At 37.1% G+C, this 72089-nt stretch overlaps 1 long non-coding RNA gene across 1 annotated transcript; it reads right to left on the reverse strand.

The window, feature by feature from the left end:
* Positions 1 to 7250: 7250 nt before the first annotated feature.
* Positions 7251 to 52097, reverse strand: LOC138842848 (uncharacterized). The gene is made up of 6 exons (XR_011377785.1): positions 50966 to 52097; positions 50358 to 50457; positions 29122 to 29265; positions 25968 to 26003; positions 24103 to 24139; positions 7251 to 11810 (listed from the first exon to the last, which is right to left on the reverse strand). It is a non-coding gene; the product is annotated as an uncharacterized lncRNA (long non-coding RNA).
* Positions 52098 to 72089: the final 19992 nt, after the last annotated feature.

Below are 72089 nucleotides of genomic sequence, written 5' to 3' on the forward strand. Positions count from 1 at the left end.
CTGAACCATGACTGAAAAATCAGCATTATTTACAGAAGAAGACAGATTGAAAGAATCCAACTGGTAAAATGTAAGGGTAATATTTAGGTCAAATGTGAGACACAGGGTAACATGAAAAAACTGTAAATGAAACCTTCCTCATTTGAGAAGAGAGTGAAAAAAATGTGACTTTGGATCTAATGACTAAGCTTCTAAAGAGGAAGAAACAAAATTATCTTACTGAACTAATTATACAAATCATTGCAACAGTTAGGCATAAAGGTAGTTTTTTCTTTTTTTGGGGGGGTATAGTTGATTTACAATATTGTGTCAGTTTAGTTTCAGGTATACAGCAAAGTGATTCAGTTATACAGATACACATATCTACTATTTTTCATATTCTTTTCTCATATAGCTTATTAGAGAATACTGAGTAGAGTTCCCTGTGCAATACAGTAGGTCCTTGTTGATTATCCATTTTATATATAGTAGTGTGTATATGTTAATCCCTACCGTAAAGGCAGTTTTTGAATCTACTTTTTTTTAATGGTTGTCTTTTTTAACATCTTTACTAGAGTATAATTGTTTACAGTGTTGTGTTAGTTTCTGCTGTATAACAAAGTGAATCAGCTATATACATACATATATCCCCTCTTGCGTCTCCCTCCCAACCTCCTTATTCCACTTCTCTAGGTGGTCGCAAAGCACCAAGCTGATCTGCCTGTGCCATGCAGCTGCTTCACACTAGCTATCTATTTTACATTTGGTAGTGTATATATGTCAGTGCTACTCTCTCACTTCGTCCCAGTTTACCCTTCCCCCACACCATGTCCTCAAGACCATACTCTACGTCTGTGTCTTGATTCCTGGTCTGCCCCTAGGTTCATCAGAACCTTTTTGTTTTTTAGATTCCATATATATGTGTTAGCATATGGTCCTTGTTTTTCTCTTTCTGACTTACTTTGCTCTGTATGACAGACTCTAGGTCCATCCACCTCACTACAAATAACTCAATTTTGTTTCTTTTTATGGCTGAGTAATATTCCATTGTAAATATGTGCCACATCTTTTTTATCCATTCATCTGTCTATGGACACTTAGGTTGCTTCCACGTCCTGGCTATTGTAAATAGTGCTGCAATGAACATTGTGGTACATGACTCTTTTTGAATTATGGTTTTCTCAGGGTATATGCCCAGTAGTGGGATTGCTGGGTCATATGATAGTTCTATTTTTAGCTTTTTAAGGAACCTCCACAGTGTTCTCCATAGTGGCTGTATCAATTCACATTCCCACCAACAGTGCAAGAGGGTTCCCTTTTCTCCACACCCTCTCCAGCATTTATTTGTTTGTAGATATTTTGACAATGGCCATTCTGACCAGGGTGGGGTGATACCTCACTGTAGTTTTGATTTGCATTTCTCTGATGATTAGTGATGTTGAGCATCCTTTCATGTGTTTGTTGGCAACCTGTATAACTTCTTTGGAGAAATGTTTGTTTAGGTCTTCTGCCCATTTTTGGATTCAGTTGTTTGTTTTTTTGATATTCAGCTACATGAGTTGCTTGTATATTTTGGAGATTAATCCTTTGTCAGTTGCTTCATTGGCATATATTTTCTCCCATTCTGAGGGTTGTCTTTTCATCTTGTTTATGGTTTCCTTTGCTGTTCAAAAGCTTTGAAGTTTCATTAGGTCCCATTTGTTTAGTTTTGTTTTTATTTCCATCTCTCTAGGAGGTGGGTCAAAAAGGATCTTGCTGTGATTTATGTCATAGAGTGTTCTTCCTATGTTTTCCTTTAAGAGTTTTATAGTGCCTGGCCTTACATTTATGTCTTTAATCCATTTAGAGTTTATTTTTGTGTATGGTGTTTGGGAGTGTTCTAATTTCATTCTTTTACATGTAGCTGTCCAGTTTTCCCAGCACCACTTATTGAAGAGGCTGTCTTTTCTCCATTGCATATTCTTGCCTCCTTTATCAAAGATAAGGTGACCATAGGTGCGTGGGTTTGTCTCAGGGCTTTCTATCTTGTTCCATTGATCTATATTTCTGTTTTTGTGCCAGTACCACACTGTCTTGATTACTGCAGCTTTGTAGTATAGTCTGAAGTCAGGAAGCCTGATTCCTCCAGCTCCATTTATCTTTCTCAAGATTGCTTTTGCTATTCGGGGTCTTTTGTGTTTCTATACAAATTGTGAATTTTTTTCCTAGTTCTGTGAAGAATGCCATTGGTAGTTGGATAGGGATTGCATTGAATCTGTAGATTGCTTTGGATAGTATAGTCATTTTCACAATGTTGATTCTTCCAATCCAAGAACATGGTATATCTCTCCATCTGTTTGTATCATCTTTCTTTCATCAGTGTCTTATAGTTTTCTGCATACAGGTCCTTTGTCTCCTTAGGTAGCTTTATTCCTAGGTATTTTATTCTTTTTGTTGCAGTGGTAAATGGGAGTGTTTCCTTAATTTATCTCTCGATTTTTCATCATTAGTGTATAGGAATGCAAGAGATTTCTGTGCATTTATTTTATATCCTACTACTCTACCAAATTCATTGATTAGCTCTAGTAGTTTTCTGGTAGCATCTTTAGGATTCTCTATGCATAGTATCATGTCATCTGCAAATAGTGACAGCTTTACTTCTTCTTTTCCAATTTGGATTCCTTTTATTTCTTTTTTTTTCTCTGATTGCTGTGGCTAAAACTTCTAAAACTATGTTGAATAATAGTGGTGAGAGTGGGCAACCTTGTCTTGTTCCTGATCTTAGTGGAAATGGTTTCAGTTTTTCACCATTGAGAATGATGTTGGCTGTGGGTTTTTCATACTTGGCCTTTATTATTTTGAGGTAGGTTCCCTCTATGCCCACTTTATGGAGATTTTTTATCATAAATAGGTGTTGAATTTTGTCAAAACCTTCGTCTGCATCTACTGAGATGATCATATGGTTTTTATTACTCAATTTAGTAACATGGTTTATCACATTGATTGATTTGTGTATATTGAAGAATCCTTGAATTCCTGGGATAAATCCCACGGGATCATGGTGTATGATACTTTTAATGTGCCGTTGCATTCTGTTTGCTAGTATTTTGTTGAAGATTTTTGCATCTCTGTTCATCAGTGATATTGGCCTGTAGTTTTCTTTTTTTGTAACATCTTTGTCTGGTTTTGGTATCAGGGTGATGGTGGCCTCATAGAATCAGTTTGGGAGTGTTATTCCCTCTGCATATTTTGGAAGAGTTTGAGAAGGATAGGTGTTAACTCTTCTCTAATTGTTTGGTAGAATTCATCTCTGCAGCCATCTGGTACTGAGATTTTGTTTGTTGGAAGATTTTAAATCACAGTTTCAATTTCAGTGCTTGTGATTTGTCTGTTTATATTTTCTATTTCTTCCTGGTTCAGTCTCAGAAGGTTGTGATTTTTTAAAGAATTTGTCCACTTCTTCCAGGTTGTCCATTTTATTGGTATATCGTTGCTTGTAGTAATCTCTCATGATCCTTTGTATTTCTGCAGTGTCATTTGTTACTTCTTCTTTTTCGTTTCTAATTCTATTGATTTGGGTCCTCTTCCTTTTTCCTTGATGAGTCTGGCTAATGGTTTATCAATTTGTTTATCTTCTCAAACAACAAGCTTTTAGTTTTATTGATCTTTGCTATTGTTTCCTTCATTTTTTTCCATTTATTTCTGATCTGATCTGTATGATTTCTTTCTTTCTGCTAACTTTGGGACTTTTTGTGTGTGTGTTCTTCTTCCTCTAATTGCTTTACGTGTAAGGTTAGGTTGTTTACTTGAGATTTTTCTTGTTTCCTGAGGTAGGACTCTATTGCTATAAACTTTCCTCATAGAACTGCTTTTGCTGCATCCCATAGGTTTTGGGTCATTGTGTTTTCATTGTCATTTGTTTTTAGGTAGTTTTTGATTTCCTCTTTGATATCTTCAGTGATCCCTTGGTTATTTAGTAGCGTATTGTTTAGCCTCCATGTGCTTGTATTTTTTACAGTTTTTCTACTGTAATTGATATATTGTCTTATAGGGTTGTGGTGGGAAAAAATACTTGATATGATTTCAATTCTCTTAAATTTAGCAACATTTGAGTTGTCACTCATGATATGGTCTATTCTGGAGAATGTTCCATGAGCACTTGAGAAGAAAGTGTGTTCTGTTGTTTTGGGATGGAATGTCCAATAAATATCAACTAAGTCTATCTTGTCTAATGTGTCCTTTAAAGCTTGTGTTTCCTTATTTATTTTCATTTTGGATGACCTGTTCATTGGTGAAAGTGGGGTGTTAAAGTCCCCAACTATTTTTGTGTTACTGTCAATTTCCTGTTTTATGGCTGTTAGCATGTGCCTTATGTATTGGATTGATCCCTTGATCATTATGTAGTGTCCTTCTTTGTCTCTTGTAATAGTCTTTATTTTAAAGTCTATTTTGTGTGATATGAGAATTGCTACTCCAGCTTTCTTTTGAATTCCATTTGCATGGAATATCTTTTTCCATCCCCTCACTTTCAGTCTGTATGTTTCCCTAGGTCTGAGGTGGGTCTCTTGTAGATAGCATATGTACAGGCCTTGTTTTTGTAACCCTTCAGCCAGTATATGTCTTTAGGTTGGAGCATGTAATCCATTTATTTGTTATTGTCAATATGTATGTTCCTATTACCCTTTTCTTAATTGTTTTGGTTTTCTTTTTGTGGGTCTTTACTTTTTCTAGTGTTTCCTGCCTAGAGAAGTTCCTTTAGCATTTGTTGTAAAGCTGGTTTGGTGTTGCTGAATTCTATTAACTTTTGCTTATCTGTAAAGATTTTTATCTCTCCATAGAATCTGAATGAGATCCTTGCTGCATAGAGTAATCTTGGTTGTAGGTTTTCCCCTTTCATCACTTTAAATATGTCCTGCCACTTCCTTCTGGTTTGCAGAGTTTCTGCTGAAAAATTTGTTGTTTCTGTTGAAAAATTTCTTTGTTTCTGCTGAAAATTTGTTGCTTTTCCCTTGCTGCTTTTAATATTTTTCCTTTGTATTTAAGTTTTGATAGTTTGATTAATATATGTCTTGCTGTGTTTCTCTTTGGGTTTATCCTGTATGGTACTCTCTGCTTCCTCGATTTAATTGACTATTTCCTTTCCCATGTTAGGGAAGTTTCGACTATAATTTCTTCAAAGTTTTTCTCAGACCCTTTCCTTTTCTCTCTTCTTCTTCTGGGACCCATATAATTCGGTCTGTTTAATGTTGTCCCAGAGGTCTCTGAGACTGTCCTCAATTCTTTTCATTCTTTTTTCTTTATCCTGCTCTGTGGCAGTTATTTCCACCATTTTATCTTCCAGCTCACTTTTCCATCTTCTGCCTCTGTTATTCTGTTATTGATTCCTTCTAGAGTATTTGTAATTTCAGTAACTGTGTTGATCATCAGTGTTTGTTTGCTCTTTAGTTCTTCTAGGTCCTCATTATGTTTCTTGTATTTTCTCCCTTCTGTTTCCTGGATTTTGGATCACCTTTACTATCATTACTCTGAATTCTTTTCAGGTAGGTTGCCTATTTCATCTTCATTTATTTGGTCTTGTAGGTTTTTACCTTGCTCCTTCAACAACATATTTTTTTGTTGTTTCTTTTTTTTGGGGGGGTGCTTTTGTATTCCTGTCTTACAGGTTGTTTGTCATGAGTCATCCAGCACTGGAGTTTGTAGGCACTTGGATAGAGCTGGGTCTTGGTGCTGAGATGAGGACTTCCGGGAGGCCTCACTCCGATTGATATTCCCTGGGCTCTGGGGTTCTCTCTTAGTCCAGCGGTTTTGACTCAGAGCTCCCACCACTGGAGCTCGGGCCTGACATCCAGCCGGGGAACCAAGATCCTGCAAGCTTCATGGCACAGTAAAAAAAAAAAAAAGAAAAAAAAAGGAAGAAAGAAAATAAGGAGCAGTACAATATCAAAGAATAAAAAACAAAATAAAATTAGAAAGATAAAAAATCTATTAGGATAAATAAAACTGTAATTGAAACAACTGCAACAAGGTAAAATAAATACACAACAGAAAAAAGAAAAAAAATTGAGGGGGGAACAAGCCAAAAGGAAAAATCACTAACCAAATATAAAGAATAAAATAAAATTAGAAAAATAAAAGATTTATGAAAAATAAAACTATAAAAGAATCAACAATAATGAATCAACAAGGTAAAACATAACCCCAATCTGACAGAGCAAAAAGAAATAGAAGAAAATAAAAGAAAAACAGCCTTGGCTATGTGGGTGGAGTTTGGGGGGGGAACTTAGGCTGGGGCGGTGTTTAGGGTGGGGGGGTGACTTTTGAGTGTGGGGCAGGACCTACATGGGGCGATGTCCAAGTGTGGGACGGGGCCTAGGTGCGTGGGTGGAGGGTGACTTTCAAGTGCGGGGTAGGGCCTCTGCTTAGGACCTGAGCAGAAGGGGAGAGGCAGCACGTGGAAAGGAGGGCCTCTGGACTGTGGGCTTCCGGAGTTTGGAGGTAGGACCCTGCGTGAGGGTATGTGGGTGGGGTTTAGGCCAAGCTCATTGGAGGGGGTCTCTGAGTGTAGAGGTATGGCCCTGGGTGGGGGTGTAGGGGAGGAGCTTGGGCTCTGTGCTGCAGGAGGGAGGCTCCGAATGCAGAGGATTAGGCCTGGGAGCCCAACAGGCTTCCTGGTGCTTAAGTGTACAGGGAAAGCACCAGCCGTGTTCCCTTCCCTTCCTTCGTGCCCCTCCCCCATGGTCTCCCCCAGGGTCTCCCCCCATCGCTGCTGGACCCCTATCTGTGAGTGGGTCTCGCTGGGTGTAGGAACTCCTCCCCTCCACCAGCCGCCCCTCAGGGGTGCCAGTCCCAGAGGTCTGGCCTTTACTTTTGATCACCCTTCCCTCCCTCCCACTCCCTCAGGACATGCGTGGCTGGAGGGGCCCAGGTGGTGGGCAGGGGAAACCTGGCCATGCTCCCTTTTGATCTTCTTCCCTCCCAGTGGTCCTCCAATTTCCCCCTTCTGGCATGGGATCCCTTCCCCTCCCCCAGCCACCCCTCAGGGGGGCCAGTCCTGACTCGCCTCCACTTCTCCTCCTCCCTCGCTCCCCCCATGCCCCACATCCTACCCAGTCACTGGGGGTTCCTCCCATCCCCTTAGGTGTCCGTGGCCCCCACCACTGCCTGGTAGGTGCCCTAGTTGTGAGGAGACGCAAATTTTGTGTCCTCCTAGTACACCATCTTGACTCCACCCTTCTCTCATATCTACCTGATCAATCTGTCCTGCATGAAAAAAAATCACAACTCCATAAAAATCAAACTAACAGAAGAAGAAATTTATTAATATTGAATTAGAGTAAAATGGTTGAAACACCAGCTCCAGTTCCAGGGGTCAGGGATCACCAAGGCACGTGATGCTCTGGTGTTGAGGCCACGTGTGCATTTACTTGACAACCAACAGCTTTCAAGATCTTTCTGAACATCCCTTCTGCACCGTTTATCCCTAAGTCTACCAAACAACCAATTCCACTGCCCTACGTGGGGCAAAAACTGTCTCTTCACACATTACTTTTTTTTTTTTTTTTTGCGGTACGCGGGCCTCTCACCGTTGCGGCCTCTCCCGTTGCGGAGCACAGGCTCTGGACGTGCAGGCTCAGCGGCCATGGCTCACGGGCCCAGCCACTCCGCGGCATGTGGTATCCTCCCAGACCGGGGCACGAACCCATGTCCCCTGCACCGACAGGCGGACTCTCAACCAATGCGCCACCAGAGAAGCCCACACATTACATTTTAAGGCACAAATTATTCATTATAAACTGGAAGCCACTTTAAGAAATCTATCAAAAGATAGATTTTATGGTTGAAAATATGTCTGTGAATTTATATTAGGTCTCCAAAGTAATCAAAAAGAAAGAGGATGTCAAGTGAGTTCTCAAAGGAACAATTTTTCTTGTCATTCAAATTTTCAAAATTCATGTGTGTGTTCTTCTGAGCCAGTAAAATAAGTAAAATGAATTCTCCTGTTCCATTTATGAAATCTCTTCCTCAAATTTTGACATAATGAATTAATTTAATTCATCCTCAAGGCAATTTCAAGGTTTTCACTGTAAATTCCTTAAAGCAGAACTCAAATTTCATGGATTTCTATAAAACAAGGACTTTTTTTGGATCAAAATACTCCTAGAGCTATATACTAGTACAAAGCATTACACATTATTTGTTTATATACACTTTCTATACAGTGTCACTAAAGAACTTTGAAATCATGGTTTCCATCTTTCCCATTTTATTTAATTTTTCCACAGTTTCACTGTTTGCTTTTTCCCTGAGTGTGAATTTTACATAAATTTTATTGAAAAATTATTTTAAAAGGAATTTAGAAAGAATTCATTCATGCACCTCCCACTCCCAACTGGACAAAGAAAAAATTTCTTTCTCTTGATTTGATTCTAAGAAATGGCATGATAATCTTAAACTTTTCCTTTCAAATCCAGTCCTTGTGCAAATTCAAGCTCAATATATTTACAACATGAAGCAAGATATGAACTAACTTCACATTTTCAAAACGATAATCTTTTCTGCATGGTTTTTTTCTCTGTAAGGATTTAGAGTTAGTACCCATGATCATTAAAAAATATATATATATATATTTGTGTATATATATATATATATATATACAAATTATGTATATATATACAAAAATATATATATTTGTATATATATATTTGTATGTGTGTGTGTATATATATATATCTATATATATATATGAAACTCGGCATTCTTATTCAAAAAAGTGTTCATACAAAAACCTGCCACTCAACTAGATGACAGTTTTATAAGTCGCTTCTTTTTTTTTTTGACAACCTATTTATCCTACTATTTAAAATCCTTGAAGGAAGGCTTGCCATGAATGATAGTGTATTTCAAAGGTCATGTAATTTGTAATTTGTCATTCTTCATTTTGCAGGAAATGGTTCATGATGTAAACAACACATGAGCAATATATTAACATGTTTTGCTGTCTTTCGGCGTGAATAGATTTTTCTCTTAATTTTGATGACAGTCAAGGCAAACTACATTGTTCTGGTCAACTATGGGTTGTAAAGAAGAAGATATGTATTAAATTGTATATGTTGTTATGCTTTGGTATCTCTAATTGCTGTGCCTTGTTTGTTTGGTAGAGGTAGACTCTAAACTTCTAGAAAGAAACATACTTTTGATTATTCATTTATTCATTCATTCATTCTTTTAAATACTCATCAATTCTGTCAAAGTGCTTATATTAAATGCCTAATAAATTCAAGACAGAAATGATTTAGGTAACAGATGATGAAAACTGTGGAATAGTTTCTACTTTTGTGAAACTCATGGAAAAGCAAGAGAAGCAAACAAGCAATCATGTGAATGTGAGTTTTTTTTGTATGTGTGCTGTCAGGATGGCCTGCTTGCCAGACAGTCCTCTATTACCCTGTTTGTGGTGCTGACAGAGGAGGATTCCCATGCCCATTATATATTTCTCACCTTAGTGCCTCATATGAAGTAGAGAGGGCAGATCCTTCTTTGCGGGCTATGGTCAGACATGTGACTCAAGCTTAACCAAATGCACATTCACCCTTTCTACGTGGCTTTTCAAAGTGGGACATTTGGCTCAAGAATTGGGAGAGTTTTGTTTTGTTGTGTCATTACTATCATGACAGCAGTAATTGCCCTGGTAGCTCTAGCATGGCACCTGTGATCTTGGCAGAGGGACTGCTGGTGACATCTTGAATAGTATAAAGCTGTTGCATGTCCTTACCCTTAATTTCTGCTTTCCAGCATCCATGGACATGTGCCTTGTTATAATTTCAGTATTGCTGTCTCTCATTGATTCTATGAGGCTTTAATTTATATCTACTCCTAATGTATCTCCCCCTCCCACCTGCCAAAACACAAACAAACAAACACACACAGCTAGGGTCAGAAAGAACAGCTCAAATGTCCTTCACAGCTTAAAATAAAACTTATTGAACAATAGTTTATGTCCCCAAAGAGTGAAATTAAGATAAAAAGAACAGAATTTCTGTCCATGTGGGTACAGCATAACAGTCAAATGCACTTTGATTTCATATTTTTTTGACCTATTTTGTCTTTCAATAAAACATGTAAAACACTCAGACTAGGGCTTGGTGAGTAGTAATCATATGTCAGTATGAGCTATTTTATTATACAAAGGGGTGGAGCATAGAGGTTAAGAGCCCAGGTTATGGTTCTACACTGACTTTATTCATAAACTAGCTCTTCCATTTACACATCTGTGTGACCTTGGGCAAGTTACTTGGAAAGGTTACTTAACATCTCTGTGCCTGAGTTTCTTCATAGGTGAAATAAGGCTCATAATAGTATCATTCAAGACTGAGATTGATAATCCCAGCAATATTTATAGAAAAGTCTTGTCATATATTAAGCTCTCATGGAGTGTTATCTGTTTCTAGCTTCATCTAATTTCATGTCCATTTTCACAATAAATCCACTGAAATTTAATAATTATGTTATATATATACTCTCTCTTCTTAATAATGAAAGGATTTATAGCTTTTCATGTTCTCTTTGAGTAAAGGTTTAGTATATTTTATATACTTTGTTATGTTTGGTTCTGTAAGTACTTAATTTCTAAATAGGCATTGTAATTTTGCTTTCTTTCAGAGTAATTAGAGCTATTTAAATGAGTTCTATATTATAATTTCCTACTTGTTATTGTGTTATTAAGCTTATTAATTTCTCAAGTTATTGCACTGAGGCCAGAAACTGTGGGTTTTTTCCATTTTTAATAACTGATTAAAGTTTATTGCTTTGAGAACATAAATTTTGAATGTTTTTCAGATATTTGGGAGCTCTTTGCATGTCTATTTAGTCTAATTTTAAATTTCAGTATAAACCTATTAATTCAGACTTGTACTTACACTCTTCAAAATCGATACCATTTTTAAAGTTTTCTATGGACTTGCTTAAAATCATTTTGAGAGATGAGTCAAAGATTTCCACTTACATTATAAGACCAATATTAATCATCTTCTCATTATTCTAAAAGTGTTTGCTATTCATATTATTATATATTCTTTGTGGATCATGAATTTGTCCATTTTAATATTGATATTGCCCATCCTCCTTTTTTCTGGTTATTGTTGGTATTTATTTGTTTGCTTTTATCAAGTAAAGAAGGGTCTCTTCACTATTTGCCAGTCAAAATCTCTTCAGAACAGACAAGCTGTACTGGAAAGGAATAAAACCCAGGGTCATAGGCTTATTCCAAGTTTCAGAGAATAGTCATGTTCTCTCCAAGTATTCTTTTCTTTAATTGAAGTGTATTTGATTTACAATATTGTGTTAGTTTCAGGTGTACAGCAAAGTGATTCGGTTATACATTTGTATGAATAAATTAATATATATTCTTTTTTCTCAGTTCTTTTCCATTATAGGTTAATGGAATGGTTAATGGATAGGTTATTATGTGATACTGAATATATTTCCCTATGCTAGACAGTAAATCTTTGTTGTTTATCTATTTTATATATGGTCTCTCCAAGTATTCATTTAAGCACATGCCTGGCAGCCATGCCCAGTCAGTCTCTCCTTGACCCAGATAGGAGTTTTCCAGATTGACATCACCAACAGGTTTGACTTTATTTATGGCTATGCATACTCAGTGAAAAATGAAAATGCAGTGCTGCTTATTCAAAAATTCTTCAGAATTTCAAGATGGCAACAATAGAGCATTAAACCAAGTGTGTAGTCCTTCTGTCTGGGTCTGAGTGGATGCACTAGGTGCATGCCCATAAATCTGGCTCTTCTTGTACCTTCTTTTTCAATGGTAATGTTTCCATCTCCTACTTCAGCCACTTTGGGAGAAACATGGGGGAAAAAACAGGAATTAATTTTCTTCTTGCAATCACTGATTTTCAATTTTAACATAGAATGGAATAAAATCCATGGAGCTAAAGACACAGTTGAAGTTCAGCAGTCATAATAAACCACTAAGGTATTATATACTTCTGATTTTATAGTGTATACAGGATTATTTTTTTGTAACGCATCTCCAGATTAAGGAATTTAAATAATTTAATAGTCAAAATTATGTTTGGGATTTAAAGAATATATTTAAGAATGCATAAAATTTGCCTTTTATCCTTATCTGTAATTTTATTCTATTTTTACTCTCAATATTAACTTACAAGGTTTTTTCTTAGTTATATAATTTTTTACATTTTAGTAATGTGATATTCCTTATTGTTATTCATTTGAGTTTTATTCCAAAAACTCTGTTGCATTGATGACAATGATGGTGATTGATGATGGGGGAATAAAATGTACTTTATCCATGAATTATTTGTCTTAAGATTATCTATATGTAAACATCAATGACTCTAAGAGTTAGTTATGAAGTTCATAAATTAATCATTTACCGTTTACTCATTATGTTATTTTTGTTGACATAATTCTATTGATAAATGAATCTGTTGCAATTTCAAAGCTAGAAAAAATGTATTGCCACTTCTTCTCAATGTAAGTGTATTACTTAATTTTTAAATCCAAATGCATCATAATTCAAAGTTAATTGCAGAGACTTTTTGTTAAATTATCCCAACTTATCTTGCTCTTTGTATTTATAAGCTCTTTAATATTGCATGTACTCAAGATATCAAAGTAGCCTTAAAAACTTATTACAAATGATAGCTTTTTTACTTAGATTAATCTGCTACTATGATACAAAGGGTGTTTTATTAAATATTCATTTTCTTCTATCAGCACTGATACTAGTAATTTAAGTTTGGCTATAGAGTAATCAATTAAAGTAAAGCATGCTGTGTGAACACTAAACCTAACACATTAATTTAGTCTATTTTGACTACTCCTGCTGTCTTGCAAATCATTCCTATGGTTACAACACATTTATCAAAGTTTCTAATAGAAAAACATTCCATGATGGCAAGACCTATACTAAATAAATATAAGATTTATGGATAATAAAAATATTTAGATTTAATTTCGTAAATTAAGTGACATTTTCCTAATATCACAGAACACATACAATAAAAATGAGCTAAATACACTAAAATTTTGTTTAAATTATTGTGGAAAAATGACTGTGTAAGGTTAATCATAGAAGGTGTACAAATGATTATACAAGAAGAGCATAAAATTTAATTAACTCTGTGATAAATTAAGGATAGTGAACAGGCAAGTGACATCTTAGAGCTGGCATATAAGTGAAATTGTGTCCAAGTGTCACCTTGGTTGGAGCTTTTTCATATTCCTAGTAAGCAGGTGTCCTTATTTCAACAGAATAAAAGGACAAGAAACTTTACAATGTTGTCTGAACTTTGGAATCACTATTGCAAATCCTTAAAATGATAGCATAAATGTGACTTTGATAAATGTACTTGTAGGGAATTTAACTTTACCCTAAAGAGGTCTGGCCTTTGCCTTTGCTCTCAGGGAGATATATCCTTTGGAAGGTCATGCCTGACAGGAGCATCTTTGTATAGGGGTCTGACCACACCAGATTAAGGTAGGGGTTGACCAGGATAGAAAGACCAACAATGTGATACAGAGTAGGGCTTTGGGTCATACAATATCACTTGAAATGGAGACTGAGATCAACCAGGGGGCAAGTGGAACCCCAGTAGCGACTGAATACTGAAGCTGAATACTGGGGTGAGCTTCCCTGGTTCATAGTGCTGAAACCTTAGGGTACTGTCACACAAGGATACCAGGAAAGCAACACCTCCTGATTCCACAGAGAGTCAATCAAGTCCAGGAAGCACAGAGAGTCCAATAGGATACTATCAGAGAAACACGCCAAGACACATATTAATCAAACTATCAAAAATTAAATACAAAGAAAATATATTAAAAGCAGGAAGGGAAAAGCAACAAATAAATACAAGGGAATCCCCAAAAGGTTAACAGCTGATCTTTCAGCAGAAACTCTGCAGGCCAGATGGGAATGGTATGACATTTAAAGTGATGAAAGGGAAAAACATACAACGAAGATTACTCTACCCAGCAAGGATCTCATTCAGATTTGATAGAGAAATTAAAACCTTTACAGACAACCAAAAGCTAAGAGAATTCAGCAACAACAAACCAGCTTTACAAAAAATGCGAAAGGAACTTCTCTAGGCAAGAAACACAAGAGAAGGAAAATACCTACAATAACAAACCCCAAACAACTAAGAAACTGGTAATAGGAACATACATATCGATAACTACCTTAAATGTAAATGGTTTAGATGCTCCAACCAAAATACTTAGACTGGCTGAATGTATACAAAAACAGGACCCATATATGCTGTCTACAAGAGACCCACTTCAGACTGAGGGACACATACAGACTGAAAGTGAGGGGATGGAAAAAGATATTCCATGCAAATGGAAATCAAAAGAAAGCTGGAGTAGCAATTCTCATATCAGACAAAATAGACTTTAAAATAAAGACTATTACAAGAGAGAAAGAAGGACACTACAAATGAGCAAGGGATGAATCTAACAGGAAGATATAAAAATTGTAAATATTTATGCACCCAACATAGGAGCACCTCAATACATAAGCAAATGCAAACAGCCATAAAAGGGAAAATCGACAGTAACACAATAATAGTAGGGCACTTTAACACCCCACTTTTACAAATGGACAGATGATCCAAAATGAAAATAAATAATGAAGGAAACACAAGCCTTAAATGATACATTAAACAGGATGGACTTAATTGATATTTATAGGACATTCCATCCAGAAACCACAGAATACACTTTCTTCTCAAATGCTCATGGAACATTCTCCAGGATAGATTATATCTTGGGTCACAAATCAAGCATTTGTAAATTTAAGAAAGTTGAAATCATATCAAGTATCTTTTCTAACCACAATGCTATGAGACTAGTATCAATTACAGGGAAAAAATCTATAAAAAATACAAACACATGGAGGCTAAACAATACACTACTAAATAACCAATAGATCACTGAAGAAATCAAAGAGGAAATCAAAAAATACCTAGAAACAAATGACAATGAAAACACGATGACCCAAAACCTATGGGATGTAGCAAAAGCAGCTCTAAGAGGGAAGTATATAGCGATACAATCCTACCACAAGAAAGAAGAAACATCTCAAATAAGAAACCTAACCTTACACCTAAAGAAATTAGACAAAGAACCAAAAAAACCCCAAAGTTAGCAGAAGGAAAGAAATCATAAAGATCAAATCAGAAATAAATGGAAAAAAAATGAAGGAAACAATAGCAAAGATCAATAAAACGAAAACCTTGTTCTTTGTGAAGATAAACAAAATTGATAAACAATAGCCAGACTCATGAAGAAAAAAAGGGAAAAGATTCAAAATATAGAATTAGAAATGAAAAAGGAGAAGTAACAACTGACACTGCAGAAATATAAAGGATCATGAGAGATTACTAGAAGCTACTCTATGCCAATAAAATGGACAACCTGGAAGAAATGGACAAATTCTTAGAAAAGCACAACCTTCCGAGACTGAACCAGGAAGAAATAGAAAATATAAACAGACCAATCACAAATACTGAAATTGAAACTGTGATTAAAAATCTTCCAACAAACAAAAGCCCAAGACCAGATGGCTTCAGAGGCGAATTCTATCAAACATTTAGAGAAGAATTAACACCTGTCCTTCTCAAACTCTTCCAAAATATAGCAGAAGGAGGAACACTCCTAAACTCATTCTATGAGGCCACCATCACCCTGATACCAAAACCAGACAAAGATTTCACAAAAAAAGAAAACTACAGGCCAATACCACTAAGAAATTTAGATGCAAAAATCCTCAACAAAATACTAGCAATCAGAATCCAACAGCATATTAAAAGGATCATAAAGCATGATCGAGTGGGGTGCTAGGATTCTTCAATATACGCAAATCAATCAATGTGATAAATCATATTAACAAAATGAAGGAGAAAAACCGTAGGATCATCTCAATAGATGCAGAAAAGCCTTTGGCAAAATTCAACACCCATTTATGAAAAAAACCCGGCAGAAAGTAGGCATAGAGGGAACTTACCTCAACATAATAAAGGCCATATATGAAAAACCCACAGCCAACATCATTCTCAATGGTGAAAAACTGAAATCATTTCCACTAAGATCAGGAAAAAGACAAGGTTGCCCACTCTCACCACTATTATTCAACATAGTTTTGGAAGTTTTAACCAGAGCAATCTAAGAAGAAAAAGAACTAAAAGGAATCCAAATTGGAAAAGAAGCAGTAAAACTGTCACTGTTTGCAGATGACATTACACTATACACAGAGAATCCTAAAGATGCTACCAGAAAACTACTAGAGCTAATCAATGAATTTGGTAAAGTAGCAGGATACAAAATTAATGCTCAGAAATCTCTTGCATTCCTATACACTAATGATATAAAATCTGAAAGTGAAATGAAGGAAACACTCCCATTTACCATTGCAACAAAAAGAATAAAATACCTAGGAAAAAACCTAAGGAAACAAAAGAGTTGTATGCAGAAAACTATAAGACACTGATGAAAGAAATTAAAGATGATACAAACTGTTGGAGAGATAAACCATGTTCTTAGATTGGAAGAATCAACATTGCAAAAATGACTCTACTACCCAAAGCAATCTACAGATTCAATGCAATCCCTATCAAACTACCAATGGTATTTTTCACAGAACTAGAACAAAAAATTTCACAATTTATATGGAAACACAAAAGACCCCAAATAGCCAAAGCAACCTTGAGAAAGAAAAATGGAGCTGGAGGAATCAGGCTCCCTTCTTCAGACTACACTCAAAGTTACAGTAGTCAAGACAGTATGGTACTGGCACAAAAACAGAAATCAAGATCAATGGAACAGGATAGAAAGCCCAGAGGTGACCCACACACATATGGTCACCTTATTTCTGATAAAGGAGGCAAGGATACACAATGGAGAAAAGACAGCCTCTTCAATAAGTAGTGCTGGGAAAACTGGACAGCTACATGTAAAAGAATGAAATTAGAAAACTACCTTAAACCATACACAAAAATAAACTCAAAATGGATTAAAGACCTAAATGTAAGGCCAGACACTATAAAACCCTTAGAGGTAAACATAGGGAGAACAGTCTATGACATAAATCACAGCAAGATCCTTTTAGACCCACCTCCTAGAGTAATGGAAATAAAAAGAAAAATAAACAAATGGGATCTAATGAAACTTAAAATATTTTGCACAGCAAAAGAAACCATAAAGAAGATGAAAAGACAACCCTGAGAATGGGAGAAAATATGTGCAATTGAAGCAACTGACAAAGGAGTAATCTCCAAAATTTACAAGCAGCTCATGCAGCTCAATACCAATTAAACAAACAACCCAACCCCAAAATGGGCAGAAGACCTAAAGAGACATTTCTCCAAAGAAAATATACAGATTTCCAATAAACATATGAAAGGATGCTCAACATCACTAATCATTAGAGAAATGCAAATCAAAACTACAATGAGGTATCACTTCACACTGGTCAGAATGGCCATCATCAAAAAATCTACAAACAACAAACGCTGGAGAGGGTGTGGAGAAAAGGGAACCCTCTTGCACTGTTGGTGGGAATGTAAATTGATACAGCCACTATGGGGAACAATATGGAGCTTCCTTAAAAAAGTAAAACTGGAACTACCATACGACCCAGCAATCCCACTACTGGGCATATACCCTGAGAAAACCATAATTCAGAAAGAGTCATGTACCACAATGTTCACTGCATCTCTATTTACAATAGCCAGGACACAGAAGCAACCTAAGTGTCCATCGACAGATGAATGGATAAAGAAGATGTGGCACATATATACAATGGAATATTACTCAGCCATAAAAAGAAACAAAATTGAGTTATTTATAGTGAGGTGGATGGACCTAGAGACTGTCATACAGAGTGAAGTAAGTCAGAAAGAGAAAAACAAGGACCATATGCTAACACATATATATGGAATCTAAAAAAAAATATGGTTCTGAAGAACTTAGGGGCAGGACAGGAATAAAGACGCAAACGTAGATAATGGACTTGAGGACATGGGGAGGGGGAAAGGGTAAGTTGGGACGAAGTGAGAGTGGCATGGACATATATACACCACCAAATATAAAATAGCTAGCTAGTGGGGAAAGCAGCTGCATAGCACAGGGACATCAGCTCGGTGCTTTGTGTCCACCTAGAGGGCTGGGATAGGGAGGGTGCGAAGGAGACTCAAGGAGGAGGAGATATGGGGATAAATGTATATGTATAGCTGATTCACTTTGTTATAAAGGAGAAACTAACACACCTTTGTAAGCAATTATACTCCAATAAAGATGTTAAAAAGAAAAAAACAAACAAACAAAAGAAACATCCTCACAGATACACCCAGAGTAATGTTTGACCAAATATCTGGCCACCCTGTGGCCCAGTCAAGTTGAGGCATAAAATAAACCATCACACCTTCCATAAAACTCATTTCTTTGAAAAACAATTAGCAGAACAGGAATGTTTTTGAAACCCATATACACTGGCAGAAATATATAATAATAATTTATTCTAGTGACAAGACCAGTGATATTCTCAGGATGGAAGCTATTCAAAATAGTTAACTTGTTACCAGGTAGATAGTAAATCTCAAGAAATTATGTAATTTTGGAGCTTGGTTTTGGTCTCTTTTTCTTACAGGTTGGACATTTGGCAGTAGCAGTAGCTAGATTAGCCTTAGTTAGTGGGAATCCATGCTGTTGGTCTCTCTCTCTGCCATCATGACCACTCCATCCTCTAAACAGTGTCTCATGAAGGCCTTCATAGTACTAACTATTTGAAGAGATTAACATGCTATCCTGAAAGCAATGGATTCATGTGCTGCGCTCTGCAATGTTTAGATAGTCCGAGATCCCTTTGGACTACATTATAGCAGAGGAAAAGGAATTACAGCTCAACAGCAAAATTTGCAAGTGTTTATTACACATTTGAAGTGAGCAAAAACTCTCCCTGATCCTCTTTTCTTACTGAAATAGAAAAGAATGCATATGCCAAAACAATGTCCATATACCAGAACCTGAGGCTCTATCTGTTCTAACAAAGTTACCACATCCATCATGGCAACTTCAATCAGGGCAACTACTGGGTTGAGCTTGCAGCGGTCTACAGTCACCTTCCAGGATCCATCTGGTTTTTGCAAGATCATTGCTAGGTAACTTAACTGGGGATGTGATAAGGACCACCATCCTTGCTTCTGTTAGAAACTCATAGCTGATATAAATCTCCTAAACTCTATATAATACATATATGATACAATTTTTATTTATATATTTTCACTTACTTTCTCATGACAGGAACAGTTTCAGAGGCTTCCATGTGGCTTTCCCTATTTTGGTAGTTATCTACAACCAAGGACCCAATCTGGAAGTTGTACTAACTTCCAAGTATGTTAATACCAATTAATTCAGGGTCCAGGGAAATGACCATCAGGTGGTCTATGTAAGTGATTTATTACCTGTCTCCCATATGCCCCCATACATATAGGAAGGCCACAATAATGTTTCAAAGTATTCGTAGTTCAATATCACAGAAACCCTATAACCTATACCAACAGTGCTAAAAATATGAGTAATCCCCATCTCGCAATTTATAGTCAAGTGAGTAAATGGCCATAATTTTCTTCAGGAAAAATGCAGCAAATCATTGCTTTGTATACATGCTATGGTACTGCAATTGTTCCACTTGGAACCACTGTTTAGTGGGCTCTGATTCTGAACAATGGTCCCCAGTCTGAAACCTGTGCAAGGAATCATGACATATTTATTAGGGTGGCTATCCTCAGACGCCCAATCACCAGACCTTGATTTCTTCTGCTGGTTCAAGCTGAGTAGTGACTTTGTCAGACACCAATCTATTTTGCCCCTAGGGAGGTCATATTCTATTAACCATCCTTGTAAGTCCCTGTGTATCTGGTTCCCAGGGCTATTACTCCAACTTTGCTAGTGATCACAACATATGTGGTTAAGTACCACCTGGTTACCGACAGTTAACTGCTGCCACCTAGACTCTACTATTTTAAAGTCCATTCATGGACATTGTTTCCAGCTAGATAAATTCTGTAACAGTATTTTCTATCTCCAGCCCTAAAATGAAAAGTAGAGACACTACTGAATTTATTTATTTTTTTTCCTGTAAACGGGCCTCTCACTGTTGTGGCCTCTCCCGTTGCGGAGCACAGGCTCTGGACGCACAGGCCCAGCTGCTCCGCGGCATGTGGGATCCTCCCGGACCGGGGCACGAACCCGCGTCCCCTGCATCGGCAGGCGGACTCTCAACCACTGTGCCACCAGGGAAGCCCCTGAACTTTTTAATGATGCTGCTTCCTGTCTCACCAGGCCATTCATATGGCCTTGATAAATTTTGTGTCCTTGAGCCTTCCCAAGGAACATAACCATCATGCTTATCTTCTGACTGTACATATTACATCCATTCTAGCATGTCTACTTCTCTGAACTTTTTAATTTCTTTATCCATCATCTGACATTGCAGTTCATGCATTTCAGTTTTGCTCAGCTTGGCCACTGTGTGTACCATGCCATGTACTGGGAGCCACCTTATTAGTTTGTACAATCTCCTGAGGTTCTTTCCAGGACACTAAATCCTTTATCTCCAAAGAATATTCTCAGGTAAATAAATTCTTCCCTTTCCAATTCTATGTTCCAGTCCCTTTGATAAAGAATCTTCTAACACAGTGCCACTCATACATCCCAGATGGCTACTGATACATGTCAGATAGATTTGCAGCATCTTTAAATTACAGTACTTTGTTTATGAAGCCAAGTGCATCCTCAGTTGCTTGATATTCTGGCTTAAAACCTAGGTATAAGCCAAGTGGCCAGGAGGGAAAGTGAGGGCAGATCTTGAGTGGTATATCTGCTGCCTTTCAGGATGATTGAGATGACTGCTCTTAGCAAAAAGGAATGGAACACTTCTGCAGGCTTAGAAGAGTCAGAGGAATCAAAAGAATCAAAATCTTCAGAAGCAATCATCCGCATGTCTAGATTCTGTGTGTTAAAGCTTCAGATTTTCCCAATGGGGGCAATGCCCTTGGTATAACAAATCTGCCAAGTTTAACCTCCTTTGAAGTTAGTCGCACAGACTAATAAATCTCAGGCCTCATGTTTGGCTTTCTCTGCACTCCTGCTGCAAAACGAGGGCTTCTTTGCCTCTACCAAGGAGTCCCTTTGGCTTTCACATCTCATTTTTAATTCATTCTTATTTTCTTTATCATTCTATTATCATTCTGTAGAGAAATTATAGCCCATAAGAGTGTGACAGAGAGGGGACTGGAATTATAGAAATTGAGGAAGGTATTAATGGTCTCCTTGCTCCTGGATGAATTCATGTCCACGTTCGTAAGAGTGCACTCTCACTTGTGAATCCCATCATATCACTTCCTTTCCCAAATCTCTTCAGGATAAACCATATATATATATATAACAAGACTGTATTATCTATTCCCCACCAAAATAGTAAACTCATTTCCTGTTGCTCCCTTTTGTGGCATTTTAAATTCTCAAAAAATATGTAAATATAGAGAAGATCAATAATTATCAACACATGTCCAATCGTGTTTTGGCTCTGCCCAAAACACGATTACTTTAAGGTTACTTTAGGATTACTTCAGAGTTACTTTAACCCCTGAATAGTATAGATGAAAATCCTAAGCATAACATTTCATCGGGGAAAAAATAGCATAAGGACTAAAAAAATACAAAATAAGACAAAAGCTTTTCCAGCTATCCACCCACAAATTTAACAATAAACCCTTAATATTAAAAAAATCTAGTCAGTGTATATATCTGCATGATGTATCATAATTTACTTCCAAAGTTGTTTTATTGAAATCAGAATCCCAACAGGGCCCAGAATATTGATAGCTTGGTTGATTATTCTCTTGTCTTTAAATCTACAGGTTGTCCCTCTCTCTTTTTTCCATGACGTTTATTCTTCCTTGTGGGTGGTCATTTGCCTTGTAGAGTTAACAAAATTTTGCATTTTTCTGTGTGTATTCCTGTTTTATTTTTAACATATTTCTCCGATTTTCATGTTTTTCTTTTTTAACAAATTAGTGATTGGGAACTACAGTTTTGATTCAGATTTGATTGGTAAGAGTTCTTCATAGTTGATGTGCTACACTTCTTATTTCTTCACATTAGGGAGCACATAATATCTGGTTGTCTCAAGTTTTATGTTCTTAAAATTAATCACTAGGTTCATTCACTTAAAATCCCCCTCGATGTGTTATGATTCTTAAACACTAATACATTTAGATGTACTGTTTTCTCTATGGTTTTGAGTGCCCACAGCATACTTTACTTATATAGCATTATAAGAATTATTTTAAAGAAATAAAGCAATTAACAAGGATTAATGTGCAAGAACGCTTTTATAGAATGTTTGGGGATAGAAACACATTTAATATCAAGTAATAAAGGCACAGATAAATTATGTGGTACTTGCATAAGATGGAATGTTTTGTAGGTATTAACATGCTTTCAAAAAATATTTAATAACATGGAAAATGTTCTTCATGTAATGCTACATCAAAAAGTGCTGAAGACACAGATTGTTCCTTAAGAAAATACAAAAGCTTATCAAATGTAATTTCAAGAGCAAAGAAATAATATGTAATTTTAACTTCCTAGTGTTTCTGAGCGTCTGTAAATATACTAAATTTTAATTTAGGATAATGGATAATAAGAACCAATATTACTAAATATCAACAAACTGATTTGTAATTATATATGGCTGAATAAAGTTGTTTCTTTTGCCCTTTTCTCAGTAATTTGGTGCCAACAACAAAAGTAAAAATTAATGGAAAATATTTTAAGTGCATCTTCAGTAAGAATAAAAAATATTTTTTTACCTCTCAAAAGAAGATTTTGTTAGCATAAGGAAATATGACCAAACTGAGGAAGAACCGTGAGATCGTAAGATTAACAATACAGATCTCAATAACACAAAACAAAGTTCTAAAATTAGGTGACTATCCTTGTGTTTCCTGAATTAAAGTTTGGGAAAAGGAGCAGGTTTCTTCAGGAGAATTAATGAGTGCTAAGAAAACACATCGAAACCAAATTGTATGGATAAGGTTTTCTCGTATAGAATTGCTGGCATAGCAACCAAGTGAGGACAACTTGAAATCCCCATAAGAATGACAAATAAATTATGAAGAATCCAGAATATGTGCTATGAAGGTATTTTGAAAAAGTTATAAATCTATAAACAGACATGAAAAAGTCTCTAAATCTTACCATCAAATAGAAAGCAAAATCCAAAACAATACAGAATATTAGTCCAATGTTTATATTTCCATCAATTTGAATAGTTTACATTTAACAAATTTCATGAATTAAACATATAGACAAAACATTCATATTATTTTTATTTTAAATTGTTTTGTTGAACACTGGTTAGTTTGAGCATTTCATTGTATTTATCACATTTTTTACATTTGCTTTCCTGAATTTCTTCTTCCTGGCATTTATTCAATATAATATTTACCTTTATTTTTTAATGAAATCTCTTGCCCCTATATTGATTATTTTGCATTGCAGAAGTTATTTCTCTATTTTGAGATTTGTTTAAACTTTTTGAAGCTTTTGGTGTTTAACCAAATCATTATGTCTGCTTTTATTGTGTAACTCAGAGTTTCAGTTATCTCCTGTATTATTTCAGTGATTTTATGCTCTATATATTTAAGTCCTTATTCCATCTGAATTTTATTTTGATTTGTATTTTAAAATCTATATAAGGAGACCAACCATCTGCTAACTAAAATGTACATATGTATTTTGCATTATCATATCATGATATTTGTGCCCTACAGAAATCTCTGAATAAAGTATACTACTGTAGTTGAGGTGAGGGGCGGGGGGACAGTGTGTCCTTAAAGAGAATAACTTACCATCAAGAGAAGAGCAGGTCCTTCGAGAGAAAACAGAAACCTAACAGAAAATGTTAACTTGCTGGACAAGAGAAAACACATTTCAAGTTTCTCCTTAACCACTATTCTACAGAATGCCAAGCACTTGAGTGTATTCACTTTTGACAGTAGGGGATAGAGTGTATTAAATAATTTTGATACTCACTAGCTGATCCCATGAAGATGGGCTGCTGCTTCGGTTGCTTTGGAAAACCATAAATATCTATTTAAAACTCAGTTTGTGAACATCTGTGGTTAAGTTAATCAAATATTTTATCAACGTTTCTTCATGCATTCTCAGTTCCACGAGGTGAAAACGTGCTTCATTTTCCCCCCCCTCAGTCCACCATTCACCAGAGGAAAGTTCTCCTTCGTTTGCAGCATTATGTTTTTATCAGATCAAATATTGGGCAATTATCAGCTTCATCTTGACTTGTGTCTTCAGAAATGTTGAAAGGAATCTGAAACTAGTAACTGATAAATAACTATGTCACTTTCTGGATTAAAAAAAATCTTGTAATTTGTAAAAGTGACTGTTTCATGAAGTTACAATTTTCTGTAGATTGGATTTTATTTTCCACCTTCTTTCACTTAACTCTCTTCTCATCACACCTAGTTTCTATTATTTTCTTCTGAATTCTGAGAAAAATTGAGTATGTATGTATGCCGAGTATGTATTTCATTGCATTGATTTTCTAAGGAATATAACTTGCTGCTTACTGCTATCACAATGATTTTAAATTTGATAATTCTGTTTTTAATCAGGAATAATAATTTCTTTATAATCTCTAGAATAATAAAGAGGCAATGATAGCTTTCAATCAGGTCGAAAATGGAGTGGTGGCTAGACTCTGGGTTTCTGGGGTTCTAGGTATGTCCCAACCACATCTGGGGCTTCCCATGTCTAGAGGTGCCTCAAGCAAGGAGGGCTTAGCTCACACTTGGAAGGCCCCTATTTACTTTGTCATGTTCCCCAGGGTGGGAGTCAGCTTGCTGAACGCCTTCCTGTTTGCACCAGAGAAAACATAAGAACCCAAGTTTTTGTCTATCCCCATCTCTGCGTCAGGTCCAAGCCCTTTTCCTAGAGATATGGTAACCATTCTTTATTCTATAACCCTCATTTGAAGCCACTTCTGACCTGCAATGAAGATGAATAAAGAAAACCTGGACCATTGTTCTACATCATGGACCACAGCTCAGATTTGGACTATTCTTGCACATGGACCAGTAAAATGTATAGGACCTTAAGCCCATGTTCGTTATTTGTATCAAATGATGACCAGTAGACTGATTTTGCATCACTTTTCTTGTAGCAGGAGATGAATTAAATAAATAACTTAGGTAAAAAAAGAAAAGGAGAGGAAAAAAGGTAAAGTTAAGAGGAAGACCATGTATCACTCCCCCCTTTCTTGTTGCCCTAGATTCCATCCTTCCAAGCAAGGAATCATAACATATATATATATATATATATATATATATATATATATATATATACACACATACACACACACACACTACACACACACACACACACATATATATAACATATACATGCACATATATATACACACGTTATTTATGTTTTGTGCAAATAAACATTCTGCACACTACATAAAATACAAAAATCGATCAGTTACAATTAAAGTTCCCACTACTCAGCACTGTGCAAAGAGAAAATTGGAAATATCAGTTCGAGATTAGTTCTCACTTTGATGCAATGGTCTCAGCAGAGGTGGATCTAGAGGAAGTGTAAGGTGGCAGGTCTTCTATGATGAATGGCTTATTAGAGGAGAGTATGAATTGGTAATAAAAAACATGGGATTTCAGTTCACAATACTGATATAATTTGTGAGGTGAAAATAGCTAAGAATTTTTCCAAAATAATGACAGACACCAAACCATAGATCAAGGACTCAGAGGAGTCCAAGTGGGATAAATAATAAAAAAACTTTCACCTGGCATGTTGTGTTCAAACTACAGAAAATCAAAGAAAAAATCTTGAAACACACACACAGAAAAACACCACCTTACCTATGAAGAAAGAAGTATAAGATTTATAGCAGACTTCTTGTCATCAACAATGCAAGCAAAAAGAGAGTGGAGAGAAATATTTAAAATGTTGAAATAAAGGAATCACCAAGCTAGAATTCTGTATTAAGGAAAATTGTTCCTCAAAAATGAAGGAGAAATAAAGACTTTCTCAAATGAACAAAAATGAGGAATTTTTCACCAGTAGATCTGCCTTTCAAAAAATGTTTAAAGAAGTTTAATTTTTTTAAAGTTTAGAGAAAGAAAATGATGCAGGTTAGAAACTGAGATCTATGTAAAGAAATGAAGGGCATTAGAGAGGGAACACATACAGGTAAAATAAACCCTTTTACTTTTCTTTTTCTTACTTGATTTAATATAAGTGTTCAAACTAACAACAGCAACAATATATTGGATGAGTATAGCTTATTGATAAGTGAAATGAGTGACATCAATGTTAGAAGGGATGAATACGAAATATTTTAAGGTACCTACACACTCATAAAATAATATAGACCTATTTAGAAGTGGACTTGTAAATACATGTTGTAAATACATGTTGCCATCCTTAGGGCAACCACTAAAATCATTTTTTAAAAAGAAGTATAACTGATTTGTTAAGAAATGAGAGAAAACAGAATCATATAAAATGCCTAATTAAACCAGATAAGGCAGAAAAGGGTAGAATATTAAAAAATAAGAAGTGCAATGAATAGAGAACAGTACAGAAAGGGGAGAGATTAATCCAACTATACACATAATCACTTTAAATGTGAATGGATTAAATGCAACTATAAAAATTAAAAACAGAAAATGACAGAGGGGATAAAAAAAACAACTGACTATATGTTGTCTGCAAGAAACCCACTTTAAAAAGAAAGACATAGATTATAAGTAAAGTGATGAAGAAAACTATACCACACTAACACTAATGAAGGGAAAGCTGGAGTAGCTATATTAATGTCAGGCAAAGCAGACTTCAAACAAGGAAAATTATCAGGGATAGAGAGAGCATTACATAACGAAAAGGGGGTCAATTTTCTAAGAAGACTTAATCCTTAATGTGTATGTGCATAACAGCAAAGTACCAAAATAAGTGAGGCAAAAACAGATAGAATGGCAAGATGAAATAAACAGCTCTATTATTATAGTTGGAGACCTCAACAGACCTCTATCAGTAATTGACAGATTCTGCTTACAGAAAATCAGTGAGCATACAGTTGAACTGAACCACCATCATTATCAACTGTATCTCATTGACATTTATAAAGTACTTATCCAACAGCAGAAGATTACAGTCATCCCTTGGTACCTGAGGGGGATTGGTCCCAGGAGCCCCTGCATATACCAAAATCTGCTGATGCTCAAGTCCCTCATATAAAATGTAGTAGTAAAATGAATGGAAATTTCAATCCAAGTTGATTGAATCCACAGACGCGAAACCCAAGAATCTGAAGGGCTAATTAAAACCACAATAAATACATTAAACGTAAGATTTAATTTAGCTAAATAGACAATTATTATTTATTTATGACATACCCAATTTAACAGGACATAGAAAGTCTGAAGTATGAGTGACAAAGAATCTAAGGGGAGAATACTGATCAAAAAGAAATGGATTTAGTTATAATAATATCAGAAAAAGAAGTCAAAAATACTATCAGGGATTAAAAGATATTTACTATGATAAAATGTATGAATCATTAAGACCTAGTAACTCCAGCTTCTCAAGCTTCTATAAATATAGCAACTCAGTCTTCACAAGGGAAAATTGAAAATCCACAAACTGGGAAATGTTCTCACACTTCTTTCACTTAATGCTATGTCAAAAAATATTTATAGATATAGATAGGTAGATGACAGATAGATGAATGAATGGATGTGTGTCTGTGTGCACATGCACATGCATATGTGTATCTTATAAGAGTCTTGAATCAGCAACTGAATTATTGAATCTGACACTGACCTGGGGTAACATTCAGACACTTCAAAAACATCTAGATAAGTGGTCTGAGGTATCAATACCATCTATTAAACAGAAATGATACCCTCTCAAGTTGTTAGCATGAGAGATATGGAGGCCAGGTGATAAGCTGAGTTCTGACCCAAGCCCAACTCACAGTGTGCTCACTGGTTCATAATGAAATTTGTGGATATTTATCCCGTTCCTGATATATAAGTGGAAAAAACACAGTTAGTGATAGAACACCCCTTGTCTTGCTTTTCAAATTTGTGTAGGAAAGCCAAATGAAACTGAACTGAACTTGTCTCCCATTCCAACAAGCTTGAAATCAACAGCAATACTGCATTTCTGGAATTATTGAAGAGATGTGTATTACTGTCAAAGATATGGAAAATGTAGTAGTTGTGATTCCTAGATATCCCCATTTAATTTGCTTACATGGCTTTAGCACAACAGTGATGGATCATGGCACATAAACATGGACTCCTGTATATTTAACAGGTGGTAGCCTGATTTTGAATTGAAACTGCTATGTCTACATATGACACCCTGACTAAAAAAGCTTATCATAGACATTACCATTGGAGATTTAGGTGTGCATCTATTGGTTTGGAAAATAATAAATAAGTAAATTTTCAATCTCCATTAAGTGTGTGTGTGTCTATGTGTGTGTGTTTATATGGTAAGGACCAAGGACGATAGTTCCACCTTCACGGTTTTATATAAGTATTATATCAACTCTCTTGCTTTCTACATAATACTGTATATAGGGCATTTATGATCTCAATAATCCATAGAAGATACCAGTAATTTGCTATATTGATTACATCAGAGTGCTCATTTAACCCCTTTGGGCCCCCACGGGAGTGGAGGAAGACTGGACAGAGAGGGAGAAGGGGCCTTTGAAGGTACAGTATTTACTATGGGATTTAACTCCTCAAAGGCCTCCCAGTAGCTTCAGATCTGCTCAAGAATCCTTCATGTCCTGCTGGTTTGCAGCGAGTGGCTCACAGCTTCAAGGCCTCCTCTGCCAGATGGAGAACTATTTCAAACATCCTGCCTCTATTTTGTACTGTAGCAATGCAGACAGGAGACCTGGCCCCATTTTCAGGTTCTAAAGAGAAATTCTAAGTATCTGAAAGACTGAGGAACATGGTGGCTTTTATTTAAGATGTGGAGATAGAGAGCACATACCTGGACTTGGGCCTGCAGCAGCACCAAATTGCACCAAGAGTTCCCTTTATTTTCTCTCGCATCTCTGTTTCTCCTTTTCTCTCTGCTGGACTAGCCACGGGGACTCCAAGTTCTTCATTGTGTGGTCCTGGTACCAAGATTCTCCTGGGAATTATAAAGCTATTCACCTTCTACATCGAGCACTTCTTATTTTTTCCCCAGCAACATAAGTCATCCTTAAGAGGGGTCAGGGTGCTAGCTCTTAAATATATTTTAGTCATCCCTTTGTACATTAAATTCTCTTTCTTGGAGACTGCTCCTGACATGGTGTTCACCGTGCTCTCAGCTGGCCTCCTGAAGTTCTGCCCTGCCTTCCCCACCAGGTACAGTTCAGGAGCTGCCTACCTCAGGGTGATAGGTTATCTTCTAGTTGCTTTATTCCTTTCCGTTTTACATTTAGAGAGTATAATTGGAATACATAAGCTTCTCTGTGACCACAGCTTTATTTGCAACCCACAGGTTTTGTTATGGCATATTTTCATTATCATTCAATTAATAAAATTCTAATTCCCATTGCGACTTTATCTTTGACCTACATAATGATCAGAAGTATGTTTTTAATATCCAACTATTTGGTAAAATATTGGTTATACAGGTTTAAATTTCTTGCTTATTCAGAGCCTTGTTTTATAACCAGAATATAGTCAATTTTATAAATGTGCCATGTGCACCTAAAAATTTCTGCATAATATATATATTCCATCATTGTCGGTGCAGTGTTTTATGTAAATTTAGGCCAAAGTTTTTAATGATGGTATTCAGATCTTCTATAATCTGCTGATTTGTTGTTGTGGTTCTATGTTACTGATCTAGGTAATTTAGATTTTTCTATTTCTACTTAGATTTTTGGAATTTCCCTTCATATATTGCATTGAAGTTTAGACTTATAATATATTCCTTGTAAAGTAACAGTGGGTTTTATTATCCTGCCTTATCGCCAGTGATACTTTTTGCTTTCAAATCTATGTTAACATTAAAAAATCTTCTGCAATTTTACTTATTGTTGTTATGACATAATTTTTGAATCCTTTCATTTTCAATCTGACTCTTGTCTCTTGTAGGTGGCATAGAATTAGGTTTTTGGTTTGTTTCAATAATCCTTGTCCTTTAATTTCAGTATTTACAGTTAATGTATTTTCTTATAGACCGTTTACTCCTTGCTTACTATTTGTCCCACCTTGTTATGTTCCTTTTGCTCTTCTTTCTTCCTCTGAGATTTCTTCAAATTCCATTTTCCCTTGTATTAGCTTATTATTACATAAGTAGCAGTTACACATGTACCATGACTTATTAGCTCTTTTACTTCTTCTCAAGCAATGCTGAGATCTTAAATTTCTTTTACTACTTTTTCCTCTTCCTTTTGTTGTAATGCATTCTAATGTTTGATATATTTTATTATTACTCTTTTTTGCTGTTAGATTTTATTTCGGTTTATCCACTTATTTATGCTTTCTGTTATACATAATTCTTTATAAAGTCCTTATTTTCATCTGTGATAATCTTCCTTCTGCCTGCAGGTCTCCCTTTAGAATTTAATTCAGTCAGTTCTGATGAGAACATATTTTCTAAATTTTGTTTGCAAATTTCCTTATTTCATCTTTCCTTCCAAACAACATTTTCTCTGCCTCTAGAATTCCCAATGCGCAGTTCTTTTCTTTAGCACTTAAAAATGTTATTCCATTATTTTCTAGTATCCAGTCAGTTTCGCTGAGAAGTAAGCTGTAATCTCAATCCTATTGTTCCTTTGAAAGTAATCTTTTTCCTCAGGCTGCTTTTAAGATGTCATGTTTTTCTTTGCTGTTCATGAATTGTACTGTGGTGATCTTAGGTGTGGTTTTCTTTGTATTTGTTCTTGTTGCTTTTTTTTAGTGCTTATTGAATTTAAGGCTCCATATATTCTTTTTAGTTTTAGAGAACTCTCAGCTGTTAATATTGTTTTCATCCCAATCTCTCTCTCCTTTTTTCTTTGGACTCCAGTTTACACATATGATAAAAATGTTTATTGTGGCCCATATGTCTCAAATGCGCTTTTGTGTACTTTTTATTCTTTTCGTTTCCCATGCTTTAGTCTTAATATTGTTACTACTCTATCTTCCAGTTCACTTACCTCTGTTTACCTGTGTCCAATCCACTACCGAGTTTTAAATTTCGTATAATTTTTAATTCTATCAGTTCAACTTCAATCAGTTTATAGTTTCTAGTTGTCAAGTTAAATTCTTCACCTTGTCATCTATTTTCTTGAACTTGATAATATTTACCAAAATATGTATGAACTTGAACGTTTAGGTCATCTATGATTCTGATTCTTTTTTGTTTTTTATTCTAATTCTCCTTTTCTTGGTAGTCTTGGTGGTTCTTCAGTGAATACCAGACTTGGGATATGACAAGTTGTAGAGAATCTGAATGACTTTACAGTTGTCCTTTGAACAACCTGGGTTTGAACTGCACAGATCCACTTATGCATGGATTTTTTTTCAATAAGTAATACAGTACTACACGATCTGTGGTTGGTTGAATCCTCAGATTCAGAACCACAGATAAGAAGGGCCGACCATAAAGTTATATGGGGATTTTTGACTGCACAGGGAGTCAGCGTCTCTAACCCCTACATTGTTCCAGGGTCAACTGTATTTTCTTGAGGAGAGAATTTCCTATTCTTAGGTAGGGAGCAGAGGGGAAGATCACCTCAGTCACTGGACCAACTTCATACTCATTTTCCTTCTTTATGAGGTTCAATGTAGATGTTGCATCAACCTTCCTAACACATAGACACACAGACACACACAGACACACACACACACACACACATATGTAGAGACTTCCAATGTCCTAATGCATATCATTAGTTTTCCATTGGGCCACAAATCTTTCATAGGTTCTGAACCCCAATTTTGTCTCTTCAGCATTATGAGCCAACTAAGTCTTTGCTTTGACTTCAGTTAGCTTTTGTTTGACTTCTTAGCATCTTGTCTTGTCTACCTATTATACATGGAAAATACTGCAAGGGAACACTGTTGCTGAATCCAGCTCCGTTCTCTGAATCTTTACTCCTTCTGTGATTTTGGTCCTTAAAATTCTAGCTGCCTTGTTATTTCTCAATTCCAACTCTGGTTTCCTTAGTCCTATGACATTGTCCTAAGACCTACTGGCTTTTCTACCTCTTAGGAGCCATATTTGGTTTCTCAGACTTTTGCTCTTCATCAGTAGTTTCTAAATGACTGGGCTAGAAACGCATGTGCAGAATATTGTTCTCACTTCAGTGAGTTTCTTTCTCTATTTTACTTTTCTAGGTCATGGCTACCTCAGTAGCTTTCTAACACTCACAGTCAAATGTTTCGTATGATTTATCTGGCCTTTCTAGTTCTGGGGTAAACATTTTCATACCTTCCAATCCAATTTAAGTAATGTATTGTTTTTACAGTGCATTAGTGGAAATTAAATGGTAAATTCAGTCAGTCATTTCATACATCAAAAAGGAAAATCAGTCAACACAACTGTCTGACTGAAATGAATGAAGAAAACAATTCAAGGAAAACAACTGTCCCAGTAGACTTGTATAAATACAGTAGTGGTGTCATGTGCAGAATTAATCTTTCCTCACCCTTAACTGCAGAACACTCTGCCAGCCAATTCAGTCACTCAAATGATACTGAATTATAATATTCCAGTTTCATTTACTCTCAGTTACTGGTGACTGCCCTTCCTTCTCCTTCATCTGTCCACCAGTGGAGAATGTCAGAGCAGGAGAATAGTAATATTGGCATATTGTAATGCACTGTCTTGAATTCTACAGCTTCAAAATTCTTAGGCTAACTCAATGATCTTAAAGAGCCTGGTGCAGAAAGGATATGTGAATTAAATCCCAGACCACTGGCTGACCCTTCCAGCACTAACATCCCTTATTCCTGGTTCTAATATATCACAGAATACTCAAGAGGAAAGTTTTGAGTGGTCAGCAGAAATATGGCTCCAAAGCAGGCACATGGAAAAGAAATGTTGTCATCTGTGAACCACTTTAAAGTTGACTTGTCTTTTACTCATAAACCAGATTCAGTGTGAATTCTGTTCTGCTAAATGTTAGAGAATCTGTTGGAGGAGTGTGGGCAATTCTTTTGAATTTTTTACTATCTAACTTTTTGGTTTTTTAACATCTTTATTGGAGTATAATTGCTTTACAGTGCTGTGTTAGTTTCTGCTTATAACAAAGTGAATCAGCTATACATATACATATATCCCCATATCTCTTCCCTCTTGCGTCTCCCTCCCTCCCACCCTCCCTACCCCACCCCTCTAGGTGGTCACAGAGCATGGAGCTGATCTCCCTGTGCTATGTGGCTGCTTCCCACTAGTATCTATTTTACATTTGGTAGTGTATATATGTCCAAGCCACTCTGTCACTTCATCCCAGCTTACCCTTCCCCCTCCCCGTGTCCTCAAGTCCGTTCTCTATGTCTGTGTCTTTAGTCCTGTCCTGCCCCTAGGTTCTTCAGAACAATTTTTTTTTTTTTTTAGATTCCATATATCTGCGATAGCGTACGGTATTTGTTTTTCTCTTTCTGACTTATTTCACTCTGTATGACAGTCTCTAGGCCCATCCACCTCACTGCAAATAACTCAATTTCATTTCTTTTTATGGCTGAGTAATATTCCATTGTATATATGTGCCACATCTTCTTCATCATTCATCTGTCGATGGACACTTAGGTTGCTTCCATGTCCTGGCGACTGTAAATAGTGCTGCAGTGAACATGGTGGTACATGTCTCTTTTCGAATTATGGTTTTTTTAGGGTATATGCCCAGTAGTGGGATTGCTGGGTCGTATGGTAGTTTTATTTTTAGTTTTTTAGGGAACCTCCATACTGTACTCCATAGTGGCTGTATCAATGTACATTCCCACCAACAGTGCAAGAGGGTTCCCTTTTCTCCACACCCTCTCCAGCATTTATTGTTTGTAGATTTTTTAATGATGGCCATTCTGACTGGTCACACAAAAAACTTTGGCATGGTGTTCATCATCTAGCTAATCCTAACATGCAGACATTTATGAGAGTAAAGTCAGGTCTTTGCCAGAGTGGGTTGCGTATTTGGGCAACTGGGTCAAATCAAGAAGGGCAAATGTAGGCTGCCAGAGTAAATAAGGAGAGGAAAAACAAAAAGAGCGAGACATATCATTCATCAGTGATTTCCCCCCCAATATTCTTAGCCTCCACCTATCTCCATCTTACTGGTAACACAGGAAATAGACTGAAGAATCAGGTAAAAGGTCTCTACAGAAACTGAGGTAATATAGAAAATAAAAAAATAAAACATAAAATTGTAAATTTTCTTCCTAGGGATAATTGAGATGATACTTCAATAATAACATAAGATCAGGTGAAGTCTAAAGAAATTTTAGAAAACCCGGATAAAGTAAGAAAACATCTCTTCGCCAGCATCCGAATGTTAGACACACACCGAGACATGTGGGCCAAGTTCTGGAGAGAAGGGAAACACAGACGCAAGCTTGACATTTGGTGCAGCTTTTCTCCTTGGGGCATTTGCTGATTCAACTCATACAGCCTAGGAGCTGAAAAGCCAAGAAGTTCAAAAGACTCTAACCACAGAAGCCAAACGGCAAGAGCTCAAGCTAAAGGCAACAACTAATGGAATGACAAGCTACACGTATCCTTAGTCTCACAGGGCTGGGGGAATCATTACATTTAAAGCCTAACAAATACAAGGGTAGTTGGGAATAGGGAGAATCTAAACGTTCACATGGTAATCCCAAAGGGCAACACCCGTAGAGGAAGGACAAGACAGAAATAGAGCAACCTTCACACAGAGTGAAAAACGGCTTTGAATGAGCTCAAACTGAGAATGGACTAAGATTTCCAGTCCCTATAGTAACTGTCTGCCATGGGCAAAAGGAAATCTTTTCAAGAGAACGATAACAACATCCTGAATGTGGAGGTATCTTTATAGTTTCCTAAAATAAGTTAAGCCCAATTTTAATATAAAAATAATTGGACATACCAGGAAAAAGACTAAATGATCAAAAGATAAAAAAAAAAAAAAAGAAAGAAAGAAGGAAAAAAGAAAATATAAATAGACACAGGAGGACAAGAGTTAGTAGGCCTTGGTTAAAAAACAAAACAACTATGATTAAACAAAGAAAATAGACACACGGCAAATAAGCATATGAAAAGATGCTACACATTCCACGTCACCAGGGAATTTTAAATTAGAACAATAATGAGATACCACTACACACCTATTCAAATGTCTAAAATCCAAATACTGAAATACCAAAGTGGTTGACGATGCAGAACAACTGGAACTCTCATTTGTTGCTAAGAGGATACTTGGCACTTTCTTACAAAACTAAACATACTTTTACCATACAGTGATCTAGTAATCATGCTATTTGGTATTTACCCATAGGAACTGAAAAGTTACATCCACATAAAAACCTGCACGTGGATGTTTATAACAGCTTCTTTCATAATTGCCAAAACTTGAAATCAACCAAGATGTTTTTCAATAGGTGAATGGATAAACGAACTATGGTATATCGGTACAAAGGAATAGCGTTCAGCAATAAAGAGAAAAGGCTATGTAGCCATGAAAAGACATGGAAGAAGCTTAAATGCATATTGCTAAGTGAAAAAAAAGCCAATCTGCAAAGGCTACATGCATATTATATGATTGCAGCTATATGAAATTTAGGAAAAGGCAAAAGTGTGGAGACAGTCAAAAGATCAGTGGTTGCCAGAGGTTGTGGGGAGGGAGAAAAGGATGGGTGAAGCCCGGAATTTTAAAGGCAGAGAAACTCCTGTGTATGGTTCTGTAATGGTGGATACAGGCTATTGCACATTTGTCAAAAATCATATAATGTACAAAACAAAGAGTGAAGTCTAAAGTAAACCATGGACGCTAGTAATAATGTGTCAATATTGGTTCATTAACTATAACAAATGTATTACGCTAATGTAAGATATTAATAATAGGGGAAACTGGGTAGAGAGGTAAGGAGGTATGAGAACTCTGTCCTTTCTGCTTAATTTTTCTGTAAACCAGAAACGGCTCCGAAATAGTCTGTTAATTTAAAAAACAAATCTGGACCTGCATACAAAACTTGCACGTAAATCCAACCACAGAAGCATTATTCATAAGAGCCCCAAAGTGGAAATACCCCAAATGGCCATTTACTGTGAATGGATAGATGAAACATAGTAATATCTACACCATGGAATATTATTCAACCATAAAAAGAAATCAAGTACTGATGCATGCTACAACATGGATGAACCTTGAAAACATACTAAGTAATTGTATGATTCCATTTGTATGCAATGTCCAGTCTAGACAAATCTGTAGAGACAAAGTATATTAGTGGCTGCCTAGGGTTTGGAGAAATGGGGGAGTGAGTGACCTATAATAGATTCTTTTTCTTTTGTGGGTGTGGATGAAAGTTCTAAAATTGATTGTGGTGGTAGATGCATAACACATTAAATTGTACACTTTAAATAATATGGAAAGTAAATTATATCTCAATGAAACTATTATTTAAAATTATGATTAATGTATTAAAAAAAGGACAACATGTACAATTTAAGCAAAAATTGTCTGTGAAATGCAACCAAAAGAAACTTCTGGAATTAAAAATGCTGAAATTAAGCACTCAGAAGATCGGTTGAACAGTACTTTAGTCAAACAAAAGAAAGGATTACAAATGTCAATTAAAAAATAACTACACTAAAATGTGGAGGGAAAATGATAGAAAACAGAGAAATAAGTACTTAAGACATATAGAGTATATATAAAACACTGTGTCTAGCCAGCCCCAAGTCACACAGCCTAGGGAGGAGACACACAGCCTACCTGAATCACAAGGACTTCTCCAAAGGAAAAATGAGGTTCTGATGCCAGAAGTGGATGGAATGAATTGCAAAGAAAAAGAACAATGGTAAAGTTTAATCTAGATATACATCGGTAAATACATAGGTTCCCTGGGGTTGTGATCTGGTACAAACACTAAAAAAAAAAAAGATAAGACTCATAGTAGAGGCTGCTAGATTCTGCTGAGGAAAATGTCCAGGGAGGGAAGAGTTGATTTATTTCATTACTTTTTTAGAGTCCACATATAAGTGACATCATGCACTATTTGTCTTTGTCTTATTTCCCTTAGCATAGTGTCCTCCAGTTTTATCCATGTTGACTTAAATGATAGGATTTTCTTTTTTAAGGTTGAATAATATTCCATTGTGTATACATATACCATATTTCCTTTATCCATTAATCTACTATGGACACTTGTGTTGTTTCCATACCTTGGCTCTTGTGAATAATGCTACAATGAACATGGGAGTACAGATATCTCTTCTAATAATGATGATGTTTCCTTTGGATATATACTCAGAAGTGGGAGTGAGGAAGAACTTATGACACAAATCGACCATGTGTAAAAGATGTTGTAGGAATGAAAAAGTCTGAACACCTAAGAAGAGTGTGGAGTATTTGGAAAGGTCATTGTTCAAGGTCATACATAGTTTAAAATTATGACATTTTAGTGAGCCTGTGTGCATGAAGGCTTGCTTATATTTTGGGATTTGAATATAGTGCAAAGAAGTGTTGCTAAATTTTCGATCAACATCAAAAACAGGGTGGAAATGTTTTTTCTTTTATTATGAAACTGCAGGAAAGGCAAGCCTAGAATTCTAGGCCCACTAGAATCTTCCCTGATGATAGTGCTAATTTAGGAGAAGGAGGATCCAAGGCCATAGAACAATTTTGAAAGCAAAATAAGACTGCTGAGTCTTCACCCAGTGTATGAGATTAAGTTTTAATGGCATATGATGAAGTGGCCATGACACAGCTGGCAGAGCTTGTTGAGTTGTTGAAAATGGCTCTTGAAGCTACAGGAAATGAACAGTAGACATAGAAAAAGAACAAGGTAAATCCCAAAGAGTGGAAGGACAAAATTAATCAAGAGAAAAGTCAAAAATAGAGAAGAAAAGCAGTAAACTTGACAAATAAAAAGCTTGTTCTTTAGAAAGACCAATAAAATAAGCAATATTTGGCAAATATGATAGTGATGGGACTAGCTATAAAACAGAGGTTTTTTTTTTAATTACAGAAGAATACCATGGTAGCTTTATACCAACACATTTGACAATCTGGACAAAATGGCTGATTATTGATTAGTTATGTGCAGCCATTATTTACTCCTGTTTTGAGTAGAGAATACAAGTAGCTTTATGAAAATAGAAAATATAATCAAAGATATACACCTTAGAAAGACATCAGTTATTTTCCAATGTATTAAAAAATTAGAAGAGTCCTAATACAAAAATCAGATATGGAAAATTTACCCAAAAGTAACTAGAAGCACATTTCTTTTAAGATCTTAAGTTCTACCTCATATTAGCAAATAGATTCCAGCAACGTATTTTTAAAAAGTCATTATGATCAAGAGGGATTTATCACCATAAAGCAGATTTTTTCCCTAATTGGGATTCGGGCAGATGAGCTATGGGACTTTTCAAATCTCCAAAAATAATGACAAGAATAGTGACAGAAAAATAGGAGGCTGCAAGCAAAAACATTCAGGAAATGAGGAGAAATGAATGAGATTTAATAGATGATTATGACAGCCAGGATAGTACAGTTTGTTGGCACATACTTCATACAAGCTGAGGCTTTGGTTTTTTTGTTGTTGTTTTGTTTTTGTTTTTTTTTAATTAGGAGAAATGTCTTAGAAGCAGCACTGTGGGGGGGAAGAGAATGACAATCTAGTCTCTAAGCTCTACAACAGAGAGAGTTGTCCTTCTCTGAGGAGACAGTAAGGAAAGCTGTGTCATCAGGGGAAGTCATTTTTTTTTTTTTTTTTTTTTTTTTGCGGTACGCGGGCCTCTCACTGTTGTGGCCTCTCCCGTTGCGGAGCACAGGCTCCGGATGCGCAGGCTCAGCGGCCATGGCTCACGGGCCCAGCCGCTCTGCGGCATGTGGGATCTTCCCGGACCAGGGCATGAACCCGTGTCCCCTGCATCGGCAGGCGGACTCTCAATCACTGCGCCACCAGGGAAGGCTGGAAATCAGTTTTTTATTCAAGTCAGAAGATAAAGGAAACATTAAAGGAAAATACTGAAGATTGGGAATTTTGGTAATGACAGACTATATATTCTAAAGGATACACAGAAACTATTTGGGGAGTGAGGGATTGGAAAGAGACGGGAGATTAGATCAGATCAAGAGATGTAAGAGGTTATGGGGATAAAAATTAGTATTTAAATATCTTGAATGCTTGGACTTTTGGTAGTTACAGAGTAAAATGGGAATAAAAGCATGATGAGATTAATCCTGCTGGTCTTCTGGGGGAAGGTAAGTGGTGAAAACAGAGATATGGAGACACGCTGACTGCACTGGTGGGGAGTACTGGTTATACACCATACTGGTGGGCTTTCAAAATGCTAAATGGAGGTGGGGTTCTGGCTAGGGAAGGGGAAGTCTATATCGACTTGGACAACAGAATTTGGGGGGAGGTGGTGATTTATTAAATCCAAGAGAGTAAAATATATCAAAAACAGTGGAGGTCGGGAATCAGACAATGTGAAGAAGTTGGGGAGAGAGGAGGAATTGATTGGGGGTGGGCTGTCCCTGAGTCATTACCTGGTGGTGAGCACTCCTTAAAAGACAGAGCTGGGGAGTAGAGGTTTACCTAATGCAGCGCTGGAATTAATTAGTTGAGGTAAAATATGTTTAGGAACATAGGAGTCTATCACTCACAAGTGTGGAAAAAAATTTCATCTCCCAGTAGAGACACTGCATTTTACACTTGCCGTAAGGAAGATGAGTGTTGATGGGGGTCTGTATGATCATGGGCTGATGATCCATAACACATATAGTCATAAAGATAAATGGGTTCTAAGTGGATCTGGTGATAGATTCTATTCACACTTCTGGTACTTCTTATTAAAATGACTACAAACTCACATCAGGGATATATGTTCTTTGCAATTAAAGATGAAAACCAGGCCCCTTAATGAGCCCGTATAGGGTAACACATTGTCTAGTATTAGCATCATGCTATTGCCACTTTTCAGGAAGCACTGTTCGCTAGAGTCTTTTCGTAATTTTACAGATAATCATGAAGTGTAATTAATCATGGGAAAGCATTTACAGGAAAACTTCATTTATTTGGCATGATTGGGAAATAAATGTTCCTACCTTATTATTTTAGATAACTCAAACATCCCCCTGGAGAATCCAAAATTTAAAGAAAAAAATCTGTTTTCAATGAACTTCTTTTACAATTTGTTGTTTCTTTAAATACGGTAAAAGAACATAATTTAATCCTTTCTTGACTACTTAGACTAAGCAGGCTAGAGTCATATCTGAAAGCTAGGTAGCCAAGGCCAAGATATTTAACTTCTCTCAACTTTCCTTTTCTCTTCTATAAAGTCAATACCAATTTTATAGGGTCATTATGAGAATTTAATGAGATAATGCAAAGAGAGCTTAGCTCCATTTCTGTCACACAGAACACAATCAAGGGTACCTATGATTATCAGTAGCCTCATCAGATCAGCACCTTAATTAGTAACATCAAAATCTGCCTCCACTCCAATCAAATGATGGCATCAGATCATATGACCCTCGACAAAATGACCCTAGACTACTGAGGTTTTGAATTCCAGTTCCATGTTTTTCAGTATCTTCACTCTTTGCTGCAGTGTGTGTGCCTATACACAACTGCATTAATTTTTCTCTTCAACCACTGGATTTTCTGTTTCTAATATATTCTGGTATAACAAACTTGATACCTGAATTTACTAGGACTGTGTAGACTAAGTATAAAATTAATTTTGAATGAGAGCCAGAGGGCCTCTGTCATAAGCAAAGTCATGGATATTAGTGTATGAAATTGGTGACATCCACGTTGGTTATTGAGAAACATTTCTTGAATTCATCTCAACTTTTCAAATATTTGTCAGGCATCTGTTATATAAAGTCTAGATCACTGTCATAGCCTTTTATTTCATGATCAAATGCATTAGAGCACTTAATATGTTCAAGATGTGCTGCTGTACTAGGTATTAGGAATGCAAAAGTGATGAGCTAGGGCCCTACTTTTAATTAGGGAGGCTGACCAGAATCTTCGCCATTGTAATATCTTAAGATTGGTGTGGAGGATCAGGCTTAAGTTATTTTACCTAGACCTGAGTTTTCTAGGGGAAATGATATTTAACTTGGTTAAGTAAGAGTCAGACAAATAAGTGAAGAGAAAGGCAGGGACATTGGAAGTGTAAAAGTCCAGAGGTAATAAAGAACTTGGAAAAGTTGATGACCTGAATAAAGCTCACTGTAGACGAAACATAAAATGGAACCGGAGGATAATACTGAGTTGTAACGCTGAGTACGTACATTAAGCAGGGACACGGATATGCAGACTGTGTAAACCATGGTGAAGATTTTGGGCTTTTTTCCAAGGATTATGAAGGGCTGTTTAAAGGTTTAATCTGTGAAGTGATATACTCAGGCTTATGCTGAGTATATCATGTTTCAAAGGTCATTTTATGTTAACCACAGATAATGGATGGAGAGTACAAGTCAAGGGATGGGGGACGGTGAGCATGCTGCCCAGTGGTCCGGGGTGGGGGGGAGACTGCAGTGATCCACACTAGAGCGTGGGCAGTACAAATGGTAGGGATTTTCACGAGGGAAAAACAGTAGGACTTGAAGACCAATAGAATAAAGGGAATGAAAGAGAGGTAGGTGTCAAGGCTGACTTTGTGTTGCCCAACTTCACAGATGGTGGTACAATTTACTGAACAAAGGAATACTGACAAGGGACCACACTTGAAAAAGAAGGTCGAGAACTGAGACTCAAAACTTGGCAAATTTGAGGTACCTTTGAAGTATATACTTATCCCCTGGGAAGGGACCAAAAGGTGCCCATTACTGTGTGTATTCCAACCTCTTACGCTGTTCCATCAGTCAAAAGTCCTGATAGTATGTCCCAGCAAGGCCACTTCTAAATTTTTACCAAGAGGAAATGAAAGTATATCATCCACACAAAGACTTGTAGACAAATATTCCTAACAGATTTAGTTATAAAAGACAAGACTGGAAACAACCCAAATGCCCATCAGGGAGTGCAAAGTTAAACTGTGGTATATCCTTGTAGTGGAACACTATTCAGCCATAAATAAGTAAGTGAATAAATGGAGTAAGCTATTGATACGTTCAACGACATGAATGAATCTCAAAATCATTATGCTGAGTAAAATAACCCAGACCAAGAAAAAAAAAAGCATAATGCCATTTTTATAAAATTCTAGAAAATGTAAACTAATATATAGTGAGTAAAGCATAGAGAGAAGAAAGAATTGCAAAGCTGCACAAGAAAACACTGGGAATTATAACATATTTGGTATTTTGATTGGGATGATGGGTTTGTGGGTCTACGCATATATTAAAACTCACAGTATTTAGTATACTTTAAATATGAACAATGTATTGTGTGTAAATTGTACCTCAATAAAGTTATTAAAAAGTCAACCCCCTGATCACCTGCTTCCAACCAGGTGAGCTCTCATTCCCTGTTCTATGTCCCATCATAACAACCTGTTTGATAATTAGCAGCATACCTGTTTGCTCCTTCTCTCCCTGTGGATTTCCAGCTGGGCGCCAAAAGAGATTAAGCCCCTTTTGTTCCATGTGTCTCTTACAAACCTAACACAGTGAATGAAAGGATGAAGCATTGGTAGTCTCACTCATGCTGGTAAATATCTGAGAATGAACACCTTTTCCTATCAAATCAGCTCCTACGAGGACAGGGCAATAGGGGATGGATCAATGGTGGATACTAGGAAAGGTGTCTGCTTACGGTGCTCTCACATGCAAGTGAGGGACAGGAGGGTAAACAGGAGAGGGAGTGAGATAGTTAGGAAACAATGCTTTAACTTGAGACACATGTAGAAACCAGTAAAGAAAAATCTACGTGGAGGTGGAACACAATATAAAAACTATCCCATTTAATTTATGCTACCTATGAGACACCAAAGAACAATGCTTACATTTCAGGAATGGTGTTGGAAGTGCAAATCGAGAGGGAGATTTTGTGCATATGTTAGATGCAGCCGTCAGGGAACACCCATTCTGGAATGAAGCGATGTCACGTCACTTTGGGGTTTCACTGTCATTCAGCTTCACTCTGAGCTCACTGCCCTCAGGAAGCTAGCAGGTTAGACGCTTTAACTGAGAAGGGAAAGCTTTGAGTCCTGGGAGATATTCCTGTAGCTGAGAGTTTAATTTTAACTAAATGGAAACGGCTCATGAAATAAAAGCAAGATTGAGCCTTTATGGAACATTTTAGGATTGTACACGGCGGCAGTCCCAAGATGAAAAACCAGGGTCCAAAGGTAAACTTAAAAAGATGCCTGTAGGGTCACTTAAAGCATCTGAAATGACCTACCATGGAAAATAAAATCCTAATGGGCAAATCCTTGTGCTTTATCTATACATACAAATGGAAAGTTAGATAGTTATCTAGCTGTTTTTAGATATTCAGTTTTATGCAAACGATGTTATTCTTAACGGCATTTTTGTAAGGCCCTCATTGCATACCATTTTAATTAAATTTTTATTTATTTAGCCACTGTGTTCACTGCCACGGAGCTGTAAATTATAATTTAAGATATAATTATTTCCTGATTTCAAGGATTAGCCTCTCTCTGCGCTACTTAAATAATACTTAAATAATATGATAGAAATTCTGTGATTCAACACTCAACTGAAAGATAAGAACAGTGTTTCAAGGGGGTTGGAAGAAGAGAGATCTATGTAAGCAATATGGAACAAGTAACTTTGCAAAGAAGAGATGGGCTTTGAGGCTACTCTTGAAGGATTCTTGAACTGGGGAAGTGATATAAGATAGAGAAGGGCATCCACATAGGAGAACAGGAGGAGTACAAGAGAGATACCACAGAAAGCTCTCAGGTTTCCCTCCTTGTTAAAAAAAAAAAAAAATCTTATGGTGTCTGAGTTTGTTCAAAGTCTAAGAAAAATATTAGCATAGGCAGGGCTTCTCTATAATGGTGTAATGATCGAACTTGAAATAGAAACCACCTCAGGACAGAGGGAGGGTAAAAAGGCGTCAATTTCTCATTGTCTCCCATCAACACCCACTGTACTACACATAGTTTCATAGATTAAAATCTTTTTTGACTGTGGACCTCAGATTGGACTGCCTGCGAATATGGTGTTCCACAGCACAGACTAGTTTTATCTGTTTCTGGATTTTAATGCTTATTTTAAACTTCTGTAGTGAGAGATACTCTAGCAGGGTACTAAATATCAAAATGGAATTTGTCTTTACTAATGGCTTTAAAGTTAATCTGGGTTAGGGATTATAAAATTATAGATATTAGTATTTCCCTACTGTGTGATGAAAGCAACCCATGCTATACCATGCATTTAAGAAATGTCACCACACAAATCCCAAGATGGTCTTCCTCCACAATTCCAATGGCCAAATCCTTCAGGAACAGAATGCCATCCTCTTCTTAAATAATAATGTTAGATATAGTATTATTTTTAGAGTTGCTTGAGGGTTTGTTTTCTTGGTTTTTTTTTTTTTTTTTTTGCGTTACGCGGGCCTCTCACTGTCGTGGCCTCTCCCATTGCGGAGCACAGGCTCCGGACGCACAGGCTCAGCGGCCATGGCTCACGGGCCCAGCCGCTCCACGGCATGTGGGATCTTCCCGGACCGGGGCACGAACCCATGTCCCCTGCATCGGCAGGCGGACTCTCAACCACTGCGCCACCAGGGAAACCCTGTTTTTTTTTTTTTTGATGTTAACTATAACAGGCCAAGTAGGAGGCATAACCAATATGAGAGGCAGATCAACTTGCCTAGGGCCACAGATACCGCAAATAAAAGAAAATAATTTTAACACGTATTTAATATTTTACAGGTTCTAGGCAATATTCTATGAACTTTCACATACGTTAAAATCACCATAACAACTGTGTGAAGAGAATATTATTAGCCCAATTTTATGGATGAGGAGACCGAGGCTCAGTAAGATTAAAAGCAACAGAACACAGATATAAACTCAGGTCATCTGACCCCAATCCCAATAGTCTGTGTAATCATCATGATTAAAGTAACATGTATTAGGTACTTGCTCTATGCCATCTTCTCTGCTAAGTGTTTTATATAAATCATCTCATTCCCAGCATAATGTCCCTAGAAAGGAATATCACTGGCTAACATTCACAGATTCAGAAACAGGTTGATCAAGGTCACACGGCTGATAAGTAACCCAGCTAGAACTTGAAATCTGAGTTTAGAACTAACACTCTTTATTAATATATTTTGCTGCCTCTTAAAGGATAGTGCAATCCTAAAAGTGAATTCAGTTACAGGTATTAGGACCTTATTCAGGCAATATCTATGTGATAAAGTGAGGGAGAAAATCCATTCTCTTGGGGAATCAGACAGCAAGCACACATTGAAATCTCATTAGAAATTAGTTACAGGAAATAATACGTTTAAATGTTTCAGTATATCATCCTCCTCCACAAAAAGGACACTTCCATTTTCGCTTAATATCCTATCCTTAATTAGCAATGACAAGAGCCTCAATTATGGATTGCTTTCTATATGTGCCTAAAGCCAAGCTTAGCAATTTATATAAAATATCTCATTTAATCCTCACAACCAGACTATTAAGTCTATGATTTCTTCCTGTGAACCAAGGGAACAGTATACAAAGCTCAAAGAACTCGAACAGGTGCTAACCTACCTAGTTAAGGGAAGCAGAGCAATTCTGGCCCACAAACACCTTGGAAGCTAATCATCTCTGCCTTTCACATGGAAGCCACAGTTGTGAGATTATTCAGCAGTCACCTGGTGAGATGTAAAGCATTTTATCTGATACGACTGTGGGAAATGTGCTATAAAAATAAACCCAGTGTGCCTTGCTTGTTGTGCCGAAGAAACCTCCCTGGACAGTGTGAGTGGATAAAATATTGAAGAAATATTGCTGCCCATGATTAGAGTTAGAGGGATGGAAAAATATATATATATTTTTTTGAAGCATATATTTGAGAAGGGGATAAACAGCCACAGACTTCCTTACTTTTTGTCCAGAGAATGTGAGCAATTCAGCAAAAAGCTCCTAGCCTTCGTCTGTGTAAAACTATTGCTAGACGTTAACTTGCCAGGGCTGCAGGACCCACCACCTCCTGCATGTATACCCTGTCAATGGAATGTGAGCAAAGATAATGAATGTCACTTCTGGGATGGAGTGATTAAGAGCAGAGCCTCTACACCCTTTTCTCCTCTGTCTTCCAACTACATTCCAAAGGCTTTGAGGCCCTAGGAAATAGAGTCAGGACACAGAAGAAGCCTGGGCTCCTAATTCACTTCATGGAGAAAAGATCTCAGCAAATAAAAAATATCATGTTGGATTATGTCCTTAAAAGCACAAACTCTATTAGATAGATTTCCATCTTGGGCAGGTGAATACTCAAATACATAATAAGACTAAATAAAATATTTTTCTCCTGATATTCTGTTCATAAGACTATAATGATACTTGTCCAACTGTACAATAATTATGTGTTAACCTCTATGACTCCCCTCAAGACTGGGAGACCCTCCAAGGTAATGATAATGACTTTTTCACCTTTCCAGCTCAGCACCTAGATCAATACCAGGTATAGTATCCACAGTAACAAATATTTTGTGAATATATGAATGATGTGTAAATAGATGAATACAAGTATGAATAAATGAGTGAAGAGACTGGAGTATACAGAGAATAAAACAATTATTTTCATAACAAGACCACACAAATTACTTTCCATTTGACTTTAGAATGCATTTTGGAACTTATATTTAAATGTGGGTGTGTCCAAATCAATTCAAAATCATTCAAATAATAGAATTAAGTCAAACCATGAGAGGTTAAAAAAAAGAAAAGAAAAAAGCTTGTCTCTTTTGTTCTTCATCCTCAATTTCTCTCCCTAAACCTTTCTGGCTTAGGCAAAGCACCAACCTAACTTGAATTGTCCTTTTTCATTCAAAGTGTGTTACCTTCCTGCTGAGTGTCTTAAGTAAAAGATAAAGAATAAATATGTTCTCAGCTCCTGTGAGGCTGCAGGTTTAGTCTAGGTAAAGAAAGGGTAAAATAGAGAAGTTTGCCATTTTTTATATGACTTTCAAAGTTCTTCAAGGCTGTTTTAAGTCACATACCTGAATCAGAGGGTACCAAGCAGTCTGCTTAGGTATACAGTTCTGAATCTAATGTTTGTAAGTGGGACATGAGATAATGATCCCCTCAACCCTTGGGGCTGCCTGGTACAGCCTGGGTTACCCAGAACCCTGCAACTATTCACATTCAGCCACAAATAGCCTCTCTAGGGTCTCCCAGGAAGGTTACCCGAGAGAGAGAGAGTCAGACAAAAGGTCAAAAGTGGTCTCGGATGGCAGACACAGTGAGAAACGCCACACCCATGGGTCCATCAAAGTTCTCTCGCCATTCAACCAGTGGGCATCAGCTTGTGCAACAGCCAGCGGCGAGTGTGCCAGTGCTGATGGTGAACAAGAGATTGCTAGGATTGCTACAAGAACTAATGATCCAGAGCAAAGATACAGCAGGTCAGGGGCGGGAGTCCCAGGAGACCTTGTCAGCGTGGGTTTAGGTGGTTACCCGCCCATCTCTGTCTTCATGTAAAGATGATATGACCGCCTAGTGGATGTGAAGGCTCTACCACAGTCTGTGCCTTCTACCATCATTATTGGGACATACCTTACAAAAGCAACCACCAACTTGGAACGAAATCAGTCTCATACACATCATCAGATGATACTGCAATGAGTTTTTGTGTGCCAAAGAAAGAAGAAACTAGATTCTTTGAAAAACACTGGCTTGAAAATTTTTGATCGTAAAAATGATTAAAATTTTCTTGTCTAATGTGACGATCAAAAATAGAGAGATGTTATTAAAACATTGATTAGAATTACAGTCACAACTTCAAGAGTAAGACCTGGTAAACAAAACAAAACAAACAAAAAAACCAAAAAACACTTATGTTTGTGGAAGCAACTACAAGTTTCTCAGTAAAAATCCTGAAAAGCATTACTTGAAAATTATGTAAATTAAGTATTTGATATCTTTCCCAATACTTTATACTTTATTATGGCTTGTTATTTTAAATTTTTATTTACATTAGTTGTTTTACTTTATCATTGTTTAATATAAAGGCTATACAATTTTTACCAAGCTCCATTTAGATCCCCTCTAGTTTATTCTAGTATAGCATACAAGTATCATTTAATAAGTGTGCCATGAAGTGAAAACAGTAAGCAGTAGTACCTACCTATATAAGCAGCATATTAATATTCACAACTAGACAATGTGTTCTAGAGTCGAAGGGGGCAGAACCCAGAAGATACCCTTAGCCTACTGATTAGGTAAATATTCAATTTAAGATGATATATTCCCTAGACCACACAAAAAATAGATACCAGTGTAATAATAAGATTTGAGGTCTGTAATTTTATCTAGCAATGTAGCCCTTAAGGCAGCAATCGCTGGTGTTTCATGAATTAATTGCCTACCCTGGAGCTTTTCAACATAGAATACAAATTAATCCCACACACCTTACTATTATAAAATTTACTTACATTTTTCATGACACATGCAGAATCTAAAGATTTATAAATATGGAGTAGATAATGCTTTCCATTTAAATTTGGCATCAAGCTATCGCTCTGAGCCCAAAATAACAATGCAGACAACGCTGGTTTAAAAAAAATCCCAGATTTACTTAATTTTGGCTGTTTGTTCCTTTGCCTAAGTGTTTGGTTTTTTCTTTTTTTTTTTTTAATCTTACTCTCTAAAGCCAAGCCGAAGTTCTTTCTTCGAAGAATCAGATTTTTTGACTGATGGTGAAGCAGATGGATCACAAAATTAGGAGGTAGGACAACTGGATATTTCTGATTACAACTCTTTTACAGATTTGTTTGCTTGAGTATGGTTTTTTGCTTCTTATTTGAGCTAGAGTTTCCTCATCACTAGAATGAAGGTTTTCATTAAATATTTCTGAGTGTTCTTTTGAGCATCATGTGCATTTGTGATCCTGTCTAACTTGTTGCAGAAAAAATTTAAATGTATATAATCTCAGAAGTATTTATACTAGTTATAAATTCAAACAAAGTAGGGATTTTAAACGCTGAATTATCCTGATTTTATGCCATGCTGCCACTAATAAACAAACAGCAAGTTCCCTGATAGTGATTCTCTATTATGGGATATTGATATATTTTGGGATTTGGAGGTTGGATTGACCTCCCCCTGTTTACAAGACACAACTTTCTGATTTGCCACCTGCTATGTCTCCTATTCATCTTTTTGTAAGACTTTTTAAACATTAAGCAAAACCCTCATGGTACAGAATTTCCCACAAGTGGCCCACATTTGAACAGTAGGATTCAACTGAGACTTGAAGATGGGCCACACACAGCACACCCTGCTGACATGTTCCTCTACCCACGTCCCTCCTTTTCTCACTGCCTGGTAATTGAAGTGTATTTTTGTCAGTGGTGTCAAAGCCTGTCTCCTAGGCTGTCTTATTATTTTTAAATCCCCGACAAGTCCACCACAGTGATCCAGCAGCTCCTTGCACTTTATAGGTGCTCAAGATCTATTGGCCAAGCCAACACGTCTCTCTCAGTTTCTCTAGACTTGCAGGTCCTTAACTGCAGACCCTAGGGTGACTGGGAGACACAGCAGCTGGCCTGGAAGAAACTGTGCATAAACCACAGATTTTTACTTATGCAGCTTTGTGCATTAATTCTGGATAAGCACATGATAGAATGTCATATGTGTGAACTTTATCTTTCAGGTGTAGTGATGGTGGGAAAGAGGCTGGTAATAGCTATTGTAGACCACACTGCATTACAAAAAATCTGATAAATCCAAGCAATTCAATTCAAAATGGTCAATTAAGGGGAAAAATGCAGTCATTTAACTTGATAATTCTACATGATACATTAAGTCTCTCACAGACTCCACCACAATGAAAGCGAAAAGAGGTGAACGAAGGTAGAGGAAGATTTTCTTTAAGGTCCACTACTTGATTTCTTTTAGCTCCTAAATATGTGGGAAGCAGTAAAGCATGGTGTTCAGGCCATTGTACTCACCTGATCTTGGAGTTGGGCAGTGTAATTTGTGCACTGGCTGAACAGATGGATAACTGATCATAGGCAAATTCTTAACTTTTCTCTTCCTCAGTGTCTTCATCTGTAAAATGGGGATATTATTGGTACTTACTTCTTAAGAGCTTTGTGAGGATTAACTACACTAATCCATGGACAAGAGACATGTTGTCTACATAACAGGTGCCCAATAAGTTACAGTGATTGTGTTGTGTTGTTGATAATGCCCATGACAACAATGATGGCATGTGTCTATTTTTATCATTATAGTGTGATTACACGTCATATATGTTGTATCTCCTTGTTCTGAGATTAACATAGCCTCTTTTAGAAACCACCAAAAGGCTCAACAGTATTGGTGAGAAACATCTGTGAGCAACAAACATTCAGACACAAACATTCAATTAAGACGACCGCTTCCAGAAGCAGTCTCTGAAGCATGTCTGATCTAGAAGGGATGCCCCCATGCACTTCCTGCTGGGAGAGAATCTTCTATTGTTGCCAGTCAGGATCATTCCCTGTTGGTTTAAATTAACCTGAAAGATCCTCAGCAGTTTAGGTATGTTTAGCTCAACATCGCAGATTGTTTATACCTGTGACGCAGGCACGTCAAAAAAACCACCACTGAGCCACTGGCTTAGGGTTTCCAGCTGAAGCTACAGCAGTTCTTTTCTGTAAGCACAGGAAATCAGCCAAGGTCAGTTTGCTTAAGACATTCAGGTAAACCGTTTGCTTTGTCAGAGCACTCTCTCCCAGGAACGACCAAGATATTCTGAATCATTTACTTCTTTCCCATTTGCCATTCTTTTCATGAGGTGGATTCCCCAATCGTAAACACAAAGAAAGTGTTTAATCAGAAGCAGCCAGAAGTGATTGGTGATAACTGGGATTTAATGGCTCAATCTCAAATCTAGTTTCAGTTGTGTTTCACCAGAGATTTTTCAGATTCTTGCTATGAGAGTTTGGCAGAAGACAATAAAAATCATGATTTCTCACTTTTTTCTGATGTTTTGCTATGGCACTAAATAATATGTTCAGTATTCCCCTGGATATATATAAAGCACTTTACGTGGTGTGTTCATCATTTGCCTCTGACTAAAATGTCCAAATGACTGAGAACTAATGAAAATCATTATGGATAGGAGCAAAGGATGTGTACCAAGATGTTCACTAAAGCATTGTCTACAATTGTGAAAATGAAAACATATATTATAAACTGTATAACAATAGGCATGAAGTATTTACTACTACATGGACTACTATGAAACCATTAAAATAATGATGTAGAAACAAAAAAATGTGAAAAATGGGTTTTAAAATAAAACAATAACACACTAATATTAGATTATTTAGTTATTATTCTGGGTCCAACCAGAAGAAAAACAAACAGTAATTTGAGCATGGAAAGTGTAATGAAAAAACTATTAATTATGAAAGAGGATTAGAGTAAGGAAGGAATGGCCAGCGACAAGTAAAGAGAATGCCAAAACACACAGTTAGCAGAAATAAGGAGAGCTGCTAACCCTCCAGTTGAAAAGAAGACCTCCCCCTCCCTGCCCACAGGACTGAGGTCCAGACCCGGTTGAAAAGAGCATGACTGTGGCTCACTGGATGGTAAAGAAGCTGCTGTGGTGTCTCATGGTGGAACTTTCTGGAAATATGCCCTCTGTAAGTTGCTGGAAATCCACATTCTAGGGTTCCAGTAAAACTATGCACGGGGAGATTTCTCACCTGAGGCGCTACTCCAAAACTGCTTGATAGAGATGCCGACGGAAGCTGTCGTCCACTGCTCTCTCTGCGCACTGCTGAAGCCGACTACCGGAGAAGTTGTGAGCCCCGGGAGCAGGGCTGACGACGCCCTCGGAGCTGCAGGAGTGAGTGGGTGCTGAAGACGCCACCAAGAGCCTTCCCAGCAAGCACCGGGGCATCACGAAGCAACACCTTCCTCAGGTGCCATCAATTAGGAAAGCCTAACATCACACGAGCTGGCCAAGGAAAAACTATTTAAAGGACCCATAGCACTTTTCACAGAGCAAGTAACAAAAGAGTGAATTTCGAGCTGAGAGGCGGTAACCAATGTTACCTTAAGAAAAATTAAATTAAAACGGAGTTTTGTTTGTTTTTTTTTTTTCCGGTACACGGGCCTCTCACTGTTGTGGCCTCTCCCGTTGCGGAGCACAGGCTCCGGACGCGCAGGCTCAGCGGCCATGGCTCGCGGGCCCAGCCGCTCCGCGGCATGTGGGATCTTCCCGGACCGGGGCACGAATCCGCGTCCCCTGCATCGGCAGGCAGACTCTCAACCACTGTGCCACCAGGGAAACCCTAAAAAGGAGTTTTTATCACATAATCGGTGAAATGCAAATTCAAGCAATAAGATGCCATTTTTGACTAAAACACAAACTGACACAAAGAGTATAATATTAAAACGTTAACAATGGCTCTCTTTGGGTGGGAAATTACCAGTGAATTTCTCATTTTTCTTGGAGCATTGCCATATTCCTACAATATAAATGTACATAGATTTCCAATGCACAAAAATAAAATACAATTATCAACTCAGCTACCCAATAAACTTAATATTCACTCAATAACTTTTACTCTATTTAATTACAGCATAAAATGTAAGAACAAATGCAATATGGATGCTGCATATTATAGGGACCCGATCAGTCTTACTCATTTTGTGGAATCAAGGAAAGGACCATTCAAGCGTTTCCATGAGTTTCTCTTCCATTCTACCTAAAACTCCCTCTTGCTGGAGGAATTCTGTCCATCAAATTCTAGTTATCCAAATCAACACATTTCATATATCTTACAGGGGTATTAGTGCTTTGTGTGTGGTGGGGAGGGGTGGTGGGTACAGGTGAAATAAGTTTAGGAAATGATCAATGTACCAAAGGGGAACAGGTTTACACATTATTGTTTCTAACTGTACATACCACACAGGTTTGTACAGAACTGCAATAGTGTTTGGATCTAGCTAGAGCCTGGATATGATTCTGCTTTACCAACCCAACAAGGACCTTCTGTGCACATGACTGAATCAAGGTGAATGAACATGTTTGGGGGAAGTTTTAAAGGCCTACACAAAGCACTACAGCTCTGTCAAGTGATGTAATATAATTATAAAAGTTCTTTAAAAAAAATTTACTGTTGCCTTTCAGTCTACCTTCCTGTATTTTACTACACTCTACCTTATTTTAAATGTGATTTAAGGAAATGTTTTGCTCCATACTTTCTTAGTCTATCCCTCCCTTTCTTCCTCTCTGCCTTAGAATAAGGCAGAGAATAAATATATAAAGAATAAATATATAATCGAGCCAAAAAAAACCCCCTCCAGCTTATTTGTACAAAAAAGCTCCAACTAGCAACCTAAGTGTCCATCGACGGATGAATGGATAAAGATGTGGCACATATATGCAATGGAATATTACTCAGCCATAAAAAGAAATGAAATTGCGTTATTTGTAGTGAGGTGGATGGACCTAGAGTCTGTCATACAGAGTGAAGTAAGTCAGAAAGAGAAAAACAAATACTGTATGCTAACACATATATATGGAATCTAAAAAAAAAAAAAAAAGGCTCTGAAGAACCTAGGGGCAGGACAGGAATAAAGACGCAGATGTAGAGAATGGACTTGAGGACACGGGGAGGGGGAAGGGTAAGCTGGGACGTAGTGAGAGAGTGGCATGGACATATATACACTACCAAATGTAAAATAGCTAGCTAGTGGGAAGCAGCTGCATAGCACAGGGAGATCAGCTCGGTGCTTTGTGACCACTTAGAGGGGTGGGATAGGGAGGGTGGGAGGGAGGAAGACGCAAGAGGGAGGAGATATGGGGATATATGTATGTGTATAGCTGATTCACTTTGTTATAAAGCAGAAACTAACACACCATTGTAAAGCAATTATACTCCAATAAAGGTGTTAAAAAAAATAAAAATAAGCTTTAAAAAAAGCTTCAACTACAAAGGGACATGTTACCGCCTGCTACCATCAATATAATACCTAACAATTTATCATTGACGCTGTAAGAAAGTTAGTGGTGTACCTAAAACCATCTTTTATTTTAAATATCCCTTGTTGTGCTAGTAATGATTTTCCTTTATTATCCCCAAGTCATATATTTAAACCTAAAGAGACAAACCCAATTTCACTTCTCTAAATTATTCTACTGTAACCACATGTACCCTAACTGTAGAAGATGCTTGAGCCATTTTCTACTTAAAATTCTGAAAGACTCGTGCTCACATAATCCCCACTGACACTGTTGCAAATGACCAAAAATTTCATCAAGGTCACTGGATCAGAACAATTAGTGGGTACATCAAGTAAAAAGCAATATAAAGGGTTAACACTAAGAATACCTTGAGGGAAAAGCCTAATTGTGTGCCTCTGTAGGTAAGACATCCATATTTCTTTTAAAATGCTTTTAGGGCAATACTACAGATGCATGTTAATATACCCTGCTTGATTTAAAAAAAACTTTAATGGTGGAACATATCAAATTCAAATCGCACAAGTTGCAGCGCTTGATTTTTCTTAAAAGGTCCATTTTTACTCCTTACTCTTCAATCTTGACATCACTTTTAGAATGCGTCCCCAACACCTGCCCCCTGATCCAGGCAGGCAGTGATATTTCCTTACGTCTATGTTTCTTTTATCACATTGCATCATAATCATTTACTTAATCAACTTTCTGCTTCACTACAATATGAGTTCTGTGAAGCCAGGATCCATGTTTTATTAAGTTTGAATCTCCAAAGTTTAGTGGATTTGCTGTTTCAACAAATATTTATTAAATGTCTACTCTTTCCCAGATGTGTGTGCCGGGTATAAATAAGGTGGCTTGTCAAAAAAAGAGATGCGGTCCTTGGGCTCATGGAATTTAGAGTTCAGTGAGGGAAACAGTAAATTAACAAGAAAACATTCTAACAAATAATTACAAATTCATACAAGTTCTATAGTATAAAAGAGAAAGACGTTGCGACACATATTAACCTGGGGGAATTTCTCGGGATAAACAGGACAAGGCCACCCTTGGAGGCCACTTGGAAGCCACTTGGAAGTATGTGAGGCTCAACATAAGGGAATAGAGTGTGTGAAGTTTCTGAGTCCAGGAGAATTCAGCAGGAATAAATGGAGGAGTGAAGAAATAAATGATTTGGAAATGAACACTGTGGCAACATGATGGAAAGTTGAAACATTACCTGTGTCTCTAAGAAGCTTATAAACAGCAAGGAAATTGAGCCCGAGAATCCCCATCCTTTCCGTCCTGCAAGTCACTCAACCTATTTCTATTCTTTTTTCTTTTAACCAAGGCAGACATTGCTAATCAATCACGGCATTCTTCCCCCCTAAGGCTGGACAGAGCTTAAATTTGTTTCTTAATTCAGTGCTTCTGCCAACCATTACCACTCATTCAAAATGGGCACTCAAGATGATACCCTTTTGCCCTTCCTGATGTAAGCGGTTAATACCATTTTTACCTAATTAATAAACATTTGATATTGGCTTGAGGGGGACAAGAGGTAGCAAACTGAGCTAATATATATAAAGCAGTGAAGGTTGTAAATGGATAAGCAGCCTGGCTCATTACGGGTGCTGAACTGATAGGAGTGATTATAATGATGCTGGGAAAATATGGGGCATCCAGTAATTGATGGGAGCTAGCATTTGAGGCTACTCCTGAGGGTGAGAGAAATTACCAAGTGGGAAGCACTGAGTCACTGAAGTCACTCTTTCATAACGTCATAGTTTTTAGCTAACATAACGTCATATGTTAGCTTGGGACAGCCAAGCTAACATTTTCTCAAAAATACAGAGAAAAGAGTATCTTTACACGCAAGCAAAAAAAAAAAAAAAAAAAAAAGATCATCATCAGAAAGGATATATGCAGTTGGAAACTAGCATCTTGACCTAGTCCTAGTACATTTAGAAATGAAACCTCATCAGCTTTACTGACTTCACCACTTAGCCCGTGTACCAGAACTTCAGCAAGCCAGAGTTAGCCAGTCTAAAACATTCAGTTTTCCCCCACCTGCACTGAGTGAACCATGCATCTTAGGTATAAAATGATAGCATTTATTTATAATTTAGTAAGAGCTAAACCCAGAAGTACTCTTAACATATTATTAAGGTTGAAAATTTCTTAGAAACCAAAGAAATACAGAGGTTTAGTTCTTATGATGATATTAATTGGAAATACGTTGCATCTACTACATGTTGAGAATCTCCTTGGATATGAATTGATGCACTGAGACCTAGCCATAGGATATAGCTACCCAATCCACTGCCTACTTGTAAGTTCTTCTGAATAAGATTTTATTATATATTGTTTCACTTTAGAACTGCCTATGTTGGGCAGAGTAGTTTTCCTGAGTTATAGTAACAGTTACCACTTTGAGTGTCTGTGTTACGTCAGTGCCGTGCTAGGCCTTTTATATATATTATTTATAATGCATACAATAACCCAGTAAAGACTGACCTGATTTCTACCTCACAGACAAGGCAACTGCAGTTCAGAGAATTTAAGGAACTTGTTCAATTTACGTAACTAAATCCATGATAGGGATGGGATCTGGATGCAGTTCTGTCTCACTCCAGAGCTCATGTCATTTTCACTACCCTTTGTTTGCACGTTAGCTCTATCTCATTCCACAGCCACACAGAGATTAGGGAAAATTAGAGGACCACCCCAGACACCACATTTGTAAGGGCCTGCCTTTACGAAGGGGGAAAGCGGGCTAGCTTGTGGGGGAGAGAGTTGTTCCCATCTGATGCTAGGGCTTGTATAGCCTCCATCAGCCCCGGAATCTCTCTGACAGCACCTGAGCAATGTATGTGATCAGCACTTTCCACCTTCCTTATGGTTACATATGCTGATTAATTTTTCCTGGTATAGATGCTCATTTTTAACAAGTCACTCGTTGTAAACAGGGCCAGGTGTAGGGCCCATTTCCTGCTCCACCCACTTTATTGAAGCCAAATACTCCATCTATATCCTTCCCGAGTTGTATCTCACAGTTATAGACAATAGGCACTGTGAGTCTTAAGCATGAATAGATTGACATAAAAGCATTCTCTCTTCACTAAAAGGAAAAAAAAAAAAGTACGCTTACTGGGTGATAATATGGCAGGAAGTCTGCTATATATCTTTATAAACAGGGTACCGAGGTATAATTATTCCACTTTAGCTCACAGATGCTTTCACTCGTTTCCTGATTTTCGTTTTGTTTTGTGCGGCTCACGACAGACCAATCCATTTTTGCAGAGATCGGGCCCTGCAGCTCAGGGCCGACTCTCATAGATACTCTGAATCAAGTACAGAGATGAGCAGCTGGGAAGATGGGGGAGGCGGTCAGGGAGGCAGGGAGACCTGAACAGACGAGTAACGGGGACCAGGAAGGAGGACAGAGGCTCCATACATGATTAAACATGAATATGGGCCCTCTTGCCAACCAGATGCATCATCTTTATGCAACTGGAATGACCCCTTTTCCCACACCTCCCTACGCTACACAGAATGCTTTGACTGACTTTTACTGACAGCTCAGCATGTGCTATAACAGCAGTAGCACACCGAGTAGAACAGGTTGACAGTGTGGCAGATACCGCCATCCCTTTCCAATGTTTGTAGGCTTTCTGAGCAGGCCGTGGGCGTCCTGTGCACCTCACTCCTCTTCTAGCAGAGGCCAAGCGATGCAGACATTAACTATGCACCTAAATGAGACTCCTAATGAGACAGAGCAGGACCCTATGATCCTTTCCCCTAACCATGTCCTCTGCCTGCTTTTTGTCTGTGGAAAAACTTTAGCCCCAAATTAAGTTTAATCAGAGAAGTGAGAAAATGCAGAAGCAAAAAATAAAAGCAGTCAAACAGGACAAAACAATAATAATTTATCAGTAAGCAAAGTTAAGGACCTTTAGTTCCTCCTCAATGGCTATAGATAATATTCTGAGCCATATCCTGTGAGCTGTGTGAAACCCCACTAGGTGAAGAAGTTAAGTACATGATGACCAGACTGTAGGCATGACATAAGCTGCCACAATTCACAATTCTGAGAACTGGCCTCAAAGAAATGAGAACGAACCGACCCTGGAACTGAGAACTAACTGTACTTAAAACAATCAAGATGACACCGGTCAGACCACGGATGACCAATTTCAAGATGACGGTCAGAGCTGACTGTGCTGTTTCTGCGTGTAGCCCCCCTCCCTCCGTCTATAAAAGCTCTTGCCCCCTCATTGGGTGGGTGCGGGGAGTTGGCCTTCGGACAGGCGTCCTCCCTCCCACACCCCCTGGTCGCCGGCACCCAAAACAAAGTAAACTTTCCTTTCCACCAACCTTGCCTCTTTACTTGCTTTTGAGCGGCGAGCAGCTAGACCCCACCTCCGGTTACACTAACAGGAAAGGCAAAGAGAAAAAATCATTTAAAAACATGATGTAGAGAACACAGATGTAGAGAACAAATGTATGGACACCAAGGGGGGAAAGTGGCGAGGGGAGGGTGGTGGTGGGATGAATTGGGAGATTGGGATTGACATATATACACTAATATGTATAAAATGGATAACTAATGAGAACCTGCTGCATAAAATAATAAATAAAATTAAGTTAAAAAAAAAACATAAGTGGCATTTTATGCACCAGTTCAAATAAGGGGGAACCTAATCATTGTGAATTATAAACCAGTTTGTGAAAAACCCACTGCTTATTAGAACAGCACGCTCCATGTAAAAAGAAATTTTCTAATGGTAAATATAGCAGAAGGCTACAATTACAACCTTTCAATGATTGCAATCCACAGAAAAGCCATTTAGTGATAAATTGGAGAGCAAGAGGAGAATATCACCTGTTTAAGCTTCCACTGATTCTATCAAGTTGTTTGCCTGGCAGTATCTAGGCTATGATGGAAAAGCTGAGAAAAACTCATTTTTCCCCTATCTAAATATTATTAATTGCAAGCATTCATTTTCAAAGATTTGTGGCTCTTTGGGAGAAAAGGATCTGCTTGACAACTACTAATTATACTTAATAATAAATAATACTTATCATTTACATAATTATTTTCATATTTAAATCCTTTCACAGATTTTGTTTCCTCATATGGAATATCAGTGCAACTTGACTGCATATAATGTTATGATATTTCTGTGAAACCAGCCCCAAGTAGTAAGCTTTCATAAGAAAATTGGGGCCTTAATCTTATCTATATTAGCAAGTGTTAACAAATCATTAGAATTTCCTTTTTCAGCACCTGAAGAGGTGGGCAGTATTGAACAACTATCTGAGGAACACTGAACTGACTTTTTGGCAAAACACCCAGTTAACGCCAAAACTGTGCAAAAATATTTAGAAGAGGCAGAGACATGAGGCAACAAGATCAATGAGAGACGTATTAAATTAAAAGAAATGCCTATCTCTCTCTCTATCTGCCTACCTATCTATCAACAGGGTGAAAACAAAAGAGCAAAACAAATGAAATCAATATACTTAATATAGTTGTGAATGTCAAGGTCTGAATATAGATTTTTTAAAAATTGTCTGCACGAGTTGGATATTTGACCTAGTGAGTACATGTGTAGAAATTTATTCTAAGGATTTCACAGAAATCTAGGTACCATGGCATTAACTGGAATACTATTTGTAAAAAAGAAAAACTTGGAAATAATTTGTTTCCAACAATAGGGTATTGTTTAAATAAGTGATATCATATGTTGAAATATTAAATAATTTTTAAATTTTCTAAATGAGGAATATTAGATCATGTGGGAAATTGTCCTGATAACATTAGGTGAAAAGGTACTAGAAATAAAAATTATATAAACAGTATAGCTTATCCTTATTAAATAATGTATGTATAAAATATATGTAAATATATATGTTTATATAAATATATATGCATATATAAGTGGGAAAATGCAAAAATGGAAAAGATAATATTTATCTCAGAGTTCTGCAAGTGTATTTATATTTTTCCTTTACATTTTTCTGTATTTTATAATTTTTCTACCATAAAATATTAATTTAATTACTATGTATTTTTGAACAACTCTATTTTTTAAAATTGTTTTTACATATAGAGTGGTCACGTGTTTGCTTAACAGAGTGCAAGTGAAAAATAAAGGCTGTTTTTGTGGTTCTCATGATGTGTAAAAGACTAAAACAAGTTCTGAGACCTCCAAGTCTACTTTGGCCACACAATTCCACATTTAGTCTGGGAGCTCATCATAAGACTATCAAGCAACTGGGTGAAAAAGATATTTGCTGCAACACTATTTATAATAAGGAGAAACAAGGAACCAACATTAAGGTCTACCGAAAGGGGATTTATGAAATGAATGGTGGTATACAACCACTGCCTAGAGCTACAGCTATTAAAATGATCATGTTCCGGGAACACAAATTCACCCAGGAGGGGCTGTTCTGGCAGGCTGTTTGCATCAAACAGGAAACGCTGACGATGAAGCTCTCGTTGGAGAACACCTCCCAGGGCATCAGATGTACCTGCGCTTCAACTTCCCCCACATCCAGGTAAGGCTGCACACCAAGTATCACCAGACTGTCCACTTTTCAGGAGAAGCTGCAACATGCCTAGGCTTTTCGGATGTTGTGCAGGCCCGGGGGTGGGACTGGGGGGGTGGGAAATAAAATGTCTACGGGCTGAATTTAACTAGTCAGCCAAGAGTTTGCAAACTTTGATGCAGAATTAAATTTATAACTATGTAATAATGTCCAATGCTTACATTAAATTTTAAAACGGGTTTAAAACATTATGTTTTTATTTACGTTAAACTATGTGTATATATTAGTATGTTTGTGTGATGTTCACACAAATGAACATACACACAATATAGGGAGATAAAAAGCAGAGATGAATGGATCTGAAAGTACTTTTCTTTGGGTAATGGGTTATTTTGAATGACTTCAGGGGGTTTTTTCCATACTACTCTATATCTATATTCTATTATATAAAATATTGTATATTTATACTATTCTGTATTTTTATTTTGGAAACAAACACATGCAGATTTTATGATAGAAGAATTAGACAATTATACTTAATAGAAATATAGATTTCCTTTTTTGCATATGTTGTCTCATTCTGTCTCAAAAGGACCATGTCAGAAGCACTAGATCCAGTTCTGAGCATTGCCTTTTTGGGAGTATTTTAGAAAACAAAAGCAAGTACAAACATCAATAAACAAGATGGGGAAGGGCCTAGACATACTTTCACAGGATTTTTAGGAAAAAACATTAGATGTTTTCCTGAAGAAAAGTAGACTTCAGTTGTGTGATAATGGACTACAAAGATGTGAAGTGCAAACATGGGTATTTGAAACTCAAATGTTTTTCTCTGTAGTTCCATCAGGTCAAGCTAAGACCAATGGGTGACATGCTTCAGGAAGGCAACTATAAGGAAGTACTTTGTAGAAATTATAGCTGTTCGTATGCTGGATGACTTAACTCACCAAGTAGAGCATTCAAGATACGAGGAGTGCTCAAACAGAGGCCAGATTACCAGTACTTTTATAGCATGAATTCTTACATTGGATGAGGTGATAAAACAGATGACGTCAACTTCTAAAATCGAGATCATATTTCCCTTTGAGTCCTAACACTATGATAATATAATCTCAGTTATGGTATAAAGCAGGTAACTGATTTGAGAAGGGTACTGAGTTTGAGGACATATTGACTGATTCATTCCACAGATACTTTACTAAGGGACTACGCTAAGGGCCTGGGATCCCATGAAACAAAATGCCAGCAGAAGTGAATCTCTTTAATGAAGCAAAGTATGTGGAAGACAAATCATTAAATGCTTACTTACAGTAAAGCATGCAATGTATCCTGAAATAGGATATATAAATGACTGTATGTCCAGGGCTTGCCCCAAGAGCACGTCTTCTCTAAATGGATTCTTTTCTTTTCTCTTTCTTTACCTTGTCTTCCCCACTTATACCTCTACTCTCTGCTTCAGTGAAAGATATTTCTCCTTTCCACTTCTAGCTGAAAAAAAAAACAAGTCTCAGGTGTCAATTTACTATGTAACTGTGGGTCCCTCTCTGTATTACAAAACAAGACTCAGGGGACAGTGAGTCCTGATATCATGACCTCCAAAAGGGTCACAAGGGATCTCTGAAAATTTCAATCGTTTTAGAGTCTTTTCTACATCTTTTCCAATGATTCAGGTATGGAGGTTTCTATAACTGGGGCTTAGAATTCCTTCTACTGAGTGGCGAGTCGATGTGGTTTTAGTGCTTATATCCTATAAGTTCTTTTAATTAGTGTCTTATAGCCTCCCAAAGTGTTTATATATATATATGACTGGCCACCATTTAAAATGAAAAAAATAAGTTACATTGCTACTTATCCTCATTGAGTTGCCCATTTAAGAAGCAGAACTGCACTGTCAGGGCATCCACTTTTGTAATACCTTAGCCATAGTATTTTAACATATATAGTAGTTCTCAATATTCACAGTGTATTGGAAGCACCATATTAGTCAGGGTACTCCAGAGAAACAGAACCAATAGGAGATATATAATAAATATAATGTAATATATGTAACTGCTTTAACATATGTAATTGATATTAAACATATTAAATATATTGTATATTAAATATAAGCTGGAAACTAGGAAATCCAGGGGTGTAGTTTTCGGAACTGACGTAAGCCACAGTCAGAGGGCAGGGGATCAGATCAAACACTCAGGCAGAGAGAGCAAATTCTCCTTTCCTCTGACTTTTTATTCTTTTGGGGCCCTCAAGAGATTGGATGAGGCCCACCTACACTGGAGAGGGAAATCTGCTTTACTCCATCTACCAATTCAAACGCTAATCTCATCTGGGAACACCCTCACAGACCCACCCAGAAATAATGTTTAGCAAAATATCTGTGTATCTCAGGATATAGTTGAGAGTTGACACTTAAAATTAACCATTACATTCTGCAAACCTTAAAATATACCAATGCCTCAGTCCAACCCCCAGAAATTCATATTTAATTGGTATAAATTACAGGCTGGGCTTTAAGAGTATCAAAAGCTCCCCAGGAGATTTCAATGAATCACCAAAAGTTAAGAACCATTAACATCATAGAACATTTCTTTCTTGATGAGAAATCAAAATGCTTCTCACTTTTAGCGCTGATGCCCTGGGAGAGATATTATCTACCTCTGTAAGGTGCCTTCAGAGTATCCCACTGTACCCCATGTAGTCAGTATTTTCAAACAGGCCACTGCAAACATGTGCCTCCAAGTCTGGTCAAAGTCAATCCAAATATTTTTCCCCAATATGGTAGTAGATGGGTAGAATTTCTTTTATGATCACCACGTTGTATGGTAGGCATAATTATTCCCATGTAGAGGGTGAACTGAGATTCAGAGAAAAATAGGGGTGCATATTGCCACAAAGCTAGCAAATGTAAAAAATTAGGAAAAGGTCAAGTTTTCTGATCCGAGTTAAATAAGTAGTAGGTATCATTATTTTATTTATTCCACAGACACTACTGTCAGGGGTGAGTAGAAAAAAAGCAAATGAATAAAAATGTAGTCAGCCTATGAACGGGAAGATTAGCTAGCATCCTTCACACAAAAGACCTGATATGTATTCGGCCACTAGAGAGGTTTAGTCAGCTGCATTTACAGTCCCATAAATGGAAAGAAGCATCATGACAAAAGGAAATGTACTACGTACATTTACACATGTACTATGAATCCAGGAAAAAACACATCAAATTAAATAAATAATTCACGGGCAGAGCAAAGATTACAGAGTTGGCTCTGATAACAAAGTATCTAAAATAAATGGTGATGTGTTTCTCCAACCACACAGGCTGCCAGTCCAGGTGCAAAGGAAAATAAATAAAACTATTATAGATCTAGTAAGAGTTAAACAGACAATAAAAACCAACAATGGAGATGAATTTTAAGTTGGTGATTCTTTGAACAATCTTCAAAAGATTTCATTTGCTCTGTTAACGCAATGTCAAGTCCATTTTAGAAATAAAAGAACATTTTTCTGCTTGCTAGAGTTTAGACATAAATCCTCAAACTGCATTAAATCAAGATGCTTCTAGAATCATAGCACTAAAGATCATCAAGGATTATTAAAGAACTATAGTCACGCCCTCATTTTACAGGTGAGAAAACCAAGGTGGTAAATGACTGTGTGATGGGCTTACAGTCCACATGATTCCCATCAGTGGCCAAAACAAGATTAGAATGCAGGTCTCCCATTTCCTCTTCACTTAATTATTCATCATTCTTTAGTCATTTTGAGCACAACTAGTGCACTGCTGTTTGAAACCTGACCTTTCCAATGGCAGTCAAAATGCCATACTTTAATAGTGCTTCCATTGTCTTTGACCAGAATATTAAATAACTGGCAATCATGTTCTGAGCTTCTTTCCAGATGAATTATATGTTAAGCTCTATTTCAATATTGATTTGTAATATACTTTAAAGCATGTTGATCTTCCTCTGGTCTCTTCTTACAGTTCTGAGCTACATGAATGCTAGAGTTCCTAAAATTTGTGATTTTCTGAATGGCCATCTTTATTATGTCCACCAACCCAACAATAGTCACTGCTTGTTGCTAGACAGAAAAAAAAAAGTTAATAAATTTACAAGTGAAGTCCTGTGTTCGTTTTTTTTTAATGAAAAACAGAAACCTATTTGATTTAGAATCTAAACCCTAGAAGCATACACAAGGCTTAAAGAAATGTATGATTCTTCTATGGAATATTGGAGAATTCTTGTTTAATCAATGGAAGCACATCATTAGTTTACTCAGGTCCCTAAAAAGGTGGAGGACCTCACTTAAAAGAAACAAGTGACTATCTTAGTTAATGTAAATAGAAATGCATTTCCAGCTTATTTATGGTTGTTCATTTCTATACCATACAGTGGTCTGTTTCTCAGGACATCAGTATAAAAGGCAAATTGATAGGTGAGAAGGATAAGTGGTATAATAAAAAAGTTAAAAGCATGGGCTACATGACATGGACAAGTTACTCAGCCTTTCTAATCTTCCATATGCACATCTATAAAACAGGGAATAAAACATATTACAAAGAGATATGCTTCTCCTCCCACCATGCTTCGGCCTTCACATGTTTGGGAGGCATAGGAGATCCAGTGCCTTTCCCCTCCATCCTATTCTTGGAAGAGGAATTGTTAATGTTATTGGTCAGTAACCAGAACATCTATGGAGCAATGGGTAGAATTATTACATTTGAAAGTGACAAACGTGTCACATGGTTCTGTCCCCGTAGCTCAGCTTATGATTCACAGAATAAGGCATGTTAGCTTAAGCTTGTCCCATGACCTAGTCATCTGTGATTTGGGGGCAAGAGAAAGAGAGAAGGAAAGCCTCAATTAGAATTCCAAAATGAAGTAACAGCGGCTAGCTCACTAGTAATAAATAATACTTTGGTCTTTTCTGATTATCGTTTCTTGTGTATGGATCCCTTGGCAGGAAACTTAACCACCCACTTCAGAGGTCTGTTATGAAGTCCGATATGGTATAAAAAGTGCACAGTACAGTGCCTCATATGCAATAAGCTGTCAAAGAATATTATCTAGATGACCTTGGATTTGCACTTAAATGTTTGTTATTAAGTCAGTTTGCATGGGACTAGTATCCAGAGCCTCAGGATAAAGTAGATTCATGTGAGTTAATAAATGAAAAGCTCTCTGAAATTCTAGATGGCAGGTCATGCTAACTCAGGTAAGTGGAAGCTGGTGGCTGGGCATTCCCTCAGGACACGTGTTTTGATGGAATGAGGACTCCGGGTGTAGAAACCAGCTTGGCAGTGGATGGTAAACCACTGCCCAACACATGCTGCCTCCTGTTAAGCAGAAGGCTCTCATGCAAATTGCTTTCTGAATCATTAGCTGTCGGCAACCCTCATCTCTCCTCCTGCAGCTGTTCTTTCTGATTTTGCCTGCAAACTTTTCATATTGGGCAGGCTCCCAAGCCAAACAAGTTGCCCCTCTGCAGGCTTTGCTCCTGGGGGCGAGAAGTGAACCTCACAGATAAGTCAAAGTAAGGATGCACCATGGACTAATACACACTGAAGGAACAGACTCCTGCAAGCTAAGGTGATGAATGCCTTTGAAAGTAATTTTCATGCGGCTTTCTATGAGAATGTCAGCCAGGCTCCAGAAGTTATATGCTGCAATTTAAAAATTATCTGCCTCTGTAGACTTCTAAAGCTTCTATCAGCTAAGAAGTATCTTTTTTAAAAAAGAAAATATTTTTATACAATTTTAAAGACTACTTTCCATTTATTACAAAATATTGGCTATATTCCCCCTGTTGTATAATACATCCTGGAGCCTACTTTACACCAAATAGTTTGTACTTCCCACTTCCCAATTCCAACTCTTAAATTGCCTTTCCCCCCTCCCCCACTGGCAATTACTAGTTTGTTCTCTATATCTGTGAGTCTGCTTCTTTTATGTTATATTCACCAGTTTGTTTTATTTCTTAGATTCCACATATAAGCGATATCAAACAGTATTTATCTTTCTCTGTCTGACTTGTTTCTCTTAGAATAATGCCCTCCAAGTCCATCCATGTTGCTGCAAATGGCAAAATTAATTTCATTCTTTTTTATGGCTGAGTAGTATTTATATATATATGTATGCAAATATATAAATTTAAATTTTATATATATATATATATATATATATATATAATCTTCTTTATCCATTGATCTGTTGATGGACACTCAGGTTGTTTCCACGTCTTGGCAATCGTAAATAACGCCTCTATGATGCTGCGAACATTGGGGTGCATGTATCTTTTTGAATTATAGTTTTGTCTGGATATATGCCCAGGAGTGGGATTGCTGGATCATATTGTAATTCTATTTTTAGCTTTTGAGGAACCTCCGTACTGTTTTCCACAGTGGCTGTACCAATTTATTACATTCCCACCAGAGGAATGTGTGGGAAATCTCTGTACCTTGTGCTCAATTTTACTGTGAACCTAAAACTTAATTAATTAATTCCCAGCAGCATTAGCGAATAAGACCATGCATTTTTTTAAAAATCTTTTTTTAAGGCATAGTAAATATTTGCTGAATAAAATGAGAAACTCTATCTCGATTGGGTGGGTTAAATCAGCAGAAACTAAGCTTCACCTGTGATTTTTAGCAGCTGAACTGGTTGAGAAATTCAAAGCAGAACAGGCACAAGTCCTCTCTGAACAAGGTAAGGTACCAGAAAAGGAAGGATGGATGTTGTAGGCAAATCATAACACTCTATCATGGCTAAATATAATATCAGGAATTAAATAACTTGAAATCATATAAAAATTTCCTTTACTCGTATGCCCCTTCCCACATAAAGTGGAAGGTGAGCACAAATGTAAATCAAGCAGGCAGAGGCTCCCACTATCTTATATATGAAATCAAAATTTTTAAGTGTTTTCTTCAGAATCCCTTTTGCCTGGGTGCAGAAGAAAACGTAGCTGATCAGTGCACCCAAAGGTAAAATGAAAAATAGTAAAAGAAAGTTTTTCTACATTTTTTAATTTAAAATCTGAAATACATTTCTTTAACACTCTTCTTATTTATACCCATGTACCTTAAAAACCAAAATTAAAATTAAATTGTATTAGAGCAGAGGAGCAAAAATTTCCAGCCAATCCAAAGGTTAAGTGGTGCCTGATACACTGTTTGAATAAAGTTACGAATCCATATCCAGACTCAGCTAGAAAATTAAAGCGTGCTGTGATCACTCGGTACGAAGAGGGGTCATGGCAGTTGATTTTATTTATATACACTTTCATACATAATAATTTATCAAATTTGTCCTATGCCACTTTCCATGCTTATTTAATCCTCATTTAATCTCTACCAAATGAATACTGTGAAACATGTTTAATCATTATTCCCACTTCCAAGATGTGGAAACTGAGGCAGGAAGTATGGTACATCAAAATTCAGAAATTTTGTCACTCCAAATATCTCCAGGTCTAGCTCTTTAACCTGTATAATAGTCTTTTTCTCTTTTCCTTGCCGTGTGAACCTTTCATCTTCTCCCACTGTCAAATTCAAGTGTTAACTCTAACCTCTCTTGACCTCCGCTATCCACTGAAGGATGCCTTCTGGCTTCCTAGAAAAGCTTCACCATTCTTAGCAGAGTACTTGAGATCTAGCAGGTGCTTTGTTAAGTGAATGAGTTAATAAACATATAAGAGAGCATTCAAATTGCCATTTAAGGGATGGAGAAACAGGCTCTGAAAGATTAAGTAACTTCCTTCATGTAAGGGGTCAAGCTGGAATTCAGATTCTGAAGCCCAAGTGATCATCCTCAGAATAATCTAAGTTATCTTCATTGGGATAGAATATGCTCAGTCTATATCCCTCACCAGACTCTAAGGAACAAGAAGGCAGTACTAGGTACCTAATGCACTTCATTTTGGGTAAATTTTTCATTTATGCAAAAATACGTGTGTAAAGATAGACTAAAGCCTTAAGCTTTCCCTGCTGGATTCCCTGCTCAACTGTGAGTACTCCTGTGATGAAAACTCGCCTAACGCACTGAATGACCTTGACCAAGCAGCTTTCCTTTACAGCCTCCATTTTCTTTTCTGTAAAATACTGTTGACAGGACATGTTCCACCTGCCTCATAGAAATGCATTTATAAAGCACTTTGGAAAGCATGAAGCTTTCTTTTCTTTTTTTTTTTTCGGTACGTGGGCCTCTCACTGTTGTGGCCTCTCCTGTTGCGGAGCACAGGCTCCGGATGCGCAGGCTCAGCAGCCATGGCTCACGGGCCCAGCTGCTCCACGGCATGTGGGATCTTCCCGGACCAGGGCACGACCCTGTGTCCCCTGCATCGGCAGGCGGACTCTCAACCACTGCACCACCAGGGAAGCCCAAGCATGAAGCTTTCTTCAAAAGCAAGCAAGTATTTTAAATGTCATTATTATAGGACTCCTTAAAAGGAGCCTTTTTATGGTGAAAAGAAACCTTAGCTTATCAATTGTGCAACTCAACCACAGAAAATTTAAGGCAGGACATGCATGACACAATAATAATTCCAAATAAATCCTTCTAATAGTTAAGTAAAGAGAAGTCAAAATTCTTCTCTGGACTATTTTGATTTCATACAAAGGGCATCCCTTTAGAAGTTATGGAAGTTCAGATACAGAGCCTCAAACTCTAGATTGCAATGCGACATTTGTTTCTGAACTGCTGCTGCCAGTCTTGCTAACAGTTCACTTGCAATGTAATATATTACTGCATTTCATTTCTAGGCAAGAACATTATTTACTCACAGGAGAAATACTTTCCTGAGGAAAGACTGTCTTTGGAAACTTTCAAGGACATTTGAGAAATGCTTCAGCCCAAGCCACAAAATTATGAGCATGCTTTTGTGCCTCTCTGTTCCCAGGGCACCATTTCTAAAAATCTTTCATTTAAGTTTATTGCAAGCATCCATCTTCCCTTTCCAGAAAAAATAGCAATTAACACAACTTCATTGATTTCCAGTTTTCCTAGGTGTCATTTCATAATGCATATATTGTAAGCAGTTCACATCATCATTTTCATCGCTTTCAACATTTTCCATGTTGTCTCCCTACCTGAATTGTGACTTTTTGTATGGAAAGTTTTATTTATCACTTGCATCTTACTTTGAATAAATCTGAAATCAACATTCAGTATTATTTAATTATTTTTATTTTCTTCAGTATGTTTCTAACTTAGCAAACTATGGGTAAAAATGCCATGTAACAACAATATGTAATATTTACATAGAGCCCATGTAGTGAACATAGTCCTAAACTCTTACCAAATCCTCACCAGACCCTATAAAGTAGGTACTATTAACCTTGTTATTTGATAGATGAGAAAACTGATGCATAAACTGGTTAAGTAACCTGTCTGAGGTCAGATAGCTAGTGATTACTTTCCCCATCACCGCCATTGTTTAGTTAATGCGTCCTTCCCATCTCAGTTCAAATGGCACTGACACAACAAAGCCTTTCTTTGACCTCCTGAAAATACTGGGTCTCGTTGCTTTTACAGCATCATATGTTTATTATTCATTTCACATATTTGTGTGATTAATTATATTTGAACGTATTTTTCCTAAGGGTAACTCTAGTCCAGCTGTGCTTTCCAAATTATGAAATCCGGGACTACGTGGGCTATGTCTGCTTTGCTTATTACTGTAGTTTCAGTATTTGATGCATGGTAAGTATTCAGGAAATGTGCTGGATGGATGAATACAGGACTTTGTAAGAACAAATAAATAAATGACTGGATCAATAAATTTGGTTGATCATAACATAAACAACAGTGCCGTGTTAAAATTTTTCTCTGGGTCTATACACAAACTCTTCTCAGACAGGGTTCCTGTTTGCTGTCTACACCACCAGTTGGAAGAGAAAAAAGCCAATCAAGGTCTGACTGTCATTATGTGTACAGGCTGAAGCTGATGCATTAGGTTGAGAGACAGGGTGACTTAGGAATAATTTTACTTCTGGCTGAACTATATATAGAACCAAGTCTTACGTAATAAAAAAAAATCTACTTTTAATATGTTTGTGTGAAGAATGAAATAGGAGCATCAAGCCCATTAATTGTGATATTTAATTATATCGTCCCATTTCCACATTCATTTCCATGAATTTGGATGCCTTTAGGTCAAGCTAACCCAAGCATTTACACCACCATGATAAATAGTGAAATATCAATGGATACCCAGAAAGAAACTTTCCCAAATTTAGCAGAGAACACATTAGCATGAACTTGTAAATTTAACATTCAAGTTCATTGGCGCGCAGAGAACCAAGTGACTTTTGTTAAAGTAGGAAACTTTATGACTATGCGAGGAGATGAACATTGAGAAAGTGCTCCCTATTTTAAAACCAGGACATTAGAAATATTTTAATGAATTTATTTTTTGCATATCTGCCATCTAGGTGACAGTAAAACTCAATATTTATACATCAGATTTTTAAAACATTGTGCATATATACTGTATACTGCTACAGAATATAAGTTGCCCCCAAATCTCCAAGATACAATATGGGATCAAACAAACAAACAGAATGACAAGAAAAACCAACTGTAATATTTTGACACCTCTTAATTATTAAATAATTATGTTTAGAGAAATAGAAGTTTAAAACTTGTGCTCTGAAGAGTATTTAAAATATGAATGAACCTTCAAGATGGCAGAGGAGTAAGACGTGGAGATCACCTTCCTCTCCACAAATACATCAGAAATACATCTACGTGTGGAACAACTATAGAACACCTACTGAACACTGGCAGAAGACCTCAGACTTCCCAAAAGGCAAGAAACTCCCCACGTACTTGGGTAGGGCAAAAGAAAAAAGAAAACACAGAGACAAAAGAATAGGGATGGGACCTGCACCTTTGGGAGGGAGCTGTGAAGGAGGAAAAGTTTCCACACACTATGAAGCCCCTTCACTGGTAGAGACAGGGAGCAGTGGGTGGGGGGAAGCTTTGGAGACACGGAGGAGAGCACAGCAACAGGGGTGCGAAAGGCAAAGCGGAGAGCATCCCGCACAGATCGGTGCAGCCTCAGAGGCTTCTCTGCTCACCTGCCAGGGCAGGTGGGGGCTGGGAGCTGAGGCTCGGGCTTCAGAGGTGAGATCCCAGGTAGAGGACTGGGGTTGGCTGCGTGAACACAGCCTGAAGGAGGCTAGTGTGCCACA

The sequence above is a fragment of the Globicephala melas genome, chromosome 10, assembly GCF_963455315.2.
Source record: "Globicephala melas chromosome 10, mGloMel1.2, whole genome shotgun sequence".
NCBI classification, from domain to species: Eukaryota; Metazoa; Chordata; class Mammalia; order Artiodactyla; family Delphinidae; genus Globicephala; species Globicephala melas.